Below are 72,089 nucleotides of genomic sequence, written 5' to 3' on the forward strand. Positions count from 1 at the left end.
CGGAAGCACAAGCTCTCCCAACTAACGATGAACGAGTTGTAGTCAACTTTTTAAAACGTCTTTTGCAAGGTTCGGAACACCGAAAGCTTTAATAAGTGATCGGGGTACTCATTTTTGTAATAATCAACTTGAGAAAGTCCTCAAAAGATATGGAGTAACTCATAAAATCTCCACCGCATATCATCCACAAACAAGTGGACAAGTTCAAAATACCAACCGAGCTTTAAAACGTATTCTAGAGAAAACCGTAGGATCAAATCCGAAGGAATGGTCCACTAAATTGGAGGATGCACTCTGGGATTTTAGAACAGCCTACAAAACTTCAATTGGAACCACACCTTTTAGACTCGTTTACGGAAAAGCATGTCATCTTCCAGTAGAAATTGAACACAAAGCATTTTGGGCTTTGAAGACATGTAATCTTGATTTACATGAAGCCGGACGTCTACGATTAAGTCAACTAAATGAATTAGAAGAATTAAGACATGAAGCATACGAAAATTCATTAATCTATAAGGAAAGAACAAAAAAATGGCATGATAAAAGAATCAGAAGTTCAAAAGAATTTAAAGAAAGAGACAGAGTTCTTCTTTTCAATTCACGATTCAAGCTATTTCCTGAAAAATTGAAATCAAGATGGTCTGGACCATTCATAGTCAAAAGAGTTTTACCGTACGGAACAGTAGAATTGATAAATTCAAATGGGATTGAATTTAAAGTTAATGGTCACAGAGTTAAACATTACATAGATAGTCCGATGGAAGTTGACAACGAAGTTAATCACAATTTCAACACCACAGCTAACTAAGTGTGGGGAGAATCAAGTCTTTAAAGGATAATATGTATTTCTGTTAGAGTTAGATTTTCTGTTTTCGTGTAGTTCTCGAAAATGGAACCCGAATGGTCTTTCCCTAGCAGACCCTAAAGAACTAGTCTTCCCCCCCCATTCTGAATTTTTATTTTTTTAGGTTTTACGAGATGAAGACTTCCTGTGAATTAAACCATGGTCTAATGCTACACGCTTTGATCACTAAACATAATAATGACACCCTTCCAAGTGAAATAGTATCATTAATCAAAGGTAAATTGGACGGAGTAAGAAAAGAATCCAGATGCGAAAATAATAAGTTACAATTTGGTAAAGGAAAATCAAAATCCGCAGCGAAAAGAAGAGTACGACACCTTGAAAGATGTCACAAATGCGGAAAATGGTCACACGAAGGAAAATGCTCGACGAATCAGACATATTCCAATACCGAATTTGTTACTCTATGCAGAGACGGACCGTTCATATGTTTAGAAGAAAAAATGTTAAATGCTCGAGGTTAAGCCTATGTAGCTATGGAAAACCAATTAGTCCGACTATCTTATGAGTGGGCTAGAGCATATCACTAAGAAATCTTTTTCACAGGTAAGTTTGTACAGTTTTTATTTTTTTTTGTAACCTTTTGATAATAAACGCTAATTTGTTCGCTATAAAGTATTAAATTGATATTCTATAAAATTAGGTCTTGCGACCGAAATTATTGATATCATACAAAAATTTATTACATCACTGCGAAATTTACCGTTTATTCTTAAGGTATAAAAATCTTTAATCAATCAACCCAAAAATATTTTAAAAATTCGTCATGAGTTAAATTAGGTCGTTGAACCGAAATTACTTTACCGAAAAGAGAGGCGTATATTTTTGATAATATTTGATTGATTAAAGTAGGATAAAAGACCAAAAAGATTTTTAATTTTATTTTTACTTTGTTTTTAAAATTAATATTAAAATAATATTGTAAACTTGTTAAAATTAATATATATTTAAAATTGTAAATATTTGAAAAATTAATATTTTTAAAACAAAAATATAATTTAAGTTTGGTGTGAATTTTTAATACGAATTTTTAATTTTATGCATTTTAAATTTAAGTTTGGTGTAAATTTAAAAAAAAAAATTACTTTATTTTGCTAAGTTAAAAATATGATTTTTAAAATTCGTCGGGAGTTGAAGACTAGGTCGTTGAACCGAAATTGCTTTACCCGATGGAGGGACGAGAACTTTTATTATCATTATTTTTAATCTTATTGAACTAAAGTATGCCAAAAACATTAAAAAAAAATCCAAAAATCTTTGCTTTTAAAACCGCGCTTTAAATTGACAAATTTTAAAATTTTGTCAAGGGACGGACTAGGACAACGATCCGAAACGCCCTCGCTCCTAAAGGAAAACAAAATTTTTAGAATTTAATTAATTAAATGTTTTAAAAAGTTATAAGGTTTTATAAATAAAAAAAAAAAAAAAAAATTAGCCGCGACTCGCGGTGCTTTGTGGGTTCCCACCACCGCACTCGCGGAGCTTAGAAAATCCAGAAAAAATATAACTGGTCGAACAGACCAGTTTGTACACCAACCACACCAATTTTCTGCGAAAAAATCCACGAAAAACACTCCCAAATTCGTGATTTTTCACCATTTTTCATCAAATCTTTCATAAAATTACAATGAGGAGACTATTATCAAGGAATTACTCAAGGAAATCGGTAAATTTCTACACCTAAACACCATTTAATCCAAATTTTTAGTGTTCTTGAACAATTTCATGCCTAATTCGATTTTGATGCTTTCTAGTGTAATAATGCTTCAATTGTTTGTGTATTATGCTTGTATAACCTAGATTGATGCTATTTAACATGATTAGAAGCTTTGAACTTCAATTTTTGAATAATCTAGGGTTTGTGTTCTTGAGCAAAATTAGGACTTTTTGATATAAACAGGTTATGGCCGAATTTTATTGTTAGTTTATGCTAAATTGAGTAGTGTAACATGTTTAGGTTGCTAAATGATCAAAACTTTGATCCTAAACATGATTTATGAAGATTAAAGTGGATTTTTTGAACCAAAATTGCATGAACTTGATTTAATTGATATGAATGCCATGAGGAACTTATTTAATTGTTATAATTGTTTTTGACATGTTTTAAAAGATAAATGCGAAGGAACTTTGTGTACATTTTTGTAAAAGTATATTTGTAAAAGTGTAGAATTGTTAATATTTTAAAAATGTGTATAGAGTTTAATATGGATTAAACATGTCATTGTAATTGTTTAGATTTATGATTTTGCTAAAACTAATGCATATTTGGATGCACAAAAATTGTGTTTATTTTGCAGACTGAAAGGGGTGAATCTTCATCCCAGGCTCGCAATGCTCCTCCGGAAGATGCAGATCAACAGGAAATTAATAACCAATACCGACAAGATATGCCTCACCCAATTGTTTTATATTCAAACATTCATGAGGCAGATTTACATCCGAATTTGAGATTTGATAGATATTGGATAGACTATCCAAAATATCAAAAGAACCTACACAACCTTGTGTCTAATAATGTTGAGGTACCCAGAGTTATAGATTGGAAACCATTAGAGGTAGTGGAATTGGCCGAGCCAATCAGGGAATTACTTACTCAAAGGTATGGTAATTCTACTTTTAGTGATTGGGTAAGTTTATTCAACATGCGTAGACCTGTGTATAGAGAATGGTGTATAGAATTATTATGTACTATTGAAATAAATGATCGGGTAGATACTTTAATCGATCGTAGTTTTCTTAGATTTTTATTAGGAGGGGAGATGCGCCATATGTCTTTACTAGATATGGCTCAGGCTTTACGTATATATACGCCCGAGGAGCTAGCATCTTATGATTGTCAGAGGTTAATAGTTTATGGTAGGAGGGTGGATGAGAATTTTGATACGAATGACGTATGGAGTAGGATGACTAGCCATCGCCGATTCCAGGGGGGATTATACTCTTATCTTGATATTGATAGAGCTGAATTAAGAGTAATCCATAGGTTTTTAGCCAATTCGATTACACAACGAGGTAAGAATAAGGAAAAGGTAAATGAACAGGATTTGTTTTACCACTTGTGTATTCGAGACCCACAGAGCGCTATAAGTATACCTTTTTGTGGGGGTTATTATTTATTGACTATGGTTAGGGGTATGAGGCTTGGTAGCATAATAGGAGGTGGTATATTTATTACTTTAATTGCTGAATATCTTGGTGTGGATAGAAGTCGGGGGGGAATATTAATGGCAGAACCAGAACCCCGCGATAGAATAGATTTGCGTGTTTATTATGGTGCTAAGGTCTTAAAGAAACGAAACAATGCGGCAGCACGTTATGATGGCAGGCATCCACAGGTTGAGAGAGATCAACAGCAAGGTCAACCAGGAGGGGGTAATCCAATGACGGAAATGCAAATTTTTATAGCTCGACACGAGTATGAAATGGCTAGACAAAAAGCATTTCAAGATTGGCAGTATCATCAAAGCCAAATCATAAGTCATTGTACACACGTAGGTAGAGACTACATTCCTACTGTTATGCCTGAATTTGCTCCTTGGACTTTAGAGAGCCGACCACCATATCCTACATATGACCCGGCCCAAGCATTTTACAGCATCTATGGATACGCTTGGGACCCATACTGGAACCATCCTCCTCATCCGTAATTTTCTATTTTTGTTTATTTTATTGTAATGTTACTAATTCTTAATTTTCTTATTTCTTATTTCTTATTTTATTATTATAATAGCTTTTATAATTTTCTAACTTTATTAGATTTTAATAATTTTTGAATGTGGTGTGAAAACCTAACTTCAAAAATATGTATATATGTGTTTGTAGTTTATCTCATGTACAAAACAGGGTAAAACAGCGCATTTTCAAGGACTGTCATTAAGTTCAGCAAAAGCTAGTACTTTTGACGACAAAAATGAAAAACAAATGTGATGTAACAACAAGACAGAATGAACAAATGATGTGCACCATTTATCATTCAGCAAACAAACGCCAATATGTTTGGAAACTTTGGTAAAATTTAATTATTTTTCTACGCTAATCACCCTCAATAATTTAAATTGTTACTGATTTCTTGCAAATGAGGGCATTGCAAGATCTTAAGTGTGGGAAGGGGTTAAATTCTTTCAAATTTTTAAAATTTTTAACTTAAACACTTGGTTACCATTAAAAATACTAGTAACGTAGTAGTTGTATTAGAATCTAGTGCTCTCTGATAACAAAGAACAGCCCTAGTCTTATATACTGACTACCCACTTCTAGTAAAAATTTTCAAAATTTTCAATTAAATGAATTCAAAATCATGTTTATACATATTTATGAACGATAAAACTAGGTGTTAACACCGAAATTATTGTTACCTCGGAAAGGACATAAATTGAGAAACAAACCAAAATGTTAGAATTCATTTAAAATGGAATAGAGGAAAATAAAAAGGCAAATAAAAGAAAATAAAAGCCAAGTGTGAGAAAATTTACCAAGTTATTTAAAACATAAGTCACATATTTTTGTAACAAATAATTGAAGATACTTTTGCTTTGGACTAAACTAAACAGTTTTACCCGATTTACTGTAAGAAAGATGGATCTACACGATGAATCAATTCCATCATTAAAAGGAAGTAAAGTCTTCCGAAAAAGAAACGCGCTTCTTGATTTAGGTCATGAAGTTGTCGTCCAGACCAGCTGTAGGTTGACGAAAAATCTAGAAAAGTCATCTCTAAAATCAGCAGGAAATCCACGAACCTCAGCATCAAACAGGGTCGCCAAGTGGTCAGACTTATCCTAACCATGAGAGGATCTGTCTTGTAAAATGGGGAGGACGCCATGCAAATTAGCTTGATAAGACTAATGAATCAGATCCCCAGAAAGGATAATCTCCTTAAAGATCAAAAATCAGCTTTTAAGACTGATATTACTCAATCCTTGAGATTGACCTTAAAGATTGAGATTTACAAACTCATGGAATTCAATGATATCTAAACTCGAGCTTGAACGAGAAAATATTTTGATCAAAATTTCAAACCGATTTGTTTTCTGAAAACCCATTTTCAATGCGTTCATTACCATTGAACATAAAATCATAGGAATTCATTAGGTCACCTGAACCAAATCGGGTGTCAACTGTAAGAACGGTGGTTGCATAGCATGGTCAAAGACAGGACCTTGTGCCAGACCGGAAAATTATAAGGGTGAGCTTTACTATTGCTCCTACCAAGGATAGTAATTGCATCCGACACGTTATAGACCATAATTAAAAGCATGTCAGGGGACATTGCCTTAACAGTTGCTTGTTCAATGCTTTCCTTTACAACCGAACGGTAGTTTACCGAAAGGTAATATACGGAGCAAGTATACTGGACGTGTTGCTTTCCCAATACAAGATTAGCAAGTGGGTGACACAAAACCGCAAGTTTTGAGCTAAAGTTTTCAAATCTGAAACCCACCAAACCCACAAAAAGAATTTGCAAACACCGGTGAAGGGTTATTCCGGAAAACTTATCTAGGGTAAAAACTAGATTGAATTTTCAAAAAGATCAAATGTTTTCATAAAGATCCAATTTCCTTAAAGGATCTAAATTTTTATAGTCATGTGGGACTGTAAACCATAACGTTACTACCATTGTTCATACCGCCGTAATGAAATCACTGATGTACAAAGTGTGAAGAATAAAGAAGTGATTCTAGTATATTTCAAGACTATATTGCTTGAGGACAAGCAACGCTCAAGTGTGGGAATATTTGATAATGCTAAAAACGAACATATATTTCATCGCATTATCCCTCAAGAAAGACAAGCTTTTAGTTGCAGTTGTCCTATTTACAAGGAATATTTGTTTAAATATTAAAAGGTGAAGACAAAAGACAGATTCGACGAATTGAAGACGCAAACGACCAAAAAGCTAAAAAGTACAAAGTACAAGCAAAGAGGTTCAAATTATTGATGAGAAACGTCTCAAAATTACAAGAGTACAAGACGCAAAACGCAAAGTACAAGATATTAAATTATACGAAAGGACGTTCGAAAATCCGAAACCGAGACATGAACCAACTTTCAACGTACGACGCAACGGACCGAAAGTTACAAATTAATTATGTATATAAATATAATATAATATATAATTAATTATATAAATTATATATTTATATTATATTTATATAATAAAATCCGTCGGAAAGCTAGGAGCCAAACTTGTGTGAGCTGGATTCCACAGCTCCGCACTCGTGGAGCTTATAAAGCCCAAAAAGGCCGCACTCACGGAGCCCACAAAATCATAAATCCACCTATAAAAGGCCATGCAATTCGACGGATTATTTACTTTATTTTCTTTTCATCATACGTAAAAATATATATATATGTATATATATATATATATATATATATATATATATATATATATTATAATTTTAATTTTAATTTTAATTTTAATCCTAATAATAAGGGTATGTTAGCGAATGTTGTAAGGGTGTAAGTCGAAATTCTGTCCGTGTAACGCTACGCTATTTTTAATCATTGTAAGTTATGTTCAATCTTTTTAATTTAATGTCTCGTAGCTAAGTTATTATTATGCTTATTTAAGCCGAAGTAATCATGATGTTGGGCTAAAAATATTAAAATTGGGTAATTGGGTTTTGTACCATAATTGGGGTTTAGACAAAAGAACGACACTTGTGGAAATTAGACTATGGGCTATTAATGGGCTTTATATTTGTTTACCTAAATGATAGTTTGCTAATTTTAATATAAAGATTTACAATTGGACGTACCTATAAATAACCATATACACTCGATCGGACACGATGGGCGGGATATTTATATGTACGAATAATCGTTCATTTAACCGGACACGGGAATGGATTAATAGTAACTAGAATTATTAAAACAGGGGTGAAATTATGTACAAGGACACTTGGCATAATTGATAACAAAGTATTAAAACCTTGGGTTACACGCAGTCGATATCCTGGTGTAATTATTAAACAAAGTATTAAGACCTTGTTACAGTTTAAGTCCCCAATTAGTTGGAATATTTGACTTCGGGTATAAGGATAATTTGACGAGGATACTCGTACTTTATATTTATGACTGATGGACTGTTATGGACAAAAACCAGCCGGACAAATTGAATAATCCAGGACAAAGAACAATTAACCCATGGGCATAAAACTAAAATCAACACGTCAAACATCATGATTACGGAAGTTTAAATAAGCATAATTCCTTTATTTTCATATTTAATTGCACTTCTAATTATCACATTTTTATTTATTGTCATTGTATTTAATTGCACTTTTAATTATCGCACTTTTTAATTATCGTAATTTTATTTTATCGCACTTTTATTATTCGCAATTTCATTATCGTTATTTACTTTACGCTTTAAATTAAGTCTTTTATTTATTTAATATTTTACATTAGGTTTTAACTGCGACTAAAGTTTTAAAAATCGACAAACCGGTCATTAAACGGTAAAAACCCCCTTTATAATAATAATATTACTTATATATATATTTGTATTTTTATAAATTAAAACTAATATAGCGTTAAGCTTTGTTTAAAGATTTCCCTGTGGAACGAACCGGACTTACTAAAAACTACACTACTGTACGATTTGGTACACTGCCTATAAGTATTGTAGCAAGGTTTAGGTATATCCATTCTATAAATAAATAAATATCTTGTGTAAAATTGTATCGTATTTAATAGTTTTTTCTAGTAAAATATACACTATTTCATATACGCCTCGCATAACATCAGGTGGAAAGAATCGTTTGACGGTATTGATGTTGGTAAGTTTGATTTAAGGCAACTGAGAGCGTTTATAAAAGTAAAGATTGATTGGGAGTACACGGAAGTTTGTTATCTGGAAGAAGATACTGTTAGAGACAACAAAGCAAGTATTCTTATGTACGACGAAGATTACGGTAGTATAAAACAAATGCACAAGATAACAGGCCAAAAGATTATATTGTATCTTCTATTTATAGATTATGATATTATTAACATGATTCATTGTGATTCAGATTTTGACAATTTTTCAGATTAAATTTTTCATCGTGTAATGTATATTTATTATCTTATGTACCTAGTGCATATGTGATGGAGTAATGCAATTTCATGTGTTTAAATTGTTATATGAGAAAATAAATTGGTGTTTGTAAGTTACTAAGTATAAACTTGGAATAATTAATTTTTTTATTAGTTCGAACAAGTAATTGTTCAAATACAGTGTATTTTGTTCGAACACCTCATTCGAAAAGAATATTGTTCGAATATAGTGTACGTTGTTCGAACACATTGCTTTTTTTTAGATATATCATCATTTTAGGTTTTCAGAGATGGTACAATGTGTTCAAACAATTCAGTTCGAAGTGGTAGTGTATATACGTGATTTTTTAAAAAGATATATAAAATGTAAGAAAATTTTGAAAAAATTGTATGTGATCTAATTTCCCTTATTCAGAGAAAACATTGTGTAGCTACATCCCTTCCCTCATTCCCTTCCTTCTCTACATCCTTTTTTCCTTGCTCTAAGTTAAAAGAAAGTTCAAAATAAAACATTTACACTGTTGGAGAGAAAGGAAAGTAAAGGGAGTGAAACAAAAAAATAATGGTGTTTCCGAGATTTATTTTGGAGAGAAAAAAAAAGGAAGGGGAGAAAATTTAATTAATTTTTCTTTCAATTTTGCTTCCAAATTAAAATGATTTCATTTCCTTCCCCTTCAATCCTCTTCTCTGATTTTTCTTTCCTTTAAATTAAACTCAGGAATAAAACCTTACAATTAATGAATTAAAAATTTACAAATAATACCCACCTTAATCTAACTCCATTTCAACATTAATAATTTTTTTTCTTTTGAAAAAAAGAGTATTAAGAACCACTGACGCGAGAATAGCCCACCCACCCGATCATTTTTCATGCACACATGCGCTTTCGGGTAGAAACCTGAACCACGTTACAAGGACATGATCCTTAAACTATCCCGAGGGGCAGACGGAGCGGGCCAAAATCTTCGAATGCAATTCGATAAAACCTCTTCGGTGTCCCTACATAATCGGATAAATACTGTGGAATGTTTTAAAAAAGGGGACTTGAAATTGTGACTCTCGCCGCCATTCAACACACAAGGTGTTAGATGAACCACTAGGCCACAAAGGCTGGTACTCAGAATTTATATATATATGTATGTATGTATGTATGTATATATATATATATATATATATATATATATATATATATATATATATATATATATGTATATATATGTATATGTATATATATGTATATATATATATATGTATATATATATATATGTATATATATATATATATATATATACATATGGGCAGGATCAATGGGGAAGTAACCAATCGGGGGGAAGCAAATTTTTTTTCGTTTTTTTTGGAATTTTTTTCCGGCATCAAGATCACACGAAAATATGAACATTTAGAAGAGACACTTCGTGATGAATGTTATTATTTAGGCGGGAAAACGATCGACAAAAATAACATTCAAGATAATATTGTTCGTGAAGAATATGAACGTTTTTTTTTCTTCTTGTTTTGTGAAGTATAATTTAGCCCGATTTAGAGTTTAGGGTTTAGGGTTTTGGGTTTGGTGTTTTGGGTTTATTGGTTTGGTGTTTTGGGTTTATTCCATAAACCCAAAACACCAAACCCTAAACCCTAAACTCTAAACCGTTCGTGTTAAAAACTCAATCTAAATCCTAAATCTAAACCCTAAACCCTAAATTTCTAAACCCTAATATCTAAACCCTATAAACCCTAATATCTAAACCCTAATATCTAAAACCCCAATAGCTAAAACCTCAATATACGCTCGAAAAACACGATAATTGTTATATATTACTTCTTCGAGCGTTTTCCCACCAAAATAAAAACATTTATCACAAAGTGTCTCTACTAAATGTTCATATTTTCATCTCATCTATAATGTTCGTGAACAAAGTTTTTTCAAAAAACGAAAAGAAAAAAAAATTTTGCTTCCCCCCGCTTCCCCCCGATTGGTTACTTCCCTCTTGATCCTACGCATATATATATATATGTATATATATATATATATATATATATATATATATATATATATATATATATATATATATATATATATATATATATATAAAATGACCTTACACAAAATACACCGATTTCATGATATGAAGGCAAATTAAAATACATGATGTACCCTAGAAACATTAAAGAATGGGTTATGTCTTTGAAGAATGTGAGATTTGTCTGTTCTGTTTCGTTAGTATTTAAAGACAGAAAACAAGCATGTCCAATATTACAAATGAATAGTCAGTCTAAATATTGTAATAGGTTGGATAAAGGGCCAAAATTTGCCAGTCTTATAAATAGTGAGTCTGATATTATAGGATATTTTCAACAATGTAATTGATAAATTCACTCACTTTATACATTAACCTAATGCACTATACAAACCGTTAATGCATAGATTGAGTGAATTTATCAAATACATTGTTGGAAATATTACAACTCTATTATATATATCCTACAGTTAAAATGGGTAAAATAAAAAAGTAAGTTAAAAAAGGTGAATGTCAATTGGGCTTAAATTTAACCATGATGTATATAATTAAAAGCATATAATATATATAACCCATCATTATATATAGAAAAATATGTACATAAGGCAATAATGTTTGTGGATCACCTTGATCCGTTCAAGCATATTTTGACGTTTCACCCAACCTACCATACTCGAGTTTTGAATTGAACTAGTGGTTTTATATGTTGGTGTTATTCGTTTTGTAGAATCCTCCTATATTTCAAATTTAGTTGTTTTATGGGAGGCAATCATCATTAATTCACCATCGATTGGCATTAATATGATATGGATACACCTTGCATGCATTGTCTCTCTCTGTAAGTAGTCGCTGGCTAGCAGTATCTAAAATGTCAATGTAAACCCCAACTTTCAGCTTTTCAAAGTAGTTTGTACTTATTCATGTACTTCTTTAAATGTGTATTACAATAATTATTTTGCATGTTTCCGTAAATTTGTAAGTCTTAAATTAGTTATAGGATAAAAAGGAATAAAGAAAGACATGTAAATATGAAAATGATGTCGATAAGGAAATAAAGAAACGGGTGGGTCGTGGGTGATACCAAACAAATACATCATTCTTCTCCAGCTCATAGTTCCACTCACCTTCTTCATACGACTTTTGTCATTATGTCCTACATTTTTCATTTAAGGCACACAAAACACATGAATCAATACATTTTTTGTGTTAAAAAAATCTATCATATGGATCGTAAATAATTATTTGGGTGATGATATATACACAATCAATTTTTACAAATACACAACTAAACATGCTTTACAGTGTTGTACAGTACAACACTGTAAAACATGTTTGGTTGTGTATTTGTAAAAATTAGTTGTGTATATATCACTACCCTAATTATTTGTCATGAACCTTTTAAGGTACTGCTCTGTCAAATTAACTTTCTAAACAAATATATAGTTAAGAAAACTATAATCATTAATGTTAATATTTTATGTAATAACATTTTTAACCATTAACTAATTAATTAATAATGCTGTTTACTTTTGTAATTTTAAATTTGAATAAAAATTAAGGCAAAATTACGTCATTGTCTTTAATATTTGTTTAAACTTTTATAGATGGATCAGAAATATTTATTTGCGTGAATAACTCCAATGGTTACAATTCTTGCATGGTTGGTCCCAGAGTTTAACGAACGTTATTTCTTCATCGTTAGTGTGAATCACGTGAGGTGAACATAACGACTCTTTATTCATTTTACGTATATGTCTTTTAAATGTGCACCTCACATGAGGTTATTTTCGGCCTTTTCTTTCTCTGTTTATTTTATCTAATTTTTTCCGTCATTTCTATCTTCTCTTCTAAATTTTGATATTAACATAATAGAGGCCGGCAGAAATCTAACTTTTACATATATATTCAATTATATATAAATTAATAAGGATATCATGAGCGGACAAAAAATATATTACTTGTGTATTGCTTAGTGATATATTGAGGGTGCGTAATGTCTTACATTCGAATTTCATAGAGGATTTTTCCGTTAGCCGCGTTACCTTCTAAGTGTGGATCCCGTAATTTCCTTCGACACGTGGCACATATATGATCAAGCGAGTAACTCTACTTTTGGTAGGTCCCGTCAATGACTACCTAACAGTTAAAAAAAAAATATTTATTGAATGTAATGAAATAAAGTTGAACCAAATGAAAATATCCATCTTTCAAATTTCTAAAGCACCTTCAGATATATATCAACATTAGAACCCATTTCTTCAACAAATCCACTTTATTACTCTTTTCACCCCCAAACGAAATTAGATGAAACAAAAATCACAAATCGAGATGAAAATCAGAAACACACATAAACACATTATATATATATATATATATATATATATATATATATATATATACACACAATAATGTTTAACAATTTCAAATGATGTCTAGATTAGAAGATTTATTATTTTTAGAAATTTTCTAATGACAGCTCTTGAAGCTGTCTTTAAGATATTCATACATGCTTATTTTACTTGTATATAGGAGATAACAGCTCACTTTCTGGAGATAACTGTCCCAAACTAACAAATTGTATCAATCATTTATGCACTAATTTTCTTCTTAATAACTGCTTTTATGATTGTCATTAGAAAACTTCTTATTTTTATTATCATGACAATTTTGTTTTTCTTTCAAACTCAAACGTCTAACGCCCAATCGTAGGCAAAATGTCCTAGCGTTTTGAATTTCATCCAAGTCTTAATAGAAATTAATAAAAAGAAAATTCCAATATGACATATATATATTATGATATTATACGATAGGATGATATGAATATGATTTTAGAAAACAAGTAGGTATACAATTGACCAATTCATGCATCTTTGAAGTTAAACTTTAGAAGACCTTTGACTTCAGGTTATGACTAATTTGTACGGAGTAAATTGTAAACAATAAAATATAAAATATAAATATACATAGTAATAAACAATGTACAATCGATAGACATAAGGTCATGTTTGGTAGGGGTGTTCAAAACCGGATATCCGAAAATTCGAATATCCGAATTTCGAATAACCAAAAATTCGGATAGTAAATTTGGTCATCCGATATCCGAATCCAAAATTTCGGATATCCGGTTTTCAGCTACCCGAAATTTCGGATTCGGATGTAAAATTATCCAAATATCCGAACTTTATTTTTTCTAACAAAAGAAAAAAAATTATACATATTAAACTAATTTACATCGCATCCAACAAGACAACGATATTGGTATTCTCCTGTAAGCTAGACCTCACTCACAGTAACGTAGTTGAGTAATAATCATCCACCTTTGAGTTTGATTTGTGTTCATTCTTTCTTTGAATAATTTAGGTTCTGTATTTAATAATAAAAAAGCGAATATTATAATAAAAAAAAGGGAATATCTTACTATCAGCAATAATTATAGTAGTTGCACAACATTGTTTTCTTTACATTAGTGCTTTATGTTAGTATTCGTTAACCATTTTGAATAGTTAACAAATTATCTGTAAAATGAAGATTAATTGAGACAGAGATGGAAGATAGAAATGAAGTGCTTACTGACTTACTGTTACCTTAAATAAAAAAATGGAAGATAAAGATGTAGAGATGAAGAATGAGGATGGGAATAAGATGAGAGTATAAGACTATAAGGCATTGATTAATTTTTAAATCCGGAGTTCATGTTTTACTTTTAAGTCATCTCCTATACTCAAAGTATAATATGAAATATATTAAATATAATAAATATAAATATATATATATAATAAAATAAGTTTTCTTAATTTTGTATATTCGGATATCCGAAAATTTTGAAAAGTTCAATCCGAAACCCGAATCCGAAAAATTGGATATCCGATTTTCGGATATCCAAAAATCCGGATACCCGATTTTTCAGATCGGATTTTTGAATTTTTCGGATTGCGGATTCGGATACGGATATTATGAACACCCCTAATTTTTGGCAACAAACTTTTTGGAGCTTTTAACTTAAAAAAAAAATAAAAAAAAAAATAAAAAAAAAACCTCGTATCAAATGAAAAGCTTCGTTTGGTTTCAAGAGCTTAAAGTTTTTTGAGGAAGGAAAAAAGTTAAAAGCTACTAGAACTAGAACTAGAGTTTAGCTTTTTAACTTCTAGCTTTTTGTCATTATACTCTTTATTTTAACAGTTTCAGCTACTCTGTCAAACAACTAAATACATATAAAAAAGCTAACAGCTACCAGCTAACGGCTAAAAGCTACCAACTACTAGCTAACAGCTAAAAGCTACCAGCGAGTTTTGCCAACCATATCCATAATACAACAACCATAATGTTGACTAACTTTAGAAAACCCGGAATCATTCCAATATGTTAACTTTGTAGATCTTGAAAAGCCAAATCAAGATTTAAACTTGAGTAGGTGTTTTTTTTTAGAAAAAAACATTAATAACGGATTAGAAACTAATCAACACGTACAACTGATACGACATAATACAACAAACGAGTCCTAGCCAAACTAAAGAAACGAAGTCAATCAGCTTCACCAACAAGGCGGGACGCGTTTAAACAAGGAAATAACGCAAGATTAATGCTATAATAAACGGATACATCAATACTGACTATGCTAAACTATTACTTAAGAACAACCAAACAGCAACGTTGATTGATAGAACGCCGATCACCACTCCAATATTGTTTATGCATTGTTTATGAAATAACCAATACGATTGAATTGTTGAATTACACTTGTAATGGTAATTGTTTTTAATACATACATATGTCGGAAGGTGAGGTAGTTAACCACTCACCCCATACCATGTCAGAATGGTACGAGTAAACAACAATGGAATGTAATATATTGTCAAGGACGAAGGTTAGTGAAGGCAGATAGGAGCTTTTGCCACTTCAACTAAAATGAAAGTTGTAGTCCTTTGAGTTACGAGTGTCTGAACATTTGAATCAACTAAATCGGAATCCGTATGGGGAAGATATGATGAAAACGGTGACCGCTCGCAGATTCAGCGTGCCTTCGCCATTTTCATCGTATTTTTTTCATACGGACTCCGATTTAGTTGATTCAAAAGTCAAAACGTATGTGAGCAAAGAGGTTTTATATTCACATTTATATATTTTTTAGATAAATTTAATTAAATATAATAGTAATATTGACCCTTCAATGAATAAGTTTAGCGTCTAATTATGCAATATATTGATAAAACAAGTTCAAGCTCCGTCACGACTCCTTGTGCTCTTACAGGCTAGACTAAAATGCTGCTACTCGGTGTTCTCTCACTTTGTACGATGTTTTCGAACTACGTTTGTTTTCAAAAGCGCTGATATTTAATTTTATTTTTCTCCCTTTAATTGGTTAAAACATATTTGTGAGCCTTTTTAACTCATGAACATTGTTTTGAGCAGTGTCACTTCTCTACTTTTTCTACTAACAGGTGCAATCACCTTTTTTTGAATAAAAAACACATACACCTTTTTTATCTACGACATGACTTGAACTCACAACTTAAGTTGACGAGTTCTCTTGATACAGCTAAATCACAATTCACAAGCCCTTTAGTTCTCTTAGTGATTATCAAAACACACGTCATTAAACTTTCACTAGTTTCTTTGTATCAAAATAAATAGTCTTATATAACTCAAAGAACAAAGTGTTATGTAATGTAATTTCCGTTTCAACCTGATGAATCATTTGTAAATTTCAGCGTGATTTACAATGTAAAAGTATTTTTTTCTCCACAAATGAATTACGGAGTATAATATTACAAGTTTCTTTGTCTATTAATGTTGAAGCTAACATCAATTTGATCTATTTTGCAAATAAATTAAGTTGTATTAATCTATTTCTATTATATTGTAAATCAATGGTTTAAATGATGAACAACTAAAAGTTCAGCTAGTAAATGAAACTTGTGAAACAGATTAAACTATTAAAGTGTGATAAATGGACTCGTACAATTTTTCTAACTGTATTGTATATTGTATATTGTAATATTGTATATCGTATATTGTATTGTATTGTATATACACACTAAAAGAACACCAACTTCGTGTCGTTATAACAGAATAAAAACGCCATCACCAACAAAAATTTCCTACCACCATCTCATTCACCGCCCACTTTGCAACTCCATAAATTCATTATTTTCCTCAAAAAAAAAAAACATAAATAAACATCACCCAATTCTTTAACGAGCCGTATCTCCCTTCTGAACGCGAGTTAAATTTTTCCGCCTTCACTGTTCAACTCGAAATAATTTTACAAACACAACGCAACTAGCTACGTGCAAAAAAAAATGCTTTTTAAAGAATCGCTTAATATGTCGGGTTACCCTTTGATACATAAAACACCCGTGTCAATGCGTTTTTTACTCTGTAAATACATAACGTTACGTTAAATATGAGTACGCAGCCCCGAAAGACCCCGCCGAATCGCGCGGGCCGATCCGGATCTAGTTAAACAACAATATCAAACATTTATCATATACTCCGTAAGAATTTAAATTTATAAACTGAAAAGTTTATAGTACACATACTCCTATGATAGTCTAAATAAACAAAGAGTTACGGGGATTCCGCTTCGTTGGGATAATTATAAATAAAAAAATTTGTGAACAAAAAAAAAATCATGAATAATACTTGTTGTATGTGTTCATATATGCTATCTCAATCACTTTTTTCAAGTGATAAAAGACATACTACTATACTATGTATTCATATATGATATCTCACTCACCTTCTCAGTGATAAGACATACTAAGGAAACAAAAAAAAAAGTTGCAAAAATTCATAAAAAAATATAAAGAGTAAAAAAAAAAACTCGTGTGAGCAATGCATGTGTTTGGTTGCTAGAAAGAAAAATGTGAATAGTAAAAAAAAAAGAAAAGAAAATAAGTTAGTGAATAATACACCGACCAATCAGAGCAGCATTCAGTTGTGTCTTTATCTTTTGTATATAATATATAATATAACATAATATATTACTTTAAACGTTATATGTTACAAAAAAAAATATTACTTCATCCGTCCCGAATCTATTGTTCTCAGACAAAAAATACACAGTTTAAGAAAAAGTGATTGACGCATGTATTTTTTTGTTTAATTTTTAGTTTTACCCCTTACTTTTTTCCGATCATTTTGTCTTATATGTATAATATAAAGGTACAAAAAACTTTACTACATTATTCTTTTTTATTTTTGAAAATGAACAATTAATTGAGACATTTTAAAATGAAATACTGAACAATAGAATTGGGTTGATTGACGCATGTATTTTTTTGTTTAATTTTTAGTTTTACCCCTTACTTTTTTCCGATCATTTTGTCTTATATGTATAATATAAAGGTACAAAAAATTTTACTACATTATTCTTTTTTATTTTTGAAAATGAACAATTAATTGAGACATTTTAAAATGAAATACTGAACAATATAATTGGGTGGGAGGTAGTAATAAAATAAAAAAACTAGAGTAGTTGTTGTGGACTTGTATTGGTTGTATGAGATGACATGAAACGTTGACTGAAACTGGCGTGTAAAAAACTAAGTGGCTCGTGTTGAATTAAATGGAACAATTTTTTATTTTTATAGATAATATATACAAAGAAGATTACACAAAACACAAAGCGTGTTATACTCTGACATTAAATTCCAACCTGGTCTTCTTCCTTGAAACATCCCAGAAATTTTCTTACTATTTCTTCACAAATAAATAAATTTATATTTTGTCCTTCATCATATAACTGTGTTACTATCATAGCTTCCTGCTCAGTTTTATTTTTATCAACCAACAAATAATGATACCATCAGTACATTCATAAATCTGAAAAAAAGGACTTCTTCAGATCATAATCTGCACAATAACATCAGGAAGCTTTTGAAAATAGAAAAGGTAAATGTTCATTTCGATTTTCTATTTTTTTTTTTTTTTTTTTTTTTTTGGGTTTGAAATGATTGGCTAAATTATATACATATGCATAGACAGATGTCACATATAGGTGTGTCATCTAGGATCTAGATTGAAAAATTAGATGCTGATTTTTGTTTTTTGTTTTTTGGTTGGATGATTTTAGTTTTAGTTTTCAAAATTTTGATTTGTTTTGTTTGACTTCTATTGGTTGATTGGTTGTTCATATATTTTAAATTTCCAAAATTCCTAATTAATTTGAAAAATGAAGGTATTGATGCTTGATTGCTTGTATCTGTCTTGTTAGAGGATTTTGTGGATGACTTTTAGTTTGACTTTTGGATTAAAAGGAATACATGTTGTAACAAATTAAAACACCAACATATATTTGTTAGATAAGCAAGTCTTATTCATAAATTCATAAATTTAATTGATTGATTTATGTAACCAAGCTTATTTCATCAAATTTAAAATTTGAAATTCTGGATAACCCTAAAAGTTCTCCCCCTTTTGCTGAAGATTCTTAATTCTTTTTACTCTTTAAAAAAGCAAAATCAAAACTTTTTTGAATCCCATTTGTCAATATTAAAGATTCTATAAACATATACTCTGCTTTTGAATCTCCTTGTTTAATAAGTGAAAAATCTTTATTCTTTTCAGGTGCAAATAGTATAAAAATGAGTAATTTAAAGCTAGGAGTAGAGGTTGCAAGTGCTCATGACCTTATGGCGAAAGACGGTCAAGGTTCAGCTAGCCCGTACGCCGAGCTTCATTTCGATCATCAAAAGTTTCGAACCACGGTCAAAGAAAAGGATCTCAACCCGTATTGGAACGAAACTTTCTATTTCAATGTTTCGGACCCAAAAAACCTAGCTAACCTTACACTTGATGCATATGTTTACAACAACACTAAAGGAGGAAACATATCAAAATCCTTTATGGGTAAAGTTCATATCAATGGTACATCATTTGTACCGTATTCCGATGCTGTCGTTTTTCATTATCCGTTAGAAAAACGAAGTATTTTCTCACGTGTTAAAGGTGAGCTCGGCCTTAAAGTGTTTGTTACCGATAACCCTTCGATCCGGTCCTCGAATCCACTGCCAAATATGGATACGGGTCGAACCGAATCGAAAGATTCAAGAAGAACATTTAACCATTTACCGAATTCTAACTTTGTTCAGCAACCTCAGTTTCCTCAACAGCAGCCGTACATGGGAGGTATTAATCAGCCACAACAACCGTATGCGTATGGAGTTGACCAAATGCAAAGTCAAAGTCAACCGAAGATCACGCGTATGTACTCAGAGGCCTCATCACAACCAATGGAGTATGCTCTTAAAGAAACGAGCCCGTTTCTTGGAGGTGGTCAAGTAATCAGAGGACGGGTCGTAAGTGGTGATAATCGGCGGGCCAGCACTTACGATTTAGTCGAACCGATGCAGTTTTTATTCGTGCGGGTCGTGAAAGCACAAGACCTTCCGAATATGGATGTTACGGGTAGTCTCGACCCGTATGTTGAAGTACGGGTCGGAAACTATAAAGGAGTGACCCAGCACTTTTCAAAAACATCGAATCCCGAATGGAACACAGTTTTCGCCTTCTCGAAAGAGAGAATGCAGGCGACGATATTAGACGTTGTGGTTAAAGATAAAGATATGTTAAAAGACGACTTTGTTGGGATCGTTCGTGTGAATCTTCACGATATCCCGACCCGGGTCCCACCCGATAGCCCGTTAGCTCCCGAATGGTATCGGCTCGAGGACAAAAAGGGTGAAAAAAAGAAAGGTGAGTTAATGCTTGCGGTTTGGATCGGGACACAAGCTGACGAGGCGTTTCCCGATGCTTTTCTTGCTGACTCAGCAATGAGTAGCGTCGATGGCTCGGTTTCTTCTATGTTTACTCGTTCGAAAGTTTATCATTCGCCTAGACTTTGGTACGTTCGTGTTAATGTAATCGAGGTACAAGATCTCGTTTGGGACGAAAAATCACGATTCCCGGATGTATACGTTAAAGCACAGATTAACAACCAGGTTATAAGAACGAGGCCCGTGCAAGCACGAAATGCAAACGCGTTATGGAACGAAGATATGATGTTTGTAGCTGCAGAGCCGTTTGAAGATCATTTGGTACTTACTATTGAAGATCGTGTGGGACCCGGTAAAGACGAGAGTTTAGGGAAAGTGTTTATACCGTTGAATACTGTGGATAGACGGGCTGATGATCGCCTTATTCATTCGAGATGGTTTAATCTTCAACACCCGTACGATCATGAAATTGATGAAAAAAAGCATAAGAAAGATCATAAGTTTGCGACTCGGTTACATCTTCGTGTGTGTCTCGATGGTGGGTACCACGTACTCGATGAGTCGACTCAGTACAGTAGTGATTTACGACCGACGGCTAAACAGCTTTGGAAACCGTCAATCGGGTTACTCGAATTAGGGATCTTGAACGCTAGTGCGCTTCACCCGATGAAAACACGACAAGGTAAAGGAACAACGGATGCGTATTGTGTCGCTAAATACGGTCACAAATGGGTTCGAACGAGAACAGTTATGGATAGTTTGGTTCCACGGTTTAATGAACAGTACACGTGGGAAGTTTACGACCCGTCAACAGTTTTAACCGTCGGCGTTTTCGACAACGCCCAGCTGAATAACGACTCGAATACGAAAGACGTGCGAGTCGGTAAAATTCGTATACGGATCTCGACACTTGAAACAGGTCGGGTTTATACCCATTCATACCCATTGTTAGTTCTTCATCCAACAGGTGTAAAGAAAATGGGAGAACTGCATTTAGCCATTCGGTTTTCGAGTACTTCAATGATGAATATGATGTATACTTACTCGAAACCCTTGTTACCGAAAATGCATTATGTTAGACCGTTGACTGTCGGTCAACTCGAAACGCTGCGTCACCAAGCTGTCGCGATAGTAGCGGCTCGTTTAAGCCGAGCTGAGCCGCCGTTAAGGCGGGAAATAGTCGAGTACATGACCGATGCGAATTCGCACCTTTGGAGCATGAGACGAAGTAAGGCTAATTTCTTTCGACTCATGTCGGTTTTCAATGGTGTTTTCACAGCAAGCAAATGGTTCGGGGAAGTTTGTTTATGGAAGAACCAGATTACAACAATACTCGTTCATATCCTCTTCGTTATGCTCGTTTCGTTTCCCGAACTTATTCTACCAACGATTTTTCTCTACATGTTCTTGATCGGGCTATGGAACTATTGGTTTCGTGCGCAATACCCTCCTCATATGAACACTCGGTTATCGTACGCTGACAGTGTTACGCCGGACGAGTTAGACGAGGAGTTCGACACATTTCCGACATCTCGGAGCAACGAACACGTCCGGCACCGATACGACCGGTTACGAAGCGTTGCGGGTCGGATACAGTCGGTGGTTGGCGATATAGCGAGCCAAGGGGAGCGACTGCAAGGACTTCTTAGTTGGAGGGACCCACGAGCTACGCTTATATTCATGATATTTTGTCTTGTGGCTGCGTTTGTGTTATACGTAACGCCTTTTCAGGTGCTGGTGATACTGGTCGGGTTTTATGTTATGAGACATCCGAGGTTGCGTCATAGGTTGCCGTCTGCACCGTTGAACTTCTTCCGTAGGCTTCCAGCTCGTACCGACAGCATGTTGTGAGTATACTTCAAGGATTTTTGTTCACAAGATTTCGATTTGCTTCTGTATGAATGTATGCCTGTGATTTCTGTGTCTATATTTTTCGGACTTTCATGCTTATGAAAGCGTTAAAAAACACTTGGATTGTTTTATTAGCTTGAATTTGGGAATTGTTAATGTTAATATTGTTCAAACAGTTTAAGAAAGTGTTGATATGGTTTGTAATTAGAGGATGGTTATGAAATTGGTACCATTGTCTTGGATCAAGTATGATATTAAAGTTGTCACTAGCCACGTGTCTTTGTTGGGATGTCATGAATATTGGTTGAAACTTGATAGACCAATCTGGCCTAAAAGGATGAAAAATATGCCCTGATATAACTTTCAAAAAGGGTACAAACCGTACAATGATAACATATCAAACTTGAACCGGACCGAACCTGAAACCCTGAAACATGCCTTGATGTAAATAATTTGCTAAAAGACTTCAGTCCAACGACAGCATATAAATATGAACCCGAAAACACCAAGAAAAAGACCTAGTTAACTGTTTGTTTGTAGTAAGTTTAATACGGAGTATTTTATATTTAAAAGTCAATGTTGATCAAATCCCCGACTTGACTGCCTAATCCCCGTCTCGCAACTTTTACAACCTTCTTGAATGTGACATGATACCACAAAGGGTGAAAAACCAACTCGTTCAACAAGTGACACTAAAACACAAACATAATGCACACCAAACGAATTCATTAAAAAGAAATAAAAAAACCTTGATGATATGTCCTTCATCAAGAAAATTTACCGACTTGAAAACAGAGTTTCGAATGAAAAAAGCAAGGCACAAGCCAAATCGAAAATGGCCTTTCAAGATAGAAGCTTAGAATTGCGTTGTCATAAGATGGTAGAAGAAATAAATGACAACAAAAAGATCACCTAAAACGGCACACATATTTCACATATTAATCCATAATGGATTTGGTTATGTAGATAACCTGGGCACTTACGGTACGAAGCCAATATCCTTGAAGTACTCGTGTTCAAGTGCGGTCCTGGCTGTAATTCTTCTGCTGGGATCCAAGCACAACATTTTCTGAAAAATAAATTGAACATTAGACTTTCAGAAGAACGACACTTGAAACTCAAAGTGGGTGCTTATTTGAAGGGATGGCAAAATGGGTGGGTTCTGTAATGGGTAAAAAAAGATAGCAAAAGTTACTTTTAAGAATATTTCCAAGTATATAACTAATACTATTTAGTGTTTAACAAATTTAAACATTTTGTTTGTATCAACTGTGTTTTAGATATCTGACAATCAGTTAGGCAATCTACTACGGAGTATATAATGTGCAAGTTGACCCTTGTACAGCAGTTAGTGCTGTGCCATCGCCCATCGTATTGTTCAAAAAAAGTAGCATGTAAAATGGGCAAAATATCCAAGCATTTTTTAAAGATCTATGTTTATAAAGTGATACTCAATTTTCCATCGCCCATCGTATTTTTCAAAAGAAGTAGGATCTAAAATGGACAGGATCATCCAAGCATTTTTTAAGGAATCTATGTTTATAAAAATTATACTCAATTTCTTATAAACAAAACCATTTAGAAGATTGTATGCATTGAAAACATATCTACCCACTAGGATAAACACAACCCAAATCAACCCACTGATAAGTATGTGGGTCGAAATTGCCACGTCTAACTTCAACAAATAAGAACTAAGGTAGCAATTCGTTTAGGCTTACACGTAGGAGATCAAGACCGGTTTTCTCAAGACTCGGGACCACAGTTGCCAGGTCCTGAAAAGCGAGGATTCACCAATTAGTTTTATTTTAGAATCATACATCCTATAAACATTGCAGAGGATAAAAAGTACATCATCATAATACAGAGTAATCACCTTCGAGGACCATTTTGGAAAGGCAGACTTAAAGTCAGGCAGAGACGTCACACCTGGCCATGTATCTTCTGTTGGTGTCCCCGTAATTCTGTTATAAAGATATTATTATGTGAATGATTATATGGTAGAGGTTGATTTGCGCTTAAATATATGAAACCATCAACTTAAATATTGGAACCAACGATGGTAAATATGTATACAGTTATTCTAACAGAACTTCAGATGCATTACAATATAAAATACTCAACAGGCACTTATCTCAGCATTATTGGAGGACATTTAACATACTCAACCAACAGATAATCAACTTCACACAACCACACACTTAGTTAATCATCACAATTGTCATGGGATATTAAGATGTATCATATATGGAATAGGATTAGTGTCACCTGAAAATTTTGAACAGTTCATCAATTTCAGAGTCTCCAGGAAAGAGTGGTCGCTGGTTCACCATCTCGGCAAAAATGCAACCGACAGACCAAACATCAACAGGAGTCGAATAGTGACGAGATCCAAGAAGAATTTCCGGTGCTCTATACCACAGGGTCACCACCTACAAAAATATACCAACAAGTATGTAACATATATATTAAACTACATAACATTGCTTTCTAACGCCCAAAAAAAAAAAAAAAAAAAACAAGGAAACCACCTCATGGGTGAACGTCCTGACTGGGATGCCAAAGGCCCTAGCCAATCCAAAGTCTGCCAGCTTTAGAGCATTCGTACGTCGATCAATCAACAGGTTTTGAGGCTTCAAGTCTCTATGAAGAACTCTATGAGAATGGCAATACGCAATGCCGCGTAGTATCTGATATAGAAACGTCTGCAAATTTATGAAGACCACAATATATAAGACAACATTGATATACACAAATCTATGAAGACCACAATATATAATTCAAGATCCCGTGGGGACTGGTCGGCCGACTTTAACAACCATGGTTATTTGTTACCCATATAAACATATACAGAATTATACTAGTTACTCACATAGCATTCACAATAAGTAATAGTACAAGATAGAGCATATGAGAATAGCAACCAAGACAAACTATTCAGTGGCAGAAAAAGGTTCACTCACTTTTACAAGAAGAGGATCCTTCGAAAACTCTGGACAAGAGTCCATGTGTTTCTTTAAATCCAAATCAAGATACTCAAAAACCAGATATAATCTTTTGTCACTGTGTACAACATCCTGTAACCTGTCACCAATAAGTCATTATTTGATCCATAATCTGCTTATAAAGCGTATCCTGCATACACACACACACACACACACATATATATATATATATACACACACACACACACATTATGAGGAATTACCTGACAATGTTTCCATGTTGCATCTCTTTCAGTAGCGAAATCTCTCTTATAGCTGTGCTCGGGACCCCCTCATCTTCTTGCTCCAAACGAATCTTCTTCAAAGCAATTGTTTCGTTGGTAAGTTTGTCACGGGCCTTGTACACCACACCATACGTTCCTTCCCCAATCTTTTCTACCTTCTCATACTATAACCATAACCATATCAAAAATAACAAATACAGTAACACTTATAAAAATGCAAATCGTAAACTATTATAAAACCATAAAAATGTATATTTATACCTGGTCCATCACAGGTGCACTAAAACGGACTCAACTGTATCAACATCCAAACACCACCAATTAATATAACAACTTCATAAACATTACTATTACTTAAACAAATAGCATCTAGCATAATAGATGCTTACTGTAACACCAAAAACACTAAATTAAACAATCATTTCAACATCATTAGTAAATTTCCACCAAATCATTAACCGATTTCGATATCGAAATTCAAAATCCATAAAGTGTAGGTTAACATTTAACGATACAATAAGATCACAAATGTTGTACATGACGTAAGCATTTACAATCTATGACACTCAAACTACTAAAGTTCAATCAAGTCGGCATAAAGTTAACCATCATACGCACACTATGAATCAACAACGAGTCTAATCAATTTAGAACTTAAAAATGTTGTTTAATAAGCAACTCAGTTTACAGACTATATGGAATCAATAAATTGAAATCGAATAAAATGACTGCAAAATTGAAGTTTATAAGTAGAGGTGAAGTAGATGCCCTAATTTTAACAAAAAATTATATACCTGTTTATGGAGAATCGAAGCTGTGGCGTGAGTAGAAAATGCAGAAACTTCTCACTAGGTTTTGGGGACAATGAATGAGAAGATATACAGAAATAATTTTGTGTTTATGAAAATATTTGTATGTATATAGTGTAATAGTGTATAGTGTATTAGTTTATTTTTGATTTTACCAACGTGTTACATGATAGATTCATTACACAAATATAAGTTCATGTGTACATAGTTTTATGTTCGTGGTTCATTGTTTCTACTACGTCATCGATACTGTACAATAAGGTTACATTGTTTTACCAAACATGTTATGCATTGATATATATTTAGTAGTTCGTTAACGTTACTTATATTCTCATATCGAATTTTCAAGTAGCACAATCTAATTTAAATTTTATCTTTAAAAAATATTCGTAAATGAAAAAAACTTAGAAAAATGGTTGAGCGAACAATTTTATATGTATCTTATAAAGAAATAGTCAATCAAAAGTTTCATAAAAAGATTGTAAAAAAATTAAGAAAATGTGAGAAGAATTTTAAAAAGTTTTAAATAAAGAATAAAAATAAGTAATAAAAAAAATATTGAAAAAAAAAAGTTGAGAAAAGAAATAAAAATAAAATAGTGAGAGGGTTAAAATGGAAAATTTTAATGAGTAAAAGAGTGAGAGGTTTGAATTACAAATAAAAATATTTAAGGGGTTATTTTGAGATATTATAGAAAGAAGGGGTTGGTTGGTACATAAGTAGAAAATAAAATAAAATTAAAAAAAAAAAAAAAAGGGTATATAATAAGACTACACCCAATGGTTAGTCATTTGAGGATGTCATTTTTAAATCAAAAAAGACAACATAGGTACTGCCATGTCTTTCTCGTCATTTTCTAGAAAAAAAAGACTTGGTCTTTCTATAAAACAAAAAAGACGATGGATATAGGTATTGCTTTTTATAGCCTCCATTCAATTTACCAGTTTCAAACAATTATATATTATTTTAAAAAGTTTATTTTATTTTAATTAAATAATAATAAGTGGATTTTAGAAGTATGTTATGGTTGGCAGCACTCAGTCTTTTTCAGTCTTTTAAAAGAAGTGTTGATGTGGCGATGATGTGGCAGTCAGTCTTTTTTAAAAAGTATGTCATAGTTGGGAGTGGTCTAAGTGTGTAGTTAGGATTTAAACTCATGACCTACCACATATCATGACAATATGTAAGTCATTAAACCACTTTTGTGTTTGCTATAGATCTCAAATTGTTTGTATTTAAATATTAAAAATATCTGTTTTAATAAATGCAAAGTTTGGTCAAAATTGGGTCAAAATTGGTTTCATTTACTGTTTATAATTTCTTAATTGAATATATATATATATATATATATATATATATATATAATGTATAAAATTATAAAAAATGCATATTGTATAATGTATACTACTCCGTACAATTTAGGTTGAAAAGGGCGCAGGACGAGACATGATCGACAGTCGATCGAGACGAGGTCGGGACGATTGAGACGGGTCACGACGGACATTGACTTTAGACATAGATAAATATATTCGTATTTACACATATTTTACACTCAAAAAACTTCCGTTGATCAGTTTGTACCTATAATCTCTATTACATCTAATATAATACACTAAGGTAACATTAAACTATGTTAATTTTGATTGATTTGACCGAATTTGACCGACATTAACCGAATTTTTGACTTTTGACCGGCGTTGACCCGACCTTTCCGACCCGACCTTTCTGACCCGACTTTTGACTATTGATCGGCTTATTATACGTCGAGACGAAGTCTATGCGGTCTAGTAATCAAAAAGCCGCAAATGAGGCCACAACGGACCCGCGTGCAACCATTGTACAATACTACAATAATGTATAACGTGTAGTGTATTATGTGTATAATGTATGAGTATAAATTAAAAGTCACCCAATGTTATAAACTGTACTACTATACAATATTATACAATATAGGTATAGTTATACTATATAATACAATATAGGTATAGTTATACTATATACTACGGAGTATATACTATCAGGATTAGATATAGAAATAGACAAAAATTATATACTACAAAATGTCTCAAAATTAACAAAAAGAATTCACCCATAGAATTCAAATTGGTCCATTCGTAATACTTTAACTTTTGTCTCTCGAGTAGCGTTAGGGAACTTCTTCGACGATTCCTGTACATGTAGCCTTCCAACTCACTCTGAAGAACTCATGGGTCAACAGGTGAATGAGACAGAATGGGCGAGAACTACTAACCAAGCCAAGCCCAGTTCCCGTTGGTAGGCACATACAGCTTGCTTCCAAGCCTTTCCTTATATGATAGTTGTGGGCTTGGCCCGAAGGAGCTTTAAGCACTTGTACATAGGGTTGTGCATGGTATGGGACCAAACCCAACTAACTCTTTGTCCCGAGTCCCATTTTATAGTAAAATGTCGGATCGATGACCGGAACATATAATATCGGTTCGCTTTTGTTTTCAAATATTTGATTCGGTTCCAGAGAAATATGTCTTGTTTCATAATCATATGATGTATAAAATGTATATAATATGATTTATAAAAAGTGAATAGCAAACGATAGATATTATCATATTATATTATCATAATATAAAATAAATGTCCAATTATTTTACATGATATTTAGTTTAATGCATAAAGTAGGTATAAAAAGCTAATTATTATATTTTATATACCTACTTGTTTGTATATATATAGCATTCAAAATATTTATTTATTTTTGGTGTTCATTAGTAATATAATACTTATACTTATATGAAGGCACGATAGAGGAGGATGAAAGTCAGGCACGGAGCTTGAAATTTCATATTACGGGGGCTGGAAAAAAATCAACTAGAACATGCAGTTTCAAATATAAAAATAAAGCATCAGTAAAGTGTAAAATTCATTAAATACAATAATAACGGTGAATAAGAAAATACTACAGTTCGGCTCGACGACCTTTAAGGTCCTTAAATTCATCAATTATAGACTCTGAATCGAACATTTGTGCAATTTCTTTTTCGATGTAAACCGCCAAGTTATGTAGTGACCCGTTCTAATCCACCTGGACGAAGTCTTCAACAGATGGTCTCATTGCGAGGTTCTGACCTCTATATGCCATGAACGACTCCATGTGATATCTTTAAAATGAGCAAATGCACAGCGAAAGATTTCTTTCAGACCTGAGAATAAACATGTTTTAAAAGTGTCAACCAAAAGGTTGGTGAGTTCATAGATTTATCATAAACAATAAAATTCATAATTTTGATAGACCGCAAGATTTTAAAATACAGTACACCTATCTCGTGTACGAAACCATTTTTCATAATGTTTGGCATAGTAGGTTCGTATCATTTTCTCCCCCGTAGGTTGCCTCGCGATTTTTAATAACCGTACACATATCTCGTGCACAAAAATAACATACACATAACCTGTGTATAAAATCATTCTCTCGATACATAACATTCACTTTGCTTTCATTGCTTGGCTTGGTAACCGACCTTAACATATAATGCGCAGCAATAATATCCCCAAAACAGAACATCTCGTCTGTATAATATATAAACTTCGAAGTACTAAACACCACGCCCACTAGCTCTTCCGTCTAGTGAACATTCTGGGTGGGGGTGTTAAACCCGGTAGCTACCTTTAGGATTCGCGTGAATTAGGGCCATACCCGTTTTCTAATTCTTAGGTTACCAAGCAATAATAATCAGGGGAAATATACACAACAATTAGAGGCAATTATAACGTCCAACTAATTCAATAATAATCCACAGAACTTCTGTCTGCATAATAATTCATTCGAGGAATGTTTTGCTTGTGTCTATCTCGTCAAACATTTATAAAAGCATCTCAGTCCAAAAATATAGATTTCAAAGGCATTTAATAAAGCAGTTATAAAAACAGCGCATGTATTCTCAATCCCAAAAATATAAAGAGTAAAAGGGAATCAAATGAACTCACTATACGATATTTTGTAGTAAAAATATGCATACGACGGAACTGAACAATGCAGGGTTGGCCTCGGATTCACGAACCTATATCAAGCATATATATTAACACGTATAATCGTAATCAGACAAATTTATATATAATTAGTGATATGAATTTTATATTGAAAATTTATAGGTTTTCTTAATAAACTAAATATATTCATTTTACATATAAAAATATTAATATTGTTAAGTTATATGTATTGAGTATAGTCTTTAATAGTTATAATTTTAAATAAAAAAAATTGTATTATCTTTTAATAATAATAATAGTAAATATTTTTAATAATAATAATAATTATAGTAATAATAACCATGTTAATAATAATGTTAATAAAAATGAAATTAGTTATAATACTAATAATAATAATAACTATGATAGTAATAATAATACTTATAATACTTATGTAAATGATAATAATGTAAACTATGTTAATAAAAATCATAATAATAATAATAATAATAATAATAATAATAATAATAATAATAATAATAATAATAATAATAATAATAATAATAATAATAATAAATTAAAAATAAGTTTACTATATTTTTAAAGAGTGAGTTTGTGATGCCCCGTACAAAACCATCGTGTACGAATCATCAACAACAGGATCATTACAAGGTTAAGTACTATATGCGTTTTCGAAAAGAGTTTGCATTCATTAATAAAGTGATGTCTAAACCAACATCGAATGTTTTACAATCCAAAAGCATGCTTCACTAAGTAGAAGCAAATAATAAGTGTATGTGACCACAACGGTCGTTACAAGTCATAGTTCAAAAGTACAATGTTTGAATGCAAAATAAAGTAGTTCATGCGATAACAACTCTAAGCAGCGGGTGTCTACAGCACGACTAGTACACAGTGGAAGCTAACCTCAAGCACTTGAGAAAAACATGCTTTAAAACATCAACACAAAGGTTGGTGAGCTATAGTTTAAGTATAACAGTAAGTAAGGTAGGCCACGAGATTTCAGTGCTACAAAGAGCGTTTCAAAACAGTATGATAAAGTATATGTTAACCGTGGGCACTTGGTAACTAACTTAACGTTTATACCCCCTGAAAGTACACTTGGCAAGTGCGTATGTCTACGAAGTATTAAACACTCATTAAATGCTAGCGCTACTAGCCCGAGTGGGGATGTTAAACCCTATGGATCCATATCTAAGATTCGCGTTCACCGGTTCAAAAACCAATGACTAAACGTTACCGAGCTAAAGGGAATGTTTCTGCCGTTATATAACCCACACATATATAAGTTTAAGTACTCGTGACTAGTATGTAAAACATAAAATCCGCATGTATTCTCAGTTCCCAAAATAAGTTAAAGTAAAAAGGGAATGCTATAACTCACAATGATAATGTAGTCGTAAAGTTGGTTTCGGAAAAGGTGTGCAAGTAATCGGTCCGAAGGTCCTCAACCTAAGGCAAATAGTACTAAGTCAGTAAATCGTCTTAATAGGTTTAAAAGTATGTAAATAAGGTCTTAATGGTCATCATCATTCATCATTTAACAAAAGGTGTAAAGTAGGTTTCGTTCATGAAAGTAGTTTAAAACAAAGGCTGACTTCAGTCAGTCACCACGGCCTCTACCCTTACTGAATTAAGGTGAGACCAGTGGACATGGCTCCGTATATGAGTCCTTTAAGTGTGGTAAAATTTACAGAAGCAAACTTGTCTTCTTTTGACCGTGGCGACGGTCTAAGTACGAGTAGGTCAGAAATTTCTGCACAACGTTAAAAGGACATAGTGACGATCGGAGGGCCATAAATTCTAAACCGTAACTCGGATTAAGACGAGTCCTATATGAAAAGTTATCTACTCAAAAATATCTATTTGAAAATCAAGGTCTCAGTAGCCCAGGTCTAATTGTCTGTTACAGAAATAGTAGGACAGAGGGCTGTAAACAGAAAACAGGAAGTTAAAAGTGAGTTCTGGTGGTCTTGGTGCTTGGTGCTTATCACGGTTCTCATCCTTGATGCGTATAGCTTCAAGTGTTCAACTCGTTGATGTGTTTGCATCATCTTGACCAAGATTTGACCATCATAACTCAAGTGCAAGTCTAAGACATGAAGCACAACTCACTTAAGAGTTGTATGAAGTTTGATGAACCAAAGTTACATCAAAGTCTTAGATCTAACACATACATGGACTTTAAAGCTAATAACAAGTTACAAACTTGAAAGTAAACTAACTAATCAAGATCTTAAGATGTAGAACATAGTTCTTAGTTAGATCTTGAAGATCCAAGACTCAAAAGTCTAGATCAAGCATAAGTATACAAAGTTATATCTAAAGAAAACTTATTTGTGTGTTCTTGAACTTTCAAAGTTAACTTTTAGTTCAAGATTAATGAGATCAAGACTAACTTGTAGTACTTGACCATTTAAACTAATTACATGAAATTAAAGTGCAAGAAGTATACTAAGTAAACATGTAATTTGTTCATGGTTGTTCATACTTTAAAGATTCAAACCAAAGTTTGATCTTTAAGAAAGTAAACTTTAAAGTTTACTAACATGACTTACAAGTATGAGTTTATCAACACATGAACATTAATCTTTTTTTAAAAAAAAATAACAAATGTAGAACATATCTAGAAAGTTTATGTTCTTGTTGTTCTTTTTATTACAAGATAAAAGAAGAATAAAACTAGTAAGTTAGATTCTTGAAACCAAGTAAGTAAATAACTAACAACAAGTAAGTAAGTAACAATAACCAACAAGAAATCAAACAACAACAAATGATGATGATGATTAAGGTGTGTTTGTAATTCGGTTTTGGGACAAAGAAAAGAGAAGAAGAGTTGTTCATAACACTTACAAGAAAGAGAGAGAAAAAAGAGAGAAAAGATGAAGCAAGTAAGTGTGTGTTTTTGAGAGAGTAAACAAGTGAGCAAGTAGTAATGAAAAATGAAACCAAAATGCCCATCTAATGGCCTAAAGGCCACGGTTTCAGCAGCCACAAAAGGGGAGGGAGTTTGTTTGGTGGTCACTAGCATGCAAAGTTCATAAAAGGTGGTTAAAAGAATGGGTTACATGGGGATTAAGAGCTAACAAGATTCCAATTGATCTAACCAACTAGTTACATATTCTAAGTAATACTTACAAGGAAGAGTGGGCTAACTAAGTCCACTAATAATGTAGGGTGGGCTTGGAAGCCCAATATCATGAGTCCATTTACTTTAAACAAGCCCAAGTTCCATTAATTAACAATTAAATCCAATTAAGGCCCAAGTAATTAACTAATAATTTTAGTTAATTAAAATGATTAATAAAATCAATCATGAATGCAAATAATATCTAAAAATATTATTCGTGAAAGTTTCGTGTGTCACAAAGACGTTCCGGGCAATTAAAAGTCAAGTACGGGCAATCATGGCAACATGTAAATGTAATAACATACATTTGTTTAATCACACGTATTAATAATAATAATTATTAATAAATAAATGTTGGAAAATTCAGGGTCGTTACAGAGTTTCTAAAAAAAATTGCCTCAGTCCAAGTATGAACCCGCGACCTCTCGCTAACCCGTCAACACTCCTAACCATTCCTCCATCTACTCATTTCTGGATCAATTCACAAACCAGATTTATTTATCCCAATAATTTCGTCTGACTTCTTCTACTTCCCTAAACTAATCTTATCATCATCATTTTTAAATTACACAGCCCACTTACATAACCGGACGAATATAAACCGAGGCTAGTGGTCCAGTAAGGGTGATCCAATAGTAGCGACCCAAATAACATTTAATCAGATAAAAATAAATTCGCAGGTTATTTTAATGATCCAACAAGATAAACCGAATGTGGTGTAAACGAACAAACAGATTTATCAATTGTGCCCTTCATCATCATACTTCTCGATTTAATCATCATCTTCAACCTTTCTATATCTATTATTATCTTTAGCATCACAATATATTATTATTTTCGTTACTATTTTCATCTTCATGTTTCATCTTTTTCGCGTTTCAAATCAAAACTGAAACAGACTAGATCGAGTAGCAGGAAGCAAGTGAAACAGAAACAGAAACAGGAACGTATCAGTTAATCATCATTGTCTTCTAAATTACGCGAATCGTGGTGGTTCTTGACGTTTGGCAGTGGTGATAGAAAACAGAAAAATAAAGCGAAGGTTGTGGGTTGTGATTGAAACAAGAAACAAAAGTGCAGCAAGATCACAATGGGTTTGTGGTTGTGGGTTCTATACGACAAAGCAGCCCAACACATTTAGTCCAACAACTCATTGTCCTAAATTAAATGACAGTCCATTAACACAAATCAAATAGCAGCCCAACTAAGTTAAATAGTATAGCAGCGACCAACAGGATATAGCTGTAGAGATAATCGCTTTATCCTTGGATCCACCCGACAGAAGTTATTTAAAATGAAAAGAAGAATGGTGGGAACGGTTATTCAAAAAAACATTCAGATAGTTGTCTGCCATTTAAGTTAAAACTAGTCCCACTTATAATTGATAAAGTGCTTTATATTAACCTTCCTTTTCTATTTTAACATCGACACTCTCATCAACATACATGTTTTTTTATTTACTCAATAAACTCTCCTTCCTTATCACTTCTATACCGTAACAGAAGCAAGAGGAGAGTGGCAGAAATAGTTACAAAGTGGCGGTGGTGATGTGAATAGCCATCAGAAAAATGATTCAGGTGTGTGGTGGCGGTTTGGTTTGTTCAAGTAATTCACAAAGTGGTGATTGCTTTTTATGATGGGTTGTATATGATCAAATGTACATGTATATATAAATGTAATAAAAAGAGGTGGTGGATGGTTCACCATGATGGTTTACGCTGGTGTGGCTTGAGGGATGTTTTGGTGGTGGATTTTGTGATGCAACAGAAAAATCCCCGTATAGCAGTAGTGGTAGTAGAAGGTGTAGATGGAGGTGTTGGAGATGTAGGTGGTGGGGGTTTGTATGGTTCAAAACAAAAGAAAAGGGAGAGAAGAGATGGTGGTGATTGCTAGAAGGTGGCGAGGTGGTTAATTGAACAAATGAATCAGGTTCTGTATTTAGTCGTGGTTTAATGAAGTGATGTTAGAGACATGATGGGTTCTTGATTTGTCGATGGTGATCAAGGTTCGATTAAACAACATTAAAGAGAAACTAAAATTTGGTGCTTGAGTAGGTGTGTGTGACGATCGCTCCAAATCCATATGGACGAACACGTCATTCATTGATTTCATTGCGAGGTATTTGACCTCTATATGATACGTTTTGTAAACATTGCATTCTTTTGAAAAGGCACACCATAAATGAATATTTAAATCAAAGGTTTTCGACATCTGATGATTTCTACATATAGACAATCACCATAAATAATAGTTTACAACATCATTTCTGTTGACAATGCAGTCAAAATAAGATACATGGTGATGATTTGGTAAATGCAACGTCTCCTTGAAAAATATGTCATGCAAGACTCCATGCACATAGCTTGTTTAACATCTAAGCAAACAGCGGAAGACTTCTAGGAAACCTGAGAATAAACATGCTAACAAGTGTCAACACAAAGGTTGGTGAGTTCATAGTTTTAATGTTGCTCATAATCTGTATATAAAGGTGGATCACAAGATTTCAGTTGTTTAATCCAGAAACGTTTATCAATAGATTCTACATAACAGAGCACCCTGGTAACTAAACTTTAACGCTTATATAATTTGTACCCTTTGTATAATCATCTTAATAATACACGCAAACCAACGTGTACGCTTCTCAAATAGCATACGTCCGTTAAAAGGCTAGCGCTCTAGCTCGGACGGGGATGTCAAGCCCTATGGATCCATATACTACTACTCGCGTCCACCAGTTCTTATAACTGGCAGTTACTAGTTACCAAAGCTAAGGGAATTTCGGTTCAAACTCGTTGTAGAATTTAGTATGTACTTGTATCCATTGTGTTTAAAATAAAGTACATGTATTCTCAGCCCAAAAATATATATTGCAAAAGTAATTAAAAAGGGAGCAATGAAACTCACGCATATAAATATTGTAAATCAGTTTATAAAGCATTTGCATGTATTCTCAGTCCAAAAATGTAGAGAGTAAAAGGGATCTTATGAAACTCACTATTTAATATTGATATACAATATTGTAGAAAAGCACGTAGACGCATCGGAGATGATAAACATGAGGTTTGATTCACAAAAATACCCTCGAACATTACCCATAATTTCCTTGGCAATAACCCATATTTTCCTTAGCTCTAGCTCGCTTGGAAACACGTTTTGAAAATTACTTGGACAGCACTCCATCGTAATATTTTATGTACATTATTATTTTTGTATCGCAAAAATAATAACATTAATAATAAAAATAATAAGATTAATAATAATCTTATTAATAATAATAATAATAATAATAATAATAATAATAATAATAATAATAATAATAATAATAATAATAAATAATATTACGGAGTATATCTATATTTGTGTATGTGTGTGATTATCTCAAGCCAAAAACTGCAATTTATAGAACCTGGCCTGAAATCTGGAGTCATGCGACTCGCATGGAAATGGCCTTCTGGCCATGCGACTCGCATGAGGACCAGGGACAGCTCACATTGTTTTGTATTTTAGTTTGTCGACATATTTAAATATAATATATATTATATTTAATTTATATAATTATTTATATATTATATTATATTTACGTGCATAGTTAACTTGTAACTTTTGTTCCGATAAGTCGTACGTTGTTACTTGACTTATGTCCCGGTTCCGGTTTCTCGAATGTCCTTTCGTACGCTGAGAAAACTTGCATTTTACATTTCGTGACTCGTACCTTTGTTAAAATATAGCCTTAAATTATTCCTAAACTATACCACTCAAAGTATATCTTAAACTTTCGAGTATTTTGGTCATTTACTTCTATAAATCATCGTCTCACTATTTGTTAAAATACATTTTTAAAATAGTGGTTTACTGTAGCAAAGTTACTGTAGCAATTCACTGTAGCAAAGTCAATTTTACTGTAGCAATTCACTGTAGCAAAGTCAATTTTACTGTAGCAAATAGTGATTTTCAAAAATACTGTAGCATTTTGGGTACTGTAGCAATTTGAAAATACTTTATCAAATTAGTGTTTTACTGGTTCATCTTAAACGTTTTAGTTAACTTATCTAAATATCAATCAAATCAATAATCGAATGTTACTATCGTTTACTAAATAACTTGAAATCATATATATTCAATTAGATATATAAACCAATAAGTTTAATGTACGGTATTATGCAATGAAAACTTTGTTACGTTTTCAAGTTATAGTATATATATGTATCTATTTACATATAATTGTTCGCGAATCGTTGAGAAAATCGAAGGGTACTTGAATAGTTTAAAAATTTTGAGATTCAGTTTTACAGACTTTGTTTATCGTGTCGAAATCATTAATCCTTTAAAGATTAAGTTTAAATTTAGTCGCAAATTTTCGGGTCATTACAGTGTGATTCTCGGTTAGGCTATGGTGGTGAATATCTATAATACGGTAAAGGTGATGGTTTGTGGTTTTTATGAGTGCTTGTATCATAACTCCATGTGTGTGTATATATATATATATATATATATATATATATATATATATATATATATATATAAGATTTATTGATATATATTGAAAGGTGTCGACATGAAGAATCAATCAGAAGGGATACAAACAAAATAATAGAAGAGAACAGATTGAGAATGTTGACAGAAATATTCGAGCCAAGAGGAGAAAACAAAGAAATATATAAAGTCGATAGGGATAGGAAGCTGAATCGTACAATTCTGTGATCTTGATATCTAACAATATTAGACAGGAAGAATCGAGCAGGGAAGAAGACGGGAGAAAGATATAAAATATATAGTGACTTGTAATAAATTCGTACACCTATTTGATTTTTCTTATTTCTAACAAGTTTTGTTTTGCATCAGTGATTGAATTTGACGTTTAACAAGAATCAGATAGGATTCTCAATCAGGAAGTAGAAGATAGAAGTAACAGAATGAAGAAAAATAAAGCAGATGCTGATGTTTAACAAATTTTGTTTGCATTGTAAACTGAATTCGTCATATATCATAATCAGAGACAAGAATCTCAATCATGAATAAAGATTTAAAAGTAGATAGCTAAGTTAAATAGAATTTATATTTGATCAGTTGTCTTATAGCAATGAGATTCGATTCCATTTACTTTTACAGACAGAAGAAGAAATTTGATGTGCACAGATTCCCTAATTTAATTGATTTATAGTTAATACATATTAATAATTAATAATAATACTATTAATAATTATATTACTAATAATTATAATAATAATAAATAATAATAATGATATTAACTATAAAATGATACAAATAATATTACTAATGATAATAATAATAATAAATTGTATTTATTTTTATGATAACTAAAATAATGATTTTTATTGATAATAGTAATAATCATATTAATAATTAAATTCATACTTTTTCTACTAATTATGATACTTATAATGATAACAATAATAATACAACTAGGTTTTAACTTGTAATTAAATTAAATTTATAAATCTTATATATTATTATTTATGTACTTATTAATAACATATTATATATTGAATATTATACATTTTAATATATAACTATATACATATAATTATCAATTAAGTATATATTTCATATAATATATATATATATATATATATATATATTTACATATTTATTTAACACAATTGTTCGTGAATCGTCGAAAACAGTCAAAGGTCAATTGAATATATGAAACAGTTCAAAAAAAATTTGAGACTCAGGGTTACAGACTTAGCTTATCGTGTCAAAAAAATATTAAATCGTATCGAGAGTTTGGTTTAAAATTAGTCGAAAATTTCCCGGTCGTCACAAGTTAGATGCAAGAAAATCGTCTGACATCTTATTACGAAGTCGATTCTTGCATATCTTCATTGCTGAAAAAGCCCTCTCAGTTGTAGCAATGGAAACGAGGAGTGTCAAAATTAGTCGCGCTAATCTCTCAATCAAACCATATGCCTCACACTTTTTACTTTCTACAAGGATCCGACATAGCTCAGAAATAATAGAAATTCCACAAAGCTGTTGATTATTTATCTTCTCAATGTTGAACAACTCCAGTTGATACCTTAATCGAATCATTTCTTGCTCATCAAAATCTGCGCGATAATATTTCTCAACAAGAGGGCATATCTGATCAATATTTATCACCTCAGAATCTTTTCTAGGAACTAAATCAGAGCTAAGAGTTAATAATTCAGTTGCTTTATTATCGAATCTATTGGCTAGCTCATGTAATTGTTTGTCTAACGCACAAATAAATATATCTACTCGATAAAGATGCTCAAAAGTAACATGATTGTCTTTTTGACGAGAACGATATCGGCCACACTAATATAAAGCACTAAAATCTGGCATATCTATTTTGTGTTTTGTAGAAAAATCTTGTTCCTGTCCAAAGAAACGTTCCCATCCATTATTTCTGAAGTCGTCCAAACCTACCTTTGTTGCTGACACTAAATTAATGGCGTTACCGATATCTTGAGATTTCTTTTGCAATTCTTGAGATAAATTACAGTCTTCCCCATTACTTCTTTCATCAGATTTAAAATAAAGACAAACTCAAATGACATCAAATAATTGTAGGCCTCTGTTGCATCCCCACGTTGAGAGTAGCTGGAGCTATCATCAATTATACCCTCCAAAACTACACGAGTGGCATTAAACATCCTAAGTAAGCTACAAACTGATGAAAGTGAGAACCCCAACGTGTATCACCTGCTCGCGTTAAGGTCCCAACTTGATTTTCCCCTTTACCGGATTTAATTTCACCAAGTTCCAATAAATGCTTAATCTCTAATGCCTTAAACTTCTGGAGCTCATCATGACGCTTACTAGAAGCACATATTACATTAATAATACAACTTAGTTTATTAAAAAATTGATGAATCGGAATAACTTCTCTTGAAGCAGCAAGTAGTGCAAGTTGTAATCTATGAACAAAACAATGAACATAGTATGCATAAGGACACTCTTTAATAACAAGTGCTTGTAACCCGTTCCATTCTCCTCTCATGTTACTAGCACCATCATAACCTTGACCATGAATTTTACTAGTATCAAACTCATATTGCAAAAGTTTGTTCCACAAATTTGTTTTAAGATTCATTGCCAATGTGTCGGTAACATGCACCCAATCTAAGAACCTTTCTCTTATTATGCCATCTTTATCAACAAATCTTATAACTATGGCCATTTTGTTCTCGTTTAGCTTCATCTCGTGCCTCATCTACCATAACACAAAAGTTAGAATCACCCATTTCATTTCGATTGTGTTTCCGAACCTTACTTGCAATAATACTCAATAATTCTTTTTGAATTTCACCAGAAGTATACCTTGAGTTAAAGGGAGCATTCTGTAGCACGACTTTCGCAACTTCATCATTATACGATGCCAGAAGTTTCAATAACTCGATAAAATTACCACAATTTTTTGAGTCAACGGTTTCATCATTCCCTCGAAAAGCACAAGCTTGGAATGTCAACCAACGAATTACATTCACTGAAGCTTTTAATCGTATACGGCTCTTCAAAAGATCCTCCGAATTTCTCTTTTCAATGACATTCTCAATGTGTGCTTTCTGGTTTAACAAGTTCTCACAAAATACAACAGCATCTTTATGTTGTGAACTACCCATGTGCTTTAGAAATACACAATTGTTTACATCATTAACTTTTTTTCAATTATTGAATCCTTTAACTGTAAAAGTATCTACACCTTTCTGAACATTTGGTTTGTCACTAAATAAGTAACAAATGAAGCAATATGCAGAATCTGTTGTAGGAGAATACTCTAACCAATTTGGAAAAATGCTAAACCAAGAGTATTGGAATTTTCGAGTATGCTTCTTCATAGCTTTGCCGGGATACTCTTTCAAATGGACTTGAAAAGGTCCGAAGTTCAAATAATCTCACCTTACTTGTTCTTTCTGATAGGCATGATACTTCCAAATTGGTTGTCTTTTCCCGGGATCTCTTTCAATGGAATTAGGATCCACTTCAACATTAATTGGCCTTTGAGTTTCAGTAGGATGATCAGTTGGTTGATTTTGATGTTCATGTTCCTGCTCTTATACGAAAACTTTTGAACGTTTATTCTCTTGATTTGCCTCATCTGTTACCTCACTAGATCGTCTCTTGAAAAATGAAGTAATTTTTTTTTTGTTGTGACTTTTTAGCTACTGCAATACACAATACATTCAAATAGGTTATTTAATCAATCAACATATAAATTGAAAATCCTTCTCTTTTTGTTAATCAAGAAGAGAATAAACTAATTCGTAGTGTTAATCAACAAAACAGAGTTAACAGACTTCTCTTATTGAAGTAAACTAACATTAAACTACAATTCAAAGTACATATTCTCTTAAGTCATTCAATAAAATAATAAACTAACACCTAAACTAATTGAATATAAAAGACTTAAATATACTAACACCCAAACTAATTGAATATAAGAGAATAAACTAATCGTCGATAAATTAGTTATCACAATTCACAACTATATAGATTATAAATAAAATTAAATAATACGGACATTAATAACTAATAAATACATGAAACCTTCACTTTTGAAGGGATGGTTTGATCTCTAGGGACTCCAGCCATAACAATCGCTATATGCCAAGAAGACTAAATAAAAAAATTAGTTTTTTTTTTGTTATTAAAGGAATTAATTATGCGAACAACTGAGGAAGAAACCGATCGTTTTACTTCATCAAATAAACCTCAGCTAATAGTGGACTGGTGGGCTCAATTTATTAAGCGTAAAATTTCTTAAAGCCTTAAAACAAAAGTGACGGTTGTGTATTAAGGGGGCCAAGATATAATTTTTACATATAGTCCTCACAAAATATGAAAAATTACTAACAACTTCAAAAGTTTTTGGGGTGGCCACAACCCACCAAAGTTTTTACATGTAATTGTTTGTCTAACGCACAAATAAATATATCTACTCGATAAAAATGCTCAAAAGTAACATGATTGTCTTTTTGACAAGGACGATATCGGCCACACTAATATAAAGCACTAAAATCTGGCATATCTATTTTGTGTTTTGTAGAAAAATCTTGTTCCTGTCCAAAGAAACGTTCCCATCCATTATTTTCGAAGTCGTCCAAACCTACCTTTGTTACTGACACTAACTTAATGGCGTTACCGATATCTTGAGATTTCTTTTGCAATTCTTGAGATAAATTACAGTCTTCCCCATTACTTCTTTCATCAGATGTAAAATAAAGACAAACTCAAATGACATCAAATAATTATAGGCCTCTGCTGCATCCCCACGTTGAGAGTAGATGGAGCTATCATCAATTATACCCTCCAAAACTACACGAGTGGCATTAAACATCCTAAGTAAGCTACAAACCGATGAAAGTGAGAACCCCAATGTGTATCACCTGCTCGCGTTAAGGTCCCAACTTGATTTGCCCCTTTACCGGATTTAATTTCACCAAGTTCCAATAAATTTTTAATCTCTAATGCCTTAAACTTCTGGAGCTCATCATGACGCTTACTAGAAGCACATATTACATTAATTATACAACTCAGTTTATTAAAAAATTGATGAACCGGAATAACTTCTCTTGAAGCGGCAAGTAGTGCAAGTTGTAATCTATGAGCAAAACAATGAACATAGTATGCATAAGGACACTCTTTAATAACAAGTGCTTGTAACCCATTCCATTCTCCTCTCATGTTACTAGCACCATCATAACCTTGACCACGAATTTTACTAGTATCAAACTCATATTGCAAAAGTTTGTTCCACAAATTTGTTTTAAGAGTCATTGCCGATGTGTCGGTAGCATGCACCTAATCTAAGAACCTTTCTCTTATTATACCATCTTTATCAACAAATCTTATAACTATGGCCATTTTGTTCTCGTTTAGCTTCATCTCGTGCCTTATCTACCATAACACAAAAGTAAGAATCACCCATTTCATTTCGAATGTGTTTCCGAACCTTACTTGCAATAATACTCAATAATTCTTTTTGAATTTCACCAGAAGTATACCTTGAGTTAAAGGGAGTATTCTTTAGCACGGCTTTCGCAACTTCATCATTATACGATGCCAGAAGTTTCAATAACTCGATAAAATTATCACGATTTTTTGAGTCAACGGTTTCATCATTCCCTCGAAAAGCACAAGCTTGGAATGTCAACCAACGAATTACATTCACTGAAGCTTTTAATCGTATACGGTTCTTTAAAAGATCCTCTGCATTTCTCTTTTCAATGACATTCTCAATGTGTGCTTTCTGGTTTAACAAGTTCTCACAAAATACAACAGCATCTTTATGTTGTGAACTACCCATGTGCTTTAGAAATACACAATTGTTTACATCATTAACTTTTTTTCAATTGTTGAATCCATTAACTGTAAAAGCATCTACACCTTTTCGAACATTTGGTTTGTCACTAAATAAGTAACAAATGAAGCAATATGCAGAATCTGTTATAGGAGAATACTCTAACCAATTTGGAAAAATGCTAAACCAAGAGTATTGGAATTTTCGAGTATGCTTCTTCATAGCTTTGCCAGGATACTCTTTCAAATAGACTTGAAAAGGTCCGAAGTTCAAATAATCTCGCCTTACTTGTTCTTTCTGATCGGCATGATACTTCCAAATTGGTTGTCTTTTCCCGGGATCTCTTTCAATGGAATTAGGATCCACTTCAACATTAATTGGCCTTTGAGTTTCAGTAGGATGATCAGTTGATTGATTTTGATGTTCATGTTCCTGCTCTTATACGAAAACTTTTGAACGTTTATTCTCTTGATTTGCCTCATCTGTTACCTCACTAGATCGTCTCTTGAAAAATGAAGTAATTTTTTTTTTGTTGTGACTTTTTAGCTACTGCAATACACAATACATTCAAATAGGTTATTTAATCAATCAACATATAAATTGAAAATCCTTCTCTTTTTGTTAATCAAGAAGAGAATAAACTAATTCGTAGTGTTAATCAACAAAACAGAGTTAACAGACTTCTCTTATTGAAGTAAACTAACATTAAACTACAATTCAAAGTAAATATTCTGTTAAGTCATTCAATAAAATAATAAACTAACACCCAAACTAATTGAATATAAAAGACTTAAATATACTAACACCCAAACTAATTGAATATAAGAGAATAAACTAATCGTCGATAAATTAGTTATCACAATTCACAACTATATAGATTATAAATAAAATTAAATAATACGGACAGTAATAACTAATAAATACATGATACCTTCACTTTTGAAGGGATGGTTTGATCTCTAGGGACTCCAGCCATAACAATCGCTAAATGCCAAGAAGACTAAATAAAAAAATTAGTTTTTTTTTTGTTATTAAAGGAATTAATTATGCGAACAACTGAGGAAGAAACCGATCGTTTTACTTCATCAAATAAACCTCAGCTAATAGTGGACTAGTGGGCTCAATTTATTAAGCGCAAAAATTCTTAAAGCCTTAAAACAAAAGTGACGGTTGTATGTTCAGGGGGCCAAGATATAATTTTTACATATAGTCCTCACAAAATATGAAAAATTACTAATAAGTACAAAAGTTTTTGGGGTGGCCACAACCCCCCCCCCCCCCCCAAGTAACCTCCGTCCTTGATGAAAGTAAAGGAAATAAGGATGTTAAGGTGGACGTGTAACAAAAACATGTTAGATATGATAGTAAATAAAGATTTTAGAGAAAAATTAAAAGTTTTGAGTATGATGAGAAAAGAACGACTCATATGTGTATATGTGTATAACATGTATAAAATGAGATAATAAAGTGTACCTAATGAAACCTAAACTCATATACACATATAGGATTTAACTATGTACAAAATCACTATCAACAATTCATGTAATATTCACATTGTCATTAATTCATCACCTCAAAATTCTCATCTCTATCTCTCAATGTACTTGAGTCTAATACTAGCCCTTTCATCAATAATTCGTTATAATTGTGATTGTTGTTAGTTCAATCAGGTTTTAAATCTCTAACTCCATTAGAATTTGTTTTCATTTCCTTATAACTGACTAGATTCGTTTTGACTATAATTGACTCGCTTTTGGGTCTTTTTTCCTGCATCTCGCTAAAGACTCGAATGGGTAGTGGGTACCCCTCTCAGTCCCTCGACACTTATAACGACCCTCATTTTTCCATTCTATATTTTTCCAATATTAAATGCACAACAATATAATAATAATTAAAACGATAAGTTAATAAAAGACAAAAATAATGAGCTTATTAATTTTTGTGAACAAAATAAATAACCTTAAACCTTGTACATTTAAATAATTAAACTTGGATAATTAAGAAACTATTTAAGCTAATCTAAAGTACAAGGACTAAAGTGAAAAAGTTCCAAACCATCCTATGTAACCCTAGCCGATTTTTAAAGGGGGTAAAATTACCCTTTTGCCCTCAAATTTTTGGCCAAGGCACCCCATAATCACCTCCTCATTTACTTGACTTGTTCCCTAAGTAAAACTTAACCCTAACCCTAATTTTAGAACCCTCTAATCTTTCTTATAAATAGAGGCCTAGGCTAAACTTTTTTCTTGTACCAAATCATAACTACAATTCTCTCCCAAAATCTCTCTCCCTCTCTCTAATTTTCGACCAAAACCGAAAATCCTCACCACCACCATCGAAAATCATCAAGACCTTCAAGGGTTTTCAAGTGATCTTCAAGTTATTCATCGTGTTCTTCGCGTTCTTCGAAGATCTTCAAGGGTGTTCTTCAATCTTCAAGTGATTCGATCTTCATCTTCAAGTGTTCATCAACTTTTCTTGTTAATCTTCATTAATCTTCATCAAGGTAAAACCCTAGATCCAAACTTTTAAATTTCATCTTGTTAATCCATGTTTATGTTCATGTTCTTAATCATATTCATAATCATATTCATGTTGTAAAATATATATATATATATATATATATATATATATATATATATATATATATATATATATATATATATATATACATACATATACATATACCTACAGTTCTATAAAAAAAAAGAATTTTTGTGTTTGATCTTTAAACCCTAGATAATTGTAAGAAGATTTGTTAATGTTTAAAAAAAGGTAACAAGATATATACATACCATAAATAGATACACCATGCATATTTGTAAAAAAAATACTATATATATATATATATATATACACGATTTATATATATATACATATTAAAATATTAAACCCTGACTAATTAAACCTAACCCTAATTTATTAAACCATAATTTAATAAAACCCTAATACATTAATTAAACCCTAATCATTTATTACTAAACCCTAATATTAAATATTACTTTAATTAACTAAAACCCTAATATTATTATATAATACTTATACACTTATATTATTACTAACACATATAATATACTACTACTTATATTATATTATACGATTACGTTAGTCATTCACGATAACGTGTGATTACTTGAACGTCAACGCTACTTAAGGCCTAGGGTGATCCTTGGTACCACTATGGGACGCTTATGGATTACGAATGCCAAACTTAGATTTTGGTCAAGAAATCTTGGGCAAACCGGTAACAATTGGTCATTCTGGTGACTCGGCGGTGGAATAGATGTTTGGGTATGGTGCACTATGTCAAACCCGACTATAGTAATCATACACTTAGTTATCTTCACACTCAATAGGTGGTAGAATTATTAAGGACAACTCACTAGTGTTCGACACTAACTTCTAAAAGTGGAAACTTACTAAAAAATGGAAACTTTCTAAAAGTGGAAACTTACTAAAAATGGAAACTTTCTAAAAGTGGAAACTTACTAAAAATGGAAACTTTCTAAAAGTGAAAACTTACTAGGAATGGAAACTTAGTAAAACGAACTATAACACTTTCATACTTAACTTAAACTTGGACAAAACACTTAACTACTCTTAAATATCATTAGGTTGACTTTCTGCTCATCCATCCAAACTTTCTATTCCGAGGAATAACTCTCTCTCCTACTTACTAAGGTGAACTCATAGCCCCACTCTTTATTGCTAGCAACTTATTTAACTTTTTGGGGTGAGACACATGCTCCTTTTATAATTTACAATTTAGACACAAGTACCAACTGCTAAACTATGCTATACCCGGCTATGTCAGACTAAGTCTTTACAGTGATATTTTTAATTGCTCGTTGAACGCATTCTTAATTATTGGGGGTAGGCCTACCGGGAGTAACGTCCCTGATACATTTGACCAAGTCATTGTATTACTTAATAATGAAATTAAACCGACAAGTATAGACACAACTTGTCATTGGGGCAAACTTTGAACGTTTAGTCTAAATATCACGAATTGGCATAATTTTTTGATCCCTGCGAGATCAACTTTATAAACTAAATCTTGTGGTCTAAAACAACGGTCAAACATATTTGTTAAACCTATGAACTTCACTCAACCTTTTTGGTTGACACTTTAGCATGTTTATCTCAGGTGCCGATTAATCAAGCTTATTTACTTACTGCTTATGTGATGCTACTTGGACTTAGGATCAAGAGATATCGCATTTACTATTCTTGCATTTGAAATAATTACTTTATTGTAATTTCCATTATTGTAACGACATTCATTTTCCGCTGCGTACTCAATAAAGTTTGTTTTTATCATTTAGTATTGTTTTTGTACATTATAATATGTTGGTTTATTTTATATTAATGTCACATTCACCCATGCCCTAATTGGAGGTGTGATAGATTGGTATCAGAGCAAACCAAGCTGTTATAGAGAATCAGGATTGCATCTTTATGTGTGCCTTATTTGCTAGCTAGGGTGCCTTAGCAATTTAGGAAACTATAACCTTTCCTGCCTTAGACTTAAAGCACTTAGGATTGCCTTAAAATCTTAACACTTATGCTTTACTAAACTTGACTCAAAGATTCTAATCAAAGTCTCTTCCCTAATGATAGGATGTCAAGCTCAAGCGTTAATCAACCAAACAAAATGACTCTCTTCAAATCTTCTGAAGAAATGGCTCGCTTTAAACCTACCACTGAAGTAGGTGTTGGACACTCTTCAACTTCGAGACGAGTCCAAAGCCCACCTTATGGTCTTGGTGGTCCTCCCTTACCAAACTATAGTTCGAATACTTTACCTAAGTCTCTCGACTACTATCCAACCCCGAGAATTGAAGACAAGGGGAAACGCCCTGCTGATTTTAACGAAGATGGCCCGTCTAAGAAAAGAGCTCGATCTCCTTCTTACGATAACCATGACGCCATGTGTGAAATCATGAATCTACGAACAACTACCGAGAAGAACTTCGATGGTTTGCTTCGCCATGTTACAAGGATCGAGGCTCAAATGGATGAAAAGGACCTAGTGATCAAGAAACTTGTGGAGGAAAATCCGGAGTTAAAGAAAGAGATAAAGTTGGTGAAGTATGAGGAAGAACGTAACACCCATTGGGGAAAGCAATCACTTGCTCATCTCAAGGAGAATGTTGATTTTTGGTTGGATATGGAAAGAAATTGAGTCAATAAGCAGCTTGCTCTAAAAGGGTATGATAACAACGCAGTCAACAGCCGCGTTACTAACCTCTATGATAACCTCGAGTATCTCTATGAGAAGCAAAAGGCGAGGAATGAGAAAGTTGATGAGTTTATGAAGAAGGTTGAGGACGAGAAGAAGAAATATGAAGATTACTTCAATCTTAATATTCCCTAGATTATTTTTTTTTCCAATTCCTTGTCTATGTAAAGGCTATGCCTTAAACTATTTCTATTTCCAAATTGTGTATTAAAAAGGCTTATTTAATGCCTTGTTCTAATAATATAAAGTGTTCTATTAATATCATGTGATATCAATGCTTTATTTTATTCATTGCCCAAACTTATAACTTGTCACCTTACCAAACTTATGTTCACTTCTATGTAGTGACATCATGGTTCGTCCAGCTGAACCTACTGTTAACAACATCGTATTGACCACCGAACAATTCCAACAGTTGCTCAATGCCGCCCAAGGCAACGCTCAAGCTAATAATGTTAATCCTCAACCGAAACCTTGTTCTTACAAGGACTTTACAAACTGCCATCCTCCCGCTTTTAAAGGAAATGAAGAGGCTGTCGAACTAGTTCAATGGTTCGAGAAGCTAGAGTCCATCTTCTGCATTTGCAACTGCGGGGATAACGATCGTGTCAAATATGCCACTAGCTCATTAGCTGGCAATGCTTTGACTTGGTGGACTACTTATGCTAAGTCCGTGGGAATTGACAATGCTAATACAATCCCATGGGACGAACTCAAAAGCATGATGGTTAATAAATTCTGTCCGAGAAGTCAAGTTCAAAAACTTGAAGCCGAGTTCTGGGAACTCAAGGTGAAGGGTACTGATATTGAAAGCTACACCAATCGTTTTCTTGAGCTTTCAACATTGTGTCCCGAGATATTTCCTATCGAAGCTAGAAGGATTGAAAGGTATATTGAAAGTCTCCCCGAGGATGTTCAAGGGAATGTTATCGCTGCCGAGAAGGTTACTCTTGATGCTGTGATTCTCATGGCACAAAACCTGATGTTGTCCAAGAGAAGAAGGGCGTCGACTAATAAGCAGGTTGACACTAAGGTAACGAAGGTAAGAGGAAGTTTGAGCCATCTCTAGGTTCAACTCAGAATGTTAGTAAGAAGCCAGCAGATAGTACAAGGACGAATTATAAAGGCACTTATCCTTTTTGTATTCGTTGTGAAAGGCATCACCCGGGGCGGTGTACTGCTACTTGTACGTTGTGTAAGAAAGTGAGACACGTTGCTAAGACGTGTAAGACTCCTCTAAAGGATAAAGCTATTATTCCTGCCAAAGCTCCTCCTACTTGTTACACTTGTGGAGAAAAGGGACACATTAGTCCAAATTGTCCTAAGAAGAAAGATAATCCCGCTACTGGAGCCAATACTACTGCTGCAAAGGGTCGTGCGTTTGTTCTTACTGCTGTTGAAGCCTGAGAGGAAGATGAGGTTATCACGGGTACGTATCTTGTCAATAATTGTTACGTAACTATTTTATTTGATACGGGTGCCGACAAAAGTTACGTGTCTAGTGAATTTTGTACCCTATTTACTGAAAAGCCTCAACCCTTAGAATCTAAACGATTAGTAGAAGTAGCCAATGGAAAGATCATGAAAGTCGATAAAATCTAAAAAAACGGCAACAAAATCCTAGCCAATAAAGAATTTAAGATAGACCTTTTGCCGGTCGAGCTCAGAAGTTTTGATGTCGTAGTTGGAATGGATTGGTTACGTCCATTACATGCTGCAATCTTGTGTTTTGATAAAACCGTTAACATTCCGTTAGGAAATGGAGAGACTCTAGTCATTCAAGGCGACAAGAGTGGTTCTAATCTCAACATTATCTCCTGTATTAAATGTCATACCCCGTCCAAATTTTTCCGAACGAATACAGTAACATCTGGTACCATCGCGATGAACTGGCTTCTATATGCCATGAATGACTTCATGTAATGTCTCTAAAATGAGCAAATGCACAGCGGAAGATTTCTTTCATACCTGAGAATAAACATGCTTAAAAGTGTCAACCAAAAGGTTGGTGAGTTCATAGGTTTATCATAATAATCATTTCCATAATTTTAATAGATCACAAGATTTCATATTTCTATTACTTATATATATATACATATATATATATATATATATATATATATATATATATATATATATATATATATATATATATATATATATATATATATATATATATATATATATATAATCTCGTATCAGGCATTTCGCACGGCATAGAGATAAAAATCATTCACATGGATTGAACACCTGGTAACCGACGTTAACTTAATGCATAGAATATCCCCAAAACAGAACCTCTCGTCTGTATAATAATCTCGAAGTACTAAACCATCCATAACCTGAATGGGGGTTGTTAAGCCCGATAGATCTATCTTTAGAATTCGCGTCAATCAGAGGCCATTTCTCTAAATTCTTAGGTTACCAGACTTGAAGGGCGATATTCGGTTTAATAATCCAACCATAGAATGTAGTTTTAAGTACTTGTATCTATTTCGTAAAACATTTATAAAAGCAGCGCATGTATTCTCAGTCCCAAAAATATATATAAAAAGGGAGCAAATGAAACTCACCATACTGTATTTTGTAGTAAAAATACATATGACGTCATTGAACAAGTGTAGGGTTGGCCGGATTCACGAACCTATATCAGGTATGTATATTAACACATATAATAATATTCAAATAAATACATATATTTTGATATTAGTAATATACTTGTGATATTAAATTTAATATTAATAATTACATAAATGTTTTTATTTTATATATATTTTATTAAATTATCACAATAATATATTATATACCTTATTAATATATTTTGAATAAATACTTAGTATTACTATTTTTTTTTTAATTTCTCATAATTTTTAATATGATAGTATTTTTAATAGATTCAAGTTATATTAAAACGTAAATGAACGAAAAGTATTTTATTAGTAAAAGTAATATACTTATTATATATACTTTTATATATCTAATATTTGTATCTATCTTATGATATCTATCTTTTTAGTTCAAGATCATAAAAATTTAGTTATATTTTATATACAAAATACATTTAAAACTAAAGTTACAGTTAGTAAGGTTAATAATAATAATAATAATAATAATAATGATATTTGTAGTAAAAAAAAATAATAATAACAATAATAATAATAATGATTTTAGTAGTAAAAATAATAATGATTTTAGTAGTAAAAATAATAATGATAATGATAATAATATTTGATATTATTAATAATAATAATACTTATTTTAATAATAATAATAATAGTACTAATAATAATAATAATAATAATAATAATAATAATAATAATAATAATAATAATAATAATAATAATAATAATAATAATAATAATAATAATAATAATAATTGTAATAATAATAATAATAATAAAAAATAAAAATAATAAGAATAATAAGTATACTACCTTAAGGAAATAGCTAAAAACATAATGTCGCAGCCCAGGTTCGAACTCACGACCTCTCGCTAAACCAATACAACGCCAAAACGTCCATCTGCTAACTCATTTTTGTTAGTAATACCCTACTAATTCTTTTAACCCGTTTTCTGTTTCTTCCTTCTCCTTCATTAAACCCTGTTCATGATCATCTTTTCCATAATCAATACCATCATCATCACAATTTAACTATCATTATCATTTTATTCGAGTTAATATCTCATCAATGTGGTATCATCATCAATATCATATATCATCTAACATCTTACATCATTATCTTCATAACCCTAATCATAATCGTGTTCATCATCACCTCATAATTATCATCTATATCATTTATTATTTCACCCTAATCATCATCATAATAAACTAATCATCGTCATCGTCTCGATTCGTATCCCTTCGGTTATCATCACTCCATGAATATCATATCATATCATCATTTAAATCATAAATTCATAATCATAAATTATGATTTCATTACTCACGGTCCTAATAAAAAAAAATGATCAAACTCAAAAATCCAAGCCCGGTATTATTCATGATGGGTCACCGTAGCCCAACAAATAATCTCGGCCCAACAGAAAACTGATATTACCGGCCCAACAATACAATTCTGTAACCTTTCATTTTTTTTATATGTTTTCTAAAACATTAACAGTAACATTTAATCAACTTCATCATCTATATTCCTCCATCCTCAATATCGCGACATCACCTCATCATAACCATAATCATTTCATGATCATTACCTCTTTAAATCATCATCATACTTTATTGATCGTAACAGCCCATCAGACCAAGAGTCGGGTCACGACCCACCATGATAAACAGAACTATCCCACTTAATATATACTAGGAGTTGATAAAAAAAAATGCATTTTACGGTTATAGTGGAGATAGGGGTCCATGTTCTAACCACTATCCATATTCTTTTTTTTTTTAAACAAGTGGGGGTTAGTGCATTGTAATTGTCGGCTATCAAGGGGAGCACTCAACATCTTCATCAATAATTTTTAATTATTTCATTATCACCATTCTCTTCACTTTAATAGAGGTAGAACATCAGATGGAGATTGTTTATGGCCGAAACAGAAGCACGTAGGAAAACAGGAGGTACAGCAGCGATAGATGATGGTTTTGATGATTTAGTTTGCAGCTGTTCAGAAACAGAATTCTAACAAGAATTTATAGGTCGTTCTCGGTTGTGGTGATAAAAGGTGATAGTGTTCTCGATCATGAAGAATAAGAAGACGGTTAGTAGTTCTTGGATCCCATCGACCGAAGGTGGTTATGGTAGTTGTGGTTATCATATAGAAGTAACAAGTAACTAGTATCAATGGTGAATAATGATTTGTAGGATGGTGTGTGGTTTGGTGGTACATCAAAACGAAAAAGAAAGAAAGGTGATGAAGGTCATTAATGGTGTGGGTGTGGTGAGAATGGAGATAATCACATATCAAAATGTATATATATTATAAATAAATATTAGTGGATGGAATGGTGTTCAATCACACACAGTAAATGTATGAGCAAGTTGATATGTTATGTGCTGTACTCAAAAGTAGATATATAATATGGATTTGTGATTATAAGTTTTGTCCCTGCATTTGGTTTTGTCAAAAAGTTAATAAAGGATACATAATTAAGAAAGTCACGGATTTTAAACTATTTTTATCTTTTAAATTAGTCGGTGACCCCATGCTTACTAATTCTTTCTTCTATCTAATTAAAGATAGATGATAAATATAGATAGATAGTAGATATAAACGCGGAGTAATAATTTTAATATTATATAATTAATCTTTTAATTAAAACATGGAACACAATAATGATAGGTTGTAATCAATCAACAACAGTGGCTTGATGCTTTAATCACAAATGTTCAATTCGAAAAGTGAGTTTGAGGGTGATGCATGCATCTAGATATTACTAAAGGTGATAGTGAGGTTGTGACCATTGGCCGAACTTAACGGGGAACAAAAGAGGTTCATCCTACATTTCTAAACACACATGATGAAATTAATAATATGAACAATTTACTTAAGTTGTTCTTTTAAATATTATGCTTTTATATCGTCGATTTATTGGCAACTTGACTGACTCTTAGAGCCTAAATTAAATTCCAGGCAGGATTTAAAACCCATGGAAACTTGATTCTACCATTTTCATGGCGTCTACTTATTTTTATTTTATTATTTTTTATTTTTAAAAAAAAACTTTTTCCTACTTAAAGGCCGGAGGTCCTCTCGGAAGCAATCTCTTTATCCGTCGAATAGAGAGAGGGATGACTTTCTCTACTTTGAGAGTGTTTCACTCTGGGTGGAGAAATGACTTGTCTTTATTCTCGGATAGGAGAAGGATTGTCTACATCTCACCTCCCCCATACACCACTCATGTGGTATTGGGTTTTGTTGTTGTTATTGTTGTTAGTTACAAACAAATGATGTTTTAATTTGGTTCCTTGTAGAACCGAAATTGCTTGCATATAAAACATATTATCTCTTCTAACGTTATGTATGTTTCATTCCTAAGTTTAAATATTCATGAGTTCATGAATTACCCAATAATGATTAATTTACAATTTAAATGTAATTAAAATTACTTCACATATATATACATTTATTTTACTAATAATATCATATATTATTTAGTTACATAATCAATTAACTTATGTTATATCTTAAATTATATCTCGAATTAATATATATATATATATATATATATATATATATATATATATATATATATATATATACATACACACACACATATACAAATCTATTTACAATTAATGCTCGTGAATCATCAAGAACAGTCGAAAGGTAAATGAATACATGAATACAGTTCAAAGTTTTTGGGACTCAACCTTACAGACTTTGCTTATCGTGTCGGAATCATATAAAGATTAAGTTTAAATTTGGTCAGAAATTTTCGGGTCGTCACAGTACCTACCCGTTAAAGAAATTTCGTCCCAAAATTTGAGTAAGGTCGTCATGGCTAGCAATAAAAATGTTTTTCATGACGAATATGAGTTGATGAATAGAGTTTTATTATTATTGAGTAATATGGACAAAACGATTCAGTTACTTGAAGCGTACGAGTGAAGCTGTCACAAAATAGTGAAAAGTTTCATTTTAACTTTTGACGTAGTCACGATTGAATTCCGGAATTCCAGGGATTTAAAAGAAAATCTTGGAATCTATAAGATCTGATTCTTCGGGATTTATGGAAATTAAGATCTCTATTATTAAATGCGATTATCTGTCTCGATTGCTTTGTCTGGTATCTTCACTATAAATGAACTTCTTCCGTTCCATTATTTTTACCACTCCAATACTTTCTTTCTCGATCTATACTTTCAATGATTGTGAATATGCTTAATCCAACTATGGTTCTTAACCTCATTCTGACTATTGCAACAATTATACTTCTATTCCAACTCCCTCCAGAGGAATCTGTTTACTTCTATTTCGCTCTTGGGGTAATTGTGTTTATCATGCTCCCGTGTCTTTGTATTGCTATTCCTATTAATGTACACGATTTGTGATTTCAGTGTTGTTGTCAAGTTTTATATCTTCCCTTATGTTTCGGAGCTCTTTGCCTTTTTATTCTCTTCTCGACCTCTAGTAAAGCGAGTAATGGTTCAGAATTTCGTAAGTATGGAGTTTCGAATGATTATAGTATTCTAAACAGAAAGGAATGTATTAGCACGATTTGATTTGTCAAATTACCAGAATCCCTGAGGATAGAACTATCAAGAATATATTTTCTTGATATGTTTAGAAGTTAACCAGAATGAAAGAGTTATGTAACATGGTTCATGATAAAGGTATGATCTGTGATCCTTTATCATGTTCCATTAGAAACTCAGCATGACTTACTGTAATATAATCACGTTGGCCGAGCGTCATTATCTTATACTAACTCATGCTTCAATTCCCAACACTTCTCCACAATTCATTCATAATTTATACTTAGATTTTACAGAAGTTTCCAATATAATGGAATACAGAAAATACGAAAAGGTAGATAATTTCGGACAAGAATATTTATGAAAATATCCTCAGAAATATCGAAGATATTTATGTTGATATTTTTGGAATTTCTAAGTTCGAAGGTTGATGAATAAAATTTTTCTACAATATTTTAACATGACTTCGGAGAAAGATATTCTCTAAAGATTTCATCGGATCCAGAATTACCCGGATTCTTTGAATATAGGGTTTAATCCTTGTATTTGTCCTTAGTCTCCATGGTTAGCTCAATCCGTTTTTCAGTACCAAATTTTCTATCGAGCATTCTCAACACTCCATTCTTTATCATCAAATCCTTGACCATTTAGGCCATTCAAAACGTGGGCAAAATCAGAAAAGTCTATTAATTTGATAACTATAATTTTACTGTTTCCTCTGCATTTAATGTAGCCATATCTGAATAGTCGGTTATCAATCCGAGGTGGTTTAAGGAGATTTGTGTTTTTAGATGATTAAACGCTGATGGTAATATGGTGGAATATAAAAGGTTTTCTGGTAACAATAAATGAGCACACATATATATCAAGGTTATAATAAGGTTGTTTTGAATGAAAAGTCAAAGTTGTCTTGCTGGAGTTGTGACAAAATTGGCTATTTTGAAAAAGAACTGCAAAGTTATTTTGGGTAATAATAATACTAAGGAATTAGCACAACCACGTGTTAAACGTTTACTCAGTTTCCGCGTGTGTTCAGGTGCATAACTACATGCATAAATCTTTCTTCTCGTAGGTGAAGTGCGGTTGATTCATCCTCTTGATTGAGGTGTTTTCAAGAATCATGAAAGGTTTGAACGCATATTGAAATCGTCAAGATGCAGATGAGGTTTAAGATTAAATCAAGTGGCAAACTTGAAGAATTGTTTAGTTTCATATGTTATAATCAATATTTTAATTCATTTTAATTGTCCAATATTTTTAGTCCTCAGTTGATAGTCCACAGTTAGCAATTCAATAATTCACATATAGTTTAATATATAATATTCGAATTAATTAATACGTGTCGTACCCGTGTACATGTCTCAGACTCGATCACAACTCAAAGTATATATATTATTGTAGAATCAACCTCAACCCTGTATAGCGAACTCGAGCATTACAGCATATAGAGTGTCTATGGTTATTCCATGTCCCGATATTTAAAGTGCGTAAAATAAATAACAGAATTTAAATGACGATAAATAAAATTGTGATAAATAAAAATGTAATCAGTTAGCTAGGAACAGTTAGCTAGGAACAATTAGCATGGATTCTTAACAGAATTTCTCATAATTAATTTGTTTGTTTCTAACAAATTTTATTTTGTCTAATGATTTCTTCATTATGCCACTTGTTGGATTCGGATAGGTCAGAATCCAAATATGAAATTGAATGAAACTGGTTACTCTGTGGTGAACGAATTCGTATATCTGTGGATGCAAGTAGGATAGTAGATGACTGTTGAATCAGATTTGAAGAATGTACAGTGTGACTTATTAATGTGAAATATAAATATTCCTAGGGTATTACCTACCCGTTAAAATATTTTTACCATTAACAGTTTGTACAAAAGAATTTTTAATTACAATCTTTATGAAAACATATATACATATATATTTTCTTCGGATGTAATCAAGGATTTAATGAGTTAATGTGATATTAATCTCATTTGCTTTTCGGTTTGAGCTAGAATAAGTAATCTCTAAAACTATTAGGAATCCACATATTCTTCGCAAAATATTAATGAAGTTATGTATCAATACTTGATCATTAATTATTAGGAATCACATATTCTTCGCAGAATATTAATGAAGTTATGGATTAATACTTCATCGTTAACTATTGTTGGTACTCCTTGGTATCTATGGTGCGTATGATGTTGATGTTCGAGGTATGGATTGTGATGTTGAGGTGTGGGATGCGGATGTTGATGTTGGTGGCAGTGATGGTACTGTTGATGTTGTTGATGGTGGTACTGGTTATGTTGTTGGTGCTGCTGATGGTGGTACTGTTGCTACCGGTGTTGCCGTTGGTGCTTGTAATCTTTGCACCATATTCTCCAAAACCGTAACCCGAGCGCGAAGCTCTTTGACTTCTTCTATTACCACGGGGTGATTATCGGTTCGGACGAGCGGATAAATAAAATCTAGAATTTGATTTAGTATATAATCATGATGAGATACTCTGGAAATGAGAGAGAAAATGGTGTTTCGGGTAGGTTCGCCGGTAAGTGCTTCAGGTTCTTCGCCAAGAGGGCAATGTGGTGGATGGAAGGGATCACCTTCTTCTTGTCTCCAATGATAGAGAAGGCTACGAACCCATCCCCAATTCATCCAGAATAGATGATGGCTAATTGGTTGATCCATTTCAGTCACACTACTTTCGGAGCTTGAGTGGGATTCCATTTCGAAATCCGAGGGACTTGAACTAATGACGAATTCCATTTCGTATGGTTGAATAAATGGATTTTCGATATGAATTGATTTTTGGATATTGGATGATATTCTAACTACATAGAATATCTATATATATAGTGCAAAAGATTTCGTAGATTACGGATTAATTTACGGGATATGTCAGGCAAAGTTTACAGTAATAAATATGTAGTGACCCGAACTTTTCCATGTTTATATATATATTAAATGAAATTGTTATTTACATGATTAAGTGTTTCCAACATGTTAAGCAATCAAACTTGTTAAGACTTGATTAATTGAAATAGGTTTCATATAGACAATTGACCACCCAAGTTGACCGGTGATTCACGAACGTTAAAACTTGTAAAAACTATACGATGACATATATATGGTTATATATATAGTTAACATGATTTTATTATAAGTATGTATCTCATTAGGTATTTTAACAATGAGTTAAATACATAAAAATGAGACTATTAATTTAAGAAACTCGAAAACGATATATATAACGATTATCGTTATAACAACGTCTTACTAGGTACATATGAATCATATTAAGATATTGATACACTTGGTTAATTATGTTAAATGATAAGTAAATATATTATTAAGTGTATTAACAATGAAATACATATGTAAAAATAAGACTACTAACTTTATGATTTCGAAACGAGACATATATGTAACGATTATCGTTGTAACGACATTTAACTGTATATATATCATACTAAGATATATTATATATCATAATATCATGATAATATAACAATTTAACATCTCATTTGTTATAATAAACAATGGGTTAACAACATTCAACAAGATCGTTAACCTAAAGGTTTCAAAACAACATTTACATGTAACGACTAACGATGACTTAACGACTCAGTTAAAATGTATATACATGTAGTGTTTTAATATGTATTCATACACTTTTGAAAGACTTCAAGACACTTATCAAAATACTTCTACTTAACAAAAATGCTTACAATTACATCCTCGTTCAGTTTCATCAACAATTCTACTCGTATGCACCCGTATTCGTACTCGTACAATACACAGCTTTTAGATGTAGGTACTATTGGTATATACACTTCAATGATCAGCTCTTAGCAGCCCATGTGAGTCACCTAACACATGTGGGAACCATCATTTGACAACTAGCATGAAATATCTCATAAAATTACAAAAATATGAGTAATCATTCATGACTTATTTACATGAAAACAAAATTACATATCCTTTATATCTAATCCATACACCAATGATCAAAAACACCTACAAACACTTTTATTCTTCAATTTTCTTCATCTAATTGATCTCTCTCAAGTTCTATCTTCAAGTTCTAAGTGTTCTTCATAAATTCCAAAAGTTCTATTTTCATAAAATCAAGAATACTTCCAAGATTGCAAGTTTACTTCCAAGTTTTCTAAATCCATTCCAAGTAATCATCCAAGATCAAGAAACCTTTATTACTTACAGTAGGTTATCTTTCTAATACAAGGTAATAATTATATTCAAACTTTAATTCAATTTCTATAACTATAACAATCTTATTTCGAGTGGAAATCTTACTTGAAATTGTTTTCGTGTCATGATTCTGCTTCAAGAACTTTCAAGCCATCCAAGGATCCTTTGAAGCTAGATCTATTTTTCTCATTTCCAGTAGGTTTATCCAAGGAACTTGAGGTAGTAATTATGTTCATAACATCATTCGATTCATACATATAAAGCTATCTTATTCGAAGGTTTAAACTTGTAATCACTAGAACATAGTTTAGTTAATTCTAAACTTGTTCGCAAATAAAAGTTAATCCTTCTAACTTGACTTTTAAAATCAACTAAACACATGTTTTATATCTATATGATATGCTAACTTAGTGATTTAAAACCTGGAAACACGAAAAATACCGTAAAACCGGATTTACGCCGTCGTAGTAACACCGCGGGCTATTTTGGGTTAGTTAATTAAAAACTATGATAAACTTTGATTTAAAAGTTGTTATTCTGGGAAAATGATTTTTATTATGAACATGAAACTATATCCAAAAATTATGGTTAAACTCAAAGTGGAAGTATGTTTTCTAAAATGGTCATCTAGACGTCGTTCTTTCGACTGAAATGACTACCTTTACAAAAATGACTTGTAACTTATTTTTCTGACTATAAACCTATAATTTTTCTGTTTAGATTCATAAAATAGAGTTCAATATGAAACCATAGCAATTTGATTCACTCAAAACGGATTTAAAATGAAGAAGTTATGGGTAAAACAAGATTGGATAATTTTTCTCATTTTAGCAACGTGAAAATTGGTAACAAATCTATTCCAACCATAACTTAATCAACTTGTATTGTATATTATGTAATCTTGAGATACAATAGACACGTATACAATGTTTCGACCTATCATGTCGACACATCTATATATATTTCAGAACAACCATAGACACTCTATATGTGAATGTTGGAGTTAGCTATACAGGGTTGAGGTTGATTCCAAAATATATATAGTTTGAGTTGTGATCAATACTGAGATACATATACACTGGGTCATGGATTGATTCAAGATAATATTTATCTATTTATTTCTGTACATCTAACTGTGGACAACTAGTTGTAGGTTACTAACGAGGACAGCTGACTTAATAAACTTAAAACATCAAAATATATTAAAAGTGTTGTAAATATATTTTGAACATACTTTGATATATATGTATATATTGTTATAGGTTCGTGAATCAACCAGTGGCCAAGTCTTACTTCCCGATGAAGTAAAAATCTGTGAAAGTGAGTTATAGTCCCACTTTTAAAATCTAATATTTTTGGGATGAGAATACATGCAGGTTTTATAAATGATTTACGAAATGGACACAAGTAATTGAAACTACATTCTATGGTTGAATTATCGAAATCGAATATGCCCTTTTTTATTAAGTCTGGTAATCTAAGAATTAGGGAACAGACACCCTAATTGACGCGAATCCTAAAGATAGATCTATTGGGCCTAACAAACCCCATCCAAAGTACCGGATGCTTTAGTACTTCGAAATTTATATCATATCCGAAGGGTGTCCCGGAATGATGGGGATATTCTTATATATGCATCTTGTTAATGTCGGTTACCAGGTGTTCACCATATGAATGATTTTTATCTCTATGTATGGGATGTGTATTGAAATATAAAATCCTGTGGTCTATTGTTACGATTTGATATATATATAGGTTAAACCTATAACTCACCAACATTTTTGTTGACGTTTAAAGCATGTTTATTCTCAGGTGAATACTAAGAGCTTTCGCTGTTGCATACTAAAATAAGGACAAGATTTGGAGTCCATGTTTGTATGATATTGTGTAAAAACTGCATTCAAGAAACTGATTTCGATGTAACATATTTGTATTGTAAACCATTATGTAATGGTCGTGTGTAAACAGGATATTTTAGATTATCATTATTTGATAATCTACGTAAAGCTTTTTAAACCTTTATTTATGAAATAAAGGTTATGGTTTGTTTTAAAAATGAATGCAGTCTTTGAAAAACGTCTCATATAGAGGTCAAAACCTCGCAACGAAATCAATTAATATGGAACGTTTTTAATCAATAAGAACGGGACATTTCAGTTGGTATCCGAGCGTTGGTCTTAGAGAACCAGAAAAATTTGCATTAGTGTGTCTTATCGAGTTTGTTAGGATGCATTAGTGAGTCTGGACTTCGACCGTGTTTTCTTTAAAAATGATTGCTTAACATTTTTGTTGGAAACTATATATTATTAACATGTAAATATTATGTGATACATTAATCTCTTAAAGTGGTTGATATTATGTGATAGATGTCTACCTCTAGAACAAGTCCCATTGGCTCACCTAATAATAATGAAGAGTCAAATGTAAATTGAATAATTCGTGGACTGATTCACAAGTTCCCGAAGAGGAACCGGAAGAAGAGTCGGAACCGGAAGAAGAATCGGAACCGGAAGAAGAAATAGAACCAGTGGGGGAAATAATAAAACGGTTAAGTAGAAGAAAATCCTCAACCAACAGACCAAAGTTAATTATGGTCAATGGTGTTTCCGTCAAGGAAGCAAAGTATTGGGAGGATTACCAATTCTCCGATGAATCAGATCCCGACAAGGAATCCGATGATGTTATAGAAATTACCCCAACACAATTTAATAAGGCAAAAGAGAACAATAAGGGAAAGGGCATAAAAATAGAGAAATTTGATTCCAAACCCGATGAACTTTATACGTATCATCAACACCCGTATTTCTTAAGTTGTGACAATAACCCGGGAACCTCTAAACCACCAGGTTTTTCTAAACCAATGTGGAAAACGATGGCTCGTATTAGGGGAACATCATATATCCCTAGAAACTTGTCAAAACGAACCAAAACCGAAGAAGAAGAAATGAGCGAGTCGGAATAAGATAGTTGTATTCGTGTGGTGTAATATATGTAATATAGTGTGCTGATGCTTTATGATCTATGTAAAAATTGCTTGTATTAATAAGTATTTTTTTTATGAATCTAACTCTTGTCTATTTTACAGTATAAAAACACAAAATGGATAGACAACCCAATATTTTAAGAGACCTACCCGGAGACATGATTGATGAAATCTTGTCTAGAGTCGGTCAGAATTCTTCGGCACAACTATTTACGGCGAAATCAGTTTGTAAGACATTCGAAGAACGTTCCAAGAATGTCTTGGTTTATAAGAGACTTTCGTTTGAAAGATGGGGGATATCACATTGGGAAACCCATAAGTTACGATGTGTTTACTTTGACGCATATATTGCGGGGAACCCAAATGCTATTTTACGCAACGGGTTAAGAAATTATTTTGACTCAATGTATCCGAATATAGGACTTCATGATTTAGAAAAAGCGGCTAACATGCAACATAAAGAAGCATGCTATACTTATGGGTTAGTAATGTTCGCTTCTCACCAAAGTGAGAAAAAGAACATCGGGCTACAACTGTTAAACAAAACGTTCCCACAAGTGACGGAGTCGGTAATTAGGGTAAGAAATGAGGTTTTTAGGTTATTACGAGACTTTTGGTCATTACGTAACCCTCGTCCCTTTGACGACGTTACAACACGATGTCTTATCAACGGCCATAACGGTTATGTTCCACAAGATCAAGGATGGGAAGTAGTCCTAGTAAAACCAGAATGCATGACTTGTTTCTGGACGTATGAATTACGTGTCTTTATTGCCTTTGCTGAAAAACTTGTGTACTAGCTAGAATTATCTTCACAACTATCTTGTATCAAAGTTATTGTGTGCTATATTTCATGCTTTATGTAAAATAAGCGGTATTGTAAGTTTGTAAAATATTGTATAAAAGTTTGAACGCGAAATATTATTATAATCAGTTTTTCATATAGAATTGTAGTAGTTGAATTGTATATTAGCTACTAAGTATGAACTTAACGGGTAGGTACTACCCGAATTTAAACTTATAAAACTTTAATATGAAGAAAAAGCTTTTATAAATGAGTTCATATTATGCTACGAAATACTATTAACTACTCTTAATATTCTGTATGATTAACTTGTTCCATTTAACTATTTTGAAGGAAATGGCACCGACTACTCGACACACCGTGAATATGAATGAAGAGGAATTCCGTACTTTTCTAGCTTCAAACATAGCCGCAGTACAGGCTGCGCTACATACCAACAATTAGTGCAAAAGATTTCGTAGATTACGGATTAATTTACGGGATATGTCAGGCAAAGTTTACAGTAATAAATATGTAGTGACCCGAACTTTTCCATGTTTATATATATATTAAATGAAATTATTATTTACATGATTAAGTGTTTCCAACATGTTAAGCAATCAAACTTGTTAAGACTTGATTAATTGAAATAGGTTTCATATAGATAATTGACCACCCAACTTGACCGGTGATTCACGAACGTTAAAACTTGTAAAAACTATACGATGACATATATATGGTTATATATATAGTTAACATGATTTTATTATAAGTATGTATCTCATTAGGTATTTTAACAATGAGTTAAATACATAAAAATGAGACTATTAATTTAAGAAACTCGAAAACGATATATATAACGATTATCGTTATAACAACGTCTTACTAGGTACATATGAATCATATTAAGATATTGATACACTTGGTTAATTATGTTAAATGATAAGTAAATATATTATTAAGTGTATTAACAATGAAATACATATTTTCAATATGAAATCATAGCAATTTGATTCACTCAAAACGGATTTAAAATGAAGAAGTTATGGGTAAAACAAGATTGAATAATTTTTCTCATTTTAGCTACGTGAAAATTGGTAACAAATCTATTCCAACCATAACTTAATCAACTTGTATTGTATATTATGTAATCATGAGATACCATAGACACGTATACAATGTTTCGACCTATCATGTCGACACATCTATATATATTTCGAAACAACCATAGACACTCTATATGTGAATGTTGGAGTTAGCTATACAGGGTTGAGGTTGATTCCAAAATATATATAGTTTGAGTTGTGATCAATACTGAGATACGTATACACTGGGTCGTGGATTGATTCAAGATAATATTTATCGATTTATTTCTGTACATCTAACTGTGGACAACTAGTTGTAGGTTACTAACGAGGACAGCTGACTTAATAAACTTAAAACATCAAAATATATTAAAAGTGTTGTAAATATATTTTGAACGTACTTTGATATATATGTATATATTGTTATAGGTTCGTGAATCAACCAGTGGCCAAGTCTTACTTCCCGACGAAGTAAAAATCTGTGAAAGTGAGTTATAGTCCCACTTTTAAAATCTAATATTTTTGGGATGAGAATACATGCAGGTTTTATAAATGATTTACGAAATGGACACAAGTAATTGAAACTACATTCTATGGTTGAATTATCAAAATCGAATATGCCCTTTTTTATTAAGTCTGGTAATCTAAGAATTAGGGAACAGGCACCCTAATTGACGCGAATCCTAAAGATAGATCTATTGGGCTTAACAAACCCCATCCAAAGTACCGGATGCTTTAGTACTTCGAAATTTATATCATATCCGAAGGGTGTCCCGGAATGATGGGGATATTCTTATATATGCATCTTGTTAATGTCGGTTACCAGGTGTTCACCATATGAATAATTTTTATCTCTATGTATGGGATGTGTATTAAAATATGAAATCTTGTGGTCCATTGTTACGATTTGATATATATATATAGGTTAAACCTATAACTCACCAACATTTTTGTTGACGTTTAAAGCATGTTTATTCTCAGGTGAATACTAAGAGCTTCCGCTGTTGCATACTAAAATAAGGACAAGATTTGGAGTCCATGTTTGTATGATATTGTGTAAAAACTGCATTCAAGAAACTGATTTCGATGTAACATATTTGTATTGTAAACCATTATGTAATGGTCGTGTGTAAACAGGATATTTTAGATTATCATTATTTGATAATCTACGTAAAGCTTTTTAAACCTTTATTTATGAAATAAAGGTTATGGTTTGTTTTAAAAATGAATGCAGTCTTTGAAAAACGTCTCATATAGAGGTCAAAACCTCGCAACGAAATCAATTAATATGGAACGTTTTTAATCAATAAGAACGGGACATTTCAAAATACACTAAGATATGAATTAGTAGATACGCTAAGATATGAATTTTGTCTATACACTATTAATTCAATCAATGCGATAAGCTGTGTCTAGACTTAGAATGATAAGCAGATAATTTTTTACAAGAATGATAAGCAAAACTTTTGACATGCGGACCAGGTTCTAGTCCAGACTTATTAATATAACCTAACAACTACTAGGTCGAAGTCCAGACTCATTAATGCATCCTAACAACTACTTGTTAGACACACTAATGCAAGACCTGGTTCGCTACGACCACTGCTCTGATACCACAAGTCATACCCCGTCCAAATTCTTCCGAACGAATACAATAACATCTGGTACCATCGCGATGAACTGGCTTCTATATGCCATGAATGACTTCATATAATGTCTCTAAAATGAGTAAATGCACAGCGGAAGATTTTTTTCATACCTGAGAATAAACATGATTAAAAGTGTCAACCAAAAGGTTGGTGAGTTCATAGGTTTATCATAATAATCATTTCTATAATTTTAACAAACCACAAGATTTCATATTTCTATTACTTATATATATATATATATATATATATATATATATATATATATATATATATATATATATATATATATATATATATATATATATATATATATATATATATATATATATATATATATATATATGTAATCTCGTATCAGGCATTTCGCACGGCATAGAGATAAAAATCATTCACATGGATTGAACACCTGGTAACCGACGTTAACTTAATGCATAGAATATCCCCAAAACAGAACCTCTCGTCTGTATAATAATCTCAAAGTACTAAACCATCCATAACCTGAATGGGGGTTGTTAAGCCCGATAGATCTATCTTTAGGATTCGCGTCAATCAGGGGCCATTTCCCTAAATTCTTAGGTTACCAGACTTGAAGGGCGATATTCGGTTTAATAATCCAATCATAGAATGTAGTTTTAAGTACTTGTATCTATTTCGTAAAACATTTATAAAAGCAGCGCATGTATTCTCAGTCCCAAAAATATATATAAAAAGGGAGCAAATGAAACTCATCATACTGTATTTTGTAGTAAAAATACATATGACATCATTGAACAAGTGTAGGGTTGGCCGGATTCACGAACCTATATCAGGTATGTATATTAACACATATAATAATATTCAAATAAATACATATATTTTGATATTAGTAATATACTTGATGTTAAAGCGAAGGGGTATAAAATACTATTAATTTTTACAAGGAAATACTATTAAATACGATACAATTTTACACAAGTGATTTATTTATTTATAGAGTGGATATACCTAAACCTTGCTACAACACTTATAGGCAGTGTACCTAATCGTACAGTAGTGTAGTTTTTAGTAAGTCCGGTTCGTTCCACAGGGATCTTTTAAACAAGCTTAACGCTATATTTTTAAAAACTATATTTGTAAAAATACAAAAATATATATGTAATATTATTATTATAAAAGGGGGTTTTTTACCGTTTAATGACCGGTTTGTCGATTTTAAAACTTTAGTCGCAGTTAAAACCTAATGTAAAATATTAAAAATAAATACAACTTAATTTTAAGCGTAAATTAAATAACGATAATGAAATTGCGATAAATAAAAGTGCGATAAAATAAAATTGCGATAATTAAAGAGTACGATAATTAAAAGTGCAATTAAATACAATGATAATAAATAAAAGTGCGATAATTAAAAGTGCAATTAAATATAAAATAAAAGAATTATGCTTATTTAAACTTCCATAATCATGATGTTTGACGTGTTGATTTTTTAGTTTATTCCCATGGATTAATTGTCCTTTGTCCTGGATTATTCAATATGTCCGTCTAGTTTTTGTCCATAACAGTCCATCAGTCATAAATATAAAGTGCGAGTGTCCTCGTCAAATTATCCTTATATCCGAAGTCAAATATTCCAACTAATTGGGAACTTAAACTGTAACAAGGTCTTAATACTTTGTTTAATAATTACACCAGGATATCGACTGCGTGTAACCCAATGTTTTAATACTTTATTAACAATTATGCTAAGTGTCCTTGTACATAATTTACCCCTGTTTTAATAAGTCTATTAACTATTAATTCATTCCCGTGTCCGGTTAAATGAACGATTATTCGTACATATAAATATTCCGCCCATCGTGTCCGATCGAGTGTATGTGGTTATTTATAGGTACGTATAATTGTAAATCTTTATTTTAAATTAACAAACTATCATTTAGTTAAACAAATATAAAGCCTATTAATAGCCCATAGTCTAATTTCCACAAGTGTCGTTCTTTTGTCCAAACCCCAATTATGGTACAAAGCCCAATTACCCAATTTTAATATTTTAGCCCAACATCATGATTACTTCGTCTTAAATAAGCATAATAATAATTTAGCTACGAGACATTAAATTAAAAAGGTTGAACATAACTTACAATGATTAAAAATAGCGTAGCGTTACACGGACAGAATTTTGACTTACACCCTTACAACATTCGCTAACATACATTTATTATTAGAATTTAAAATTAAAATTAAAATTATAATATATATATATATATATATATATATATATATATATATATATATATATATATATATATATATATATATATATATATATATATATATCGTTGAATGATGGAAGAGAAAAAGATGTTGTAAAGTTTGATCAAAACCGCGAAATTTATAGGCATGTGGCCACAAAAAATGGCCCATGCGATCGCATGGAGAATAAGCCTACAGGCCATCCGATCGCATGGAGGTAGGTACCAGCTCACATATTTTTGTTTTCAAGCTTGTCGACGTTTTAATAAATAAATATAATATATAAATAATTTTAAGAATTATTTAAATATTATATTATATATATGTACATAGTTGACTTGTAATTTTTAGTCCCTTGCGTCGAACGTTGAGAGTTGACTCTGGTCCCGGTTTCGGATTTTCGAACGTCCTTGCGTACAATTTAATATCTTGTATTTTGCGTTTTGCGACTTGTACTCTTGTAATTTTGAGACGTTTCTCATCAATAATTTGAACCACTTTGATTATACTTTGTACTTTTGAGCTTTTTGGTCGTTTGCGTCTTCAATTCGTCGAATCTGTTTTTTGTCTTCACCTTTTATTATTTAAATGAATATCACTTGTAAATAGAACAATTGCAACTAAAAGCTTGTCTTTCTTGAGGGATAATGCTATGAAATATATGTTCATTTTTAGCATTATAAAATATTCCCACACTTGAGCGTTGCTTGTCCTCAAGCAATATAGTCTTGAAATAAAAATACTAGAATCACTTCTTTATTCTTCACACTTTGTACATCAGTGATTTCTATACGGCGGTATGAACAATGGTAGTAACGATGTGGTTTACAGTCCCACATGACTATAAAAATTTAGATCCTTAAGGAAATTGGATCTTTATGAAAACATTTGATCTTTTGAAAATACAATCTAGCTCTTACCCTAGATAAGTTTTCTGGAATAACCCTTCATCGGTGTTTGCAAAATGTTTTTGTGGGTTTGGTAGGTTTCATAATTGAAAATTTTAGCTCAAAACTTGCGGTTTTGTGTCACCCACTTGCTAACCTTGTATTGGGAAAGCAACACGTCCAGTATACTTGCTCCGTATATTACCTTTCGGTAAACTACCATCCGGTTGTAAAGGAAAGCGTTGAACAAGCAGCTGTTAAGGCAATGTCCCCTGACATGCTTTTAATTATGGTCTATAACGTGTCGGATGCAATTACTATCCTTTGTAGGAGCAATAGTAAAGCTCACCCTATAGTTTTTCGGTCTGGCACAAGGTCCTGTCTTCGACCATGCTATGCAACCACCGTTCTTATAGTTGACACTCGATTTGGTTCAGGTGACCTAATGAATTCCAGGTGAATTCCTAGGATTTTACGTTCAATGGTAATGAACGCATTAAAAATGGGTTTTCAGAAAACACATCGGTTTGTAATTTGATCAAAATATTTTCTCGTTCAAGCTCGAGTTTAGATATCATCGAATTCCATGAGTTTGTAATTCTCAATCTTTAAGGTCAATCTCTAGGATTGAGTAATATCAGGCTTAAAGGCTAATTTTTAATCTTTAAGGAGATTACCCTTTCTGGGGGTCTGATACATTAGTCTTATCAAGCTAATTTGCACGGCGTCCTCCCCATTTTACGAGACAGATCCTCTCATGGTTAGGATAAGTCTGCCCACTTGGCGACCCTGTTTGATGCTGAGGTCCGTGGATTTCCAGCAAATTTTAGAGATGACTTTTCTATATTTTTCGTCAACCTACAGCTGGTCTGGACGACAACTTCCTAACCTAAATGAAGAAGCGCGTTTCTTTTTCGGAAGACTTTACTTCCTTTTAATGATGGAATTGATTCATCGTGTAGATCCATCTTTCTTTCAAATATATTATAAGAAATTGGGTAAAACGGTTAATTTTGTCCAAAACAAAAGTATCCTCAGTTATTTGTACAAAAATATGTGATATATGTTCAAAATAACTTGGTAAATTTTTCCCACACTTGGCTTTTATTTTCCCTTCTTTGCCTTTTTATTGTCCTCTATTCCATTTTAAATGAATTCTAACATTTTGGGTTGTTTCTCAATTTATGTCCTTTCCGAGATAACAATAATTTCGGTGTTAACACCTAGTTTTATCGTTCATAAATATGTATAAACATGATTTTGAGTTCATTTAATTGAAAATTTTGAAAATTTTTACTAGCAATGGGTAGTCAGCATATAAGACTAGGGCTGTTCTTTATTATCAGAGAGCACTAGATTCTAATACAACTACTGCATTACTAGTATTTTTAAGGGTAACCAAGTGTATAAGTTAAAAATTTTAAAAATCCGAAAGAATTTAACCCTTCCCACACTTAAGATCTTGCAATGCCCTCATTTGCAAGAAATCAGTAACAATTTTAAATTATTGAGGGTGACTAGCGTAGAAAAATGATTAAATTTTACCAAAGTTTCCAAACATATTCGCGTTTGTTTGCTGAATGATAAATGGTGCACATCATTTGTTCATTCCGTCTTGTTGTTACATCACATTTGTTTTTCGTTTTGTCGTCAAAATTAGTAGCTTTTGCTGAACTTAATGCCAGTCTTTGAAAATTGCTGTTGTCATGACCCGGAAATTTCCGATCAAATTTAAACCTTAATCTTTATATGGTTCCGACACAATAAGCAAAATCTGTAATGTTGAGTCTCGAAAGTTTTGAAATCTATATTCATGTCATCAATTGACCTTCGACTGCTCTCGACGATTCACGAACCATTAATTGTAAATGGATATGTGTGTATGGATATATAAATAATAATTCGAATTATAATTTAAAGTATTATATGTTGTTGTTATTAAAATGTAATAA

General features: G+C 32.2%; 4 protein-coding genes across 4 annotated transcripts; 1 reads left to right on the forward strand and 3 right to left on the reverse strand.

The window, feature by feature from the left end:
* Positions 1 to 18,644: 18,644 nt before the first annotated feature.
* LOC139862538 (FT-interacting protein 3-like) lies at positions 18,645 to 22,762 on the forward strand. Its single transcript, XM_071851154.1, has 2 exons — positions 18,645 to 18,822; positions 19,498 to 22,762. The coding sequence occupies exon 2, from the start codon at positions 19,515 to 19,517 to the stop codon at positions 22,494 to 22,496; it is 2,982 nt and encodes a 993-aa protein (XP_071707255.1). The 5' UTR covers positions 18,645 to 18,822; positions 19,498 to 19,514; the 3' UTR covers positions 22,497 to 22,762.
* A 450-nt stretch (positions 22,763 to 23,212) lies between these two features.
* Positions 23,213 to 26,628, reverse strand: LOC139861746 (cell division control protein 2 homolog). The gene is made up of 9 exons (XM_071850242.1): positions 26,520 to 26,628; positions 25,987 to 26,020; positions 25,705 to 25,889; positions 25,460 to 25,580; positions 25,028 to 25,201; positions 24,765 to 24,928; positions 24,373 to 24,460; positions 24,218 to 24,271; positions 23,213 to 23,565 (listed from the first exon to the last, which is right to left on the reverse strand). The coding sequence occupies exons 2-9, from the start codon at positions 25,993 to 25,995 to the stop codon at positions 23,476 to 23,478; spliced, it is 885 nt and encodes a 294-aa protein (XP_071706343.1). The 5' UTR covers positions 25,996 to 26,020; positions 26,520 to 26,628; the 3' UTR covers positions 23,213 to 23,475.
* A 12,780-nt stretch (positions 26,629 to 39,408) lies between these two features.
* Positions 39,409 to 40,708, reverse strand: LOC139864357 (uncharacterized). Its single transcript, XM_071852936.1, has 3 exons — positions 40,318 to 40,708; positions 40,116 to 40,246; positions 39,409 to 39,930 (listed from the first exon to the last, which is right to left on the reverse strand). Exons 1-3 carry the CDS (start codon positions 40,706 to 40,708, stop codon positions 39,409 to 39,411), a joined length of 1,044 nt encoding a protein of 347 aa, XP_071709037.1.
* Positions 40,709 to 43,453: 2,745 nt separating this feature from the next.
* On the reverse strand, positions 43,454 to 43,921 carry LOC139864358 (uncharacterized). The gene has a single exon (XM_071852938.1). It carries the CDS (start codon positions 43,919 to 43,921, stop codon positions 43,454 to 43,456), a length of 468 nt encoding a protein of 155 aa, XP_071709039.1.
* Positions 43,922 to 72,089: the final 28,168 nt, after the last annotated feature.

The sequence above is a fragment of the Rutidosis leptorrhynchoides genome, chromosome 8 (genome assembly GCF_046630445.1).
Source record: "Rutidosis leptorrhynchoides isolate AG116_Rl617_1_P2 chromosome 8, CSIRO_AGI_Rlap_v1, whole genome shotgun sequence".
Taxonomy (NCBI): domain Eukaryota; kingdom Viridiplantae; phylum Streptophyta; class Magnoliopsida; order Asterales; family Asteraceae; genus Rutidosis; species Rutidosis leptorrhynchoides.

What these genes read in the sequence shown, in the direction of transcription:
- LOC139862538 (XM_071851154.1), top strand. Translation starts at nt 19,515, where the DNA reads ATGAGTAATTTAAAGCTAGGAGTAGAGGTTGCAAGTGCTCATGACCTT.
- LOC139864357 (XM_071852936.1), bottom strand. Translation starts at nt 40,708, where the DNA reads ATGAATCTTAAAACAAATTTGTGGAACAAACTTTTGCAATATGAGTTT. An exon ending in TGGGACCTTAACGCGAGCAG is followed by an intron (nt 40,247 to 40,317) that starts GTGATACACGTT and finishes CCACTCGTGTAG; the next exon opens with TTTTGGAGGGTATAATTGAT. An exon ending in AAGAAGTAATGGGGAAGACT is followed by an intron (nt 39,931 to 40,115) that starts GTAATTTATCTC and finishes GCTTTATATTAG; the next exon opens with TGTGGCCGATATCGTTCTCG.
- LOC139864358 (XM_071852938.1), bottom strand. Translation starts at nt 43,921, where the DNA reads ATGGGTAGTTCACAACATAAAGATGCTGTTGTATTTTGTGAGAACTTG.
- LOC139861746 (XM_071850242.1), bottom strand. An exon ending in TCAGGACGTTCACCCATGAG is followed by an intron (nt 24,929 to 25,027) that starts GTGGTTTCCTTG and finishes ATATTTTTGTAG; the next exon opens with GTGGTGACCCTGTGGTATAG. An exon ending in GAACTGTTCAAAATTTTCAG is followed by an intron (nt 24,461 to 24,764) that starts GTGACACTAATC and finishes TCTTTATAACAG; the next exon opens with AATTACGGGGACACCAACAG.